The sequence below is a fragment of the Lactuca sativa genome, chromosome 2 (assembly GCF_002870075.4).
Source record: "Lactuca sativa cultivar Salinas chromosome 2, Lsat_Salinas_v11, whole genome shotgun sequence".
NCBI lineage: Eukaryota > Viridiplantae > Streptophyta > Magnoliopsida > Asterales > Asteraceae > Lactuca > Lactuca sativa.
In genome coordinates this window covers 181,988,593-182,059,024 of record NC_056624.2, presented here as the reverse complement: position 1 = coordinate 182,059,024, position 70,432 = coordinate 181,988,593, and the positions used below count along the sequence as shown (strand labels likewise).

Below are 70,432 nucleotides of genomic sequence, written 5' to 3'. Positions count from 1 at the left end.
CGAATCGGTTGGACTGGGAATTGGGAGAGAGAGCGGTTCAACTATCACCGGTTTTACATTAATTTTTGAACCGGATTGAACCGGCCAATTTTTAGAAAAAACCGGTTGAACCGGTCAAAATAAACCGGTTGAACCGGTTAAACCAAATAAAAACACATGAAAAATAACCATTTACATAATAAACTTTGAAGATTTTTTTTTCAAATCTATTTAGTTTTCTATAATAAAAAGATATGGTAAATGTTATAAATTCTTTTGATGTGTTTGTATTCATCAAAAACTATATTTCGTTTCGGTATTATATTTTATTTTCTTTTTAACATATATGGATTGATGTAAAACACTAAAATTTATGGTTATGTGTTATTTTAATGTATTTGGATTCATCTACAACGTATTTTTATGTGTATGTTTAATGTTTGAACTTGTAAACATTAAATTCATAATTTCTATATGTATGTATGTGCACTGGCGGACCTACAATGGGGGCAGTGGGGTCACTTGCCCCCACAACAAAATAATAATAAATAGGTATATTTTAAAAAAAAAATTATCTTGCCCTTTCAAAATAACATATTTTTACTCTTAAATTTTTTTTTTTTTGCCCCCATAAAAGAAATTGAATTATTTTTTGCCCCCTCTTCGAAGAATTTCTAGGTCCGCTCATACGTATGTGTAGGAAAATAGAAAAAAACATGAAAAATATAAAAACCGGTTCACCCGGCGGTCGAACCGGTTAAACCGGTTGAACCGGGAACCGGTCACCATACCGGTTCAATTAAAAAACCGGTTTTTAAAACATTGATATGGTGTCCCGTGTCCATAACATGGATGCCTACGACATTTAATGTGACATGTAAGACAACAATAAATATCACCCCTCAGGCTGGAAGGAGTGATGCCACAGGAACCGCACTCCCTCCTTTGACACATAGGAGCCACATCATTTTTACCACACAAAATGTGGTTCTTTACCACACCACACCCAGGGAGTGGAAACCATGGTAAAGAAAGAGAGAGATGAGAGAAAAAAGTAGAAAGAGAAAGACACATGAATAAAAAGAGAGAGAAGAAAGAGGGTGCGGCCATTTCTAGCCGCACTGTGGCCAAGACCGCACCCAGGAGGCGGTGTTTGCGGTTGACGTGGCGCTTTCACGGTTTGGAACCGCACTCCACAACCTCCAGCCTCATAAGCCACAAATTTCATATTACATGAACGACAAATGTTTGCAACTGAAAAAATGGTTGACAACTCTCTCTCTCTCTCTCTCTCTCTCTCTCTCTCTCTCTCTCTCTCTCTCTCTCTCTCTCTCTCTCTCTCCATTGAGGCATTAAAATGGCATGGATAAATTTTATCTAAATGGATTGGCGCCGATAACATTCATGCCGTTTAGCCTAACCATTGAATCCGAAAAAAAATACAATATCTTTGTATTTTAACTTATATTTTATATAAAAGTTTCAATTTACATTAACATTTTAAGCTTTTTTTATATAAAAATTTCAATTTACATTAACCTTTTAAGGTTTAATATATATTAGAATAGTGGTGATTTGAATCCATATTTGCTAAATTAGCATTTATAAGTTTTGGTGAAAATCCATATTTGCTAAATCAGAATAAGAAAAAAATTTCCACTTTGCATTTTACCGCAATTTCTACACCTTTCTTAAACATTTCTTCCCTTTTACAAATAAAACAACAGCCACCCTATATAATGATTTTAATTCAAATCTCCCGCACAGATTCAGATTGTTTTCTTTGTCGTTCCTCATTTCTCAGAGGGAGTTGCAGGTGCCTCATCTTGACGAGATATCACAGTTTCAAAAGCACCCACCAACGCCCCCACCTTCGTCTTCATGTCCTCCACAAGCTTACTCGCTGTTTCCTCTATCACACTATTAAGCAACTCCTGCGCTTCTTTCCTCCCCACTTCTTGGTGCTTCAAATTCACTTTCTCCGATTCTTCCTCTTCATCGCTATCCACCACCGTTCCCGCCTTAAATTTCAGCCTCCGAAGACCATCATCCCCGTCGACCTCCAATACTTTCCCTCTCCTGAACTTCACACCACGAGGACCATCTTTTCCTTCGGATCTCACCACCCTAGATCTTCTTGCTTTCTTCTCATCATCGTCGTCGTCGTCTTCGTCTTCGTCATCCTCTCCTTCTTCTTCTTCCAAGATATAACCTTCTTCATTGTATTCAAACTCTTCTTCTAGCAGAAGTTCTTCATCACAAACTTCATCATCCACAGACTCTGAGTTTTCAACCTGTTCGTTGGAAGAAGATTCACAGTTTCCAGATGATGACTCTGAGTTTTCAACCTGTTCTTCGTCCAAAACCTCCTCGGATTTTTGAAGGATGGTTGATTCTGTTGTAGTTAGGGTTTCAGGAGATTCGATCGTTTCTTCTTCAACGCCCATTTCTGCAGCCTCAACTTCTTGCAAGATCATTTCCTGCATCTTATCTGCTATCATCAGCCTGAGCTGCGTTTTTGTTATCACGGTTTGATCCTTTCGAGGAGACGCATGTTTATTGCTCTTTTTGGGGGTAATCTTAGTAGCTTTTTTGTTTTTAAGGGTAGATGAAGAATGGTTCGCTGAGATTGGCTTAATAACTTTTTTAGAAGGTAGCGAGTTATGGAGCTTGCCGACTTTAACAGGTACAGCAGGAGCACGGATTTTGGGAGCTCGAGAAGGTTTAGGTTTTATTTCTGTTATCTTCTTTCTCTCGACAGAAACTACAGTCCTTTTGACTCGATTATTCTTAGTGACTGATCTTTTTCTTGAAGCCAATGTTCTTGTAGTTCTTAATTCCATCTTTTCATCTTTCTTACCATGTTTACACAAATCATGACAAGAACCAGTTGAGGGTGTGAGATAACGAGAAGTTGTCATAGCGTATATTCTTTTTGGACCCAAATTTCTTGTATTTTTGTATTCCATCCATTCATCTGTAGCATTTTTACAGGAATCATGACAAGAACCAGTTGAAGGTTTGAGATAACGAGGGTTGACTCGGTATTCTTCTATGATAGTTTTTTGAGTGGTTGATGATATGATGTATCTCCGGGGTTGTTTGCCTCCCGAAGCACCCCCAACAGCATTTTCATCTACTCGGGTAGCCATTACAATAAGAAGAAAGCTTAAAAATTAAACCTGACACCACACAAGAACATGCATTGTCACCAATGTGATAAAAAGATGATGCACATCACATTTCTCTGTACATTTTTATGAACATTAATTTGAAATATAACTCAATTTTCACTGTTTTGGAAAAGGTGATTGATGTTTATGGTTGAGAATTTAAGTGGAATCTGGTTTCTGTTTAGAGATTAATCATCAATAATGATTTCAATCATGGAAACATATATCATAATCATTATTGCATAGACACAACAGAATTCACAAAGCACGTAGTGTAATTGAACAGAAATCTGAAAAAAAAAAGTATCGATCTTAAAAGGAATTCCGATTAGGAAAAAACAGCAATCGATAACAAAATGTAGGTTGTATATGTATATATGATCATTATCCTTCACATACAATTGAAATAAAAGATACAGAATCAAAATTACGAAGAAGATGAAAGCCTAAATAGGATGTACCTTTCTGTTACTTGAGCTTTTTCTTAATTAGATTTAGGAAGAAGATGAAAGCAAAATAGGACGTACCTTTCTGTTACTTGAGCTTTTTTCTTAGGAGAAGGGAAAAAAGTCAGAGTAACAGAAAGGGCATTGATTATAGATGGGTTATGCCTTGGATTAAGAACCCTAATAGTCTCAATCATATATAAAGCAGCATTTAGCGGGTTTCATGGCAAAAGACATGGCAGAGAAAACAAGAGCTTCAACCGTTTTTAGTAATATATAAATTTAGTTAAATTATTTATTTTCGATCACAAATCCAAAATAAATATTAAAAAAAAAAATCCCAAAAAAACAAGAGGATGATTTCTTTTCAACTTTACCCAATCATATACTATTCCGACATATGTGCAATTGCAAGATGCTATTTTCTTGCATTATGAAACAAAGTTTGTTGTGTATACATATATTTGTTTATAGTTTTTCTTCTTTTTTGCTCCAATTAATCATGATCGTTTACGACCTGAAACTGTCTTCTTAACTGCACCAACGGAAACTAGAAACTGATCGAGCGATGATAAAGTTTTCATGTCATCTGGAGGAAAGTAACTTGCAGCCTTTCCCATAATCGATGTAAACAGAAGTTGAAGAGAAGGTCGTGTAACATAACGCTCCCCTAACAGATCATCAAGAAACGCAAAAGCTGCTACAAAATCGGATCTGTTTGCTTTTACAGGAGCCGCAAAGTGTGCAGGAATGATTCTCGTAAATCTCCAATCTCTCGAAATGCTGTCGATCCAATCCCTCACCTGAAAAAAAAAAAAAAAAAATCATCGATTTGATTTCAGTTTTTCTTTTTCAGATCGAGAAATGGTTAACTAATGAACATGCCTTTTCTGGAACTTTGCTGAAGACTAATGTTTTAACAATGGGGGAAACGATTAATTTCTGTGACATTTGGGAGAAACTAGCGTTTGGTTCTAGGAGATTTGATGGGCCAAGAAACAAGATTTGAAGAACCATTCTTTCCCACCCTGTAACAAGAGGATCAGTTACATGAAATGGCAAAAGGGTACAAGTGTAATTTACTTTCTTTAACCAAAAACAGACCTTTTTGCCTGTTCATGGAGTTATCAATGACTGGTTCTTGAGAGACTTCTTTCCCTTTACTAAGAAGCTTTACAGCAAGCCCGTTTTTAGCAGAAGCCAACAAGGAATCATTGCTTATACACTCAGGAGGCTGTTTAGGTACAAATATTACAGCATCAGTTACAAGTAGTGTCTTTGAAGGCTTATGATAAAATGCGACCTCTACGTATGGTCCGATTCCTGAATTAATCAACAACGAGAACGGATGAATGATAGATGAATCTTGAAGCTAATTGATGAGAAGCTTAATTAAGTGATTTTAGGGTTTATATTACCGACTTCAGGAGAGCTAAGAATCTTTTGTTCGATCTCTGAACCCCATGGGGTTGAAAGATCTTCATGTAGTAATGTTTTAGCACGAAAAATCCCGAAAAATTCAAGTGGTAAATTCAGAGGCCAACTCCATTGTCTTGGTGCCACCCATATTTGAGCTTCTGGGAACTTTCTGGAAAATGGGGCGACAAATATTTTATGCTCGTAAGCAAATGTAGGCAGGACAATGTATTCTACTGGGGCTCCTAACTCCTTCACTAACTGGAAAATTGAAAGAGAATTACAGTTTGAAAATCAAAATCCAAACAAAGATGTTGAAATTTGACATGAATTAAGTAGCTACCTGAATGCATTCTTTAGTTGGGGCAATTGGTGCATGAACCCACAATCCACCTGATTTGAGTTTGATTACAGTCATTCTGATGTTTGTTGAGACGCTGCTGAATCCCAATGCCTGTTCTTGCTCGAACAGCCATATGCAGTCTTTTACAGCCTGAAATAATCATGGTGGGAGAAGATCTTAATGTAAATAAATACACACCCATGGAGAAAAGGGCTTTACCTCGGTCCTGATAGTGCGTCTATTGAGAAAAGGGCCAAGAGGGAATGGGAAACCAGTGAAATTGACGTAAAATCTACCACTACCACCGCCGGTGGTGGTTGTAGTGGTGGTTCCGGCGGAAGCAGAGACTATCAACCTGGGAAAATCCAAATCCCTAGGTTTATTGGCGTAACCTGGTTTGAAATTTAAAGATAAACCCTCTAATGGACACCCACTAAGGAATTTAGAATTGGATTGTTTGAGAAGATCAATAGTGGTTGATTTAGGTAAAAGAACAGATATGGCCGTCGCCATTTCTGTTAATTTTTCTGAAATTGATGAAAGTAACCGGAAACCGAAAGTTGAAGAACAAAGAAGAAAGAAAAAAAGAGTTTGAAAGGTAAGGTGTGTGATTCAAGGTTATGCTTCTTACACGTGGACTCCCATAGTCCCATGTTGGGGGATCTTCCTACCTGGATATTCAGACTTTTTTTTTGTCTTTTTTATTTTGTGACAAATAACTGGTGATAATTAGATGATGAACATTTGAAATCGTGATTTTTTTTTTATATTACGTGTTTGATCGATTACTGTACAAAAACAATCTTACGTGTTTGATCGATTACTGTACAAAAACAATCTTAAAGTTTTGTTGTTTGTCCATTATTCGTTTAAATAATTACCAGAATTTGTGTGAAATAACATAATCAAAACAATTAGAGGTCCAACAATAAATTGAGTTTGAATGAAATATGTTCTAAACCATGAGGAAGTGATACTGACATGTTTCAACCTCACGACTCTTACACCACATTAAATTTTTATAACTGTTTATGCATTTCAACCAAACACATTGTCAAAAGATACATACAATCATTGAATAAATATCAAACCAGGACACTAAATAGTAAATACCATATTAGAAAAGATTAGGCACCATAATCCAATAATCCAATCTACGATTTTCATAAATGTCACGTAAAAAATTCATAATCATTGTTGTTTATTCATATCTAGTCACAAATTTTTCAATCCTTTAGAGAATCAGGCTGAGCGTTTCAGAATAGTATTCAAGAATCCACAAAAATACGCAAAAAAAGAACTTGGAAGCCTCACCAATTGTATATAAACCTTGAACAGTAACTTGTATAATACATATATTAATCACATGTGTCTTTTTTCCCTTATTTTCTGATATATTTTTTTTTATTCAAGATCTTCATTGTCCAACCATTCTGATCTCAACTGCCGTATCATCATTTGTAAATATACCAGCAATCTTTATCTGCAACAAGTTATAAATATATACACTAATTCAACAACAAGATTCAAAAAAAAAAAAATAGTTTTTATTTTTATTTTTTTAGACTAACAAACCTGCAAACGATTTGACCCGGGATCGATTCTCATAATATAACACAGGCGCATTTGTTTTGTTTGAGGTTACTTGTCGCTTTCTTTTCTGGTAAATGACCAAAAAAAGAAGGTTGTCTTATGTTAGAGCAAGAAGATACGTAAGCTAGTGGGAGAAAAAACTGTTCTTTATATTCTCCATCCATCTCTTGAAAATTGCAAGATTTCTATTTATGGAAAGGGATCAGAAGGACATGTATATGGCAATTGGCATCGTTACAAAAGAAAAAAAAAATGATAATATTGATTTGGGTCAAGATTCTCTTGCTTTCTACCAAAAAAAAATTATTCTTCCAACAATCCCTCAAATCAACTGTTCAAAACATCATGTCAGATGTAGATGAGGCATACAGTGACCCTCTAAGTGGTTGACTAAGGCCCAAATCCCAAAGCCAACAAATCAATGAGCCCAATCGACATTGGAATTAAAAACTTTTCTAGAAGCAAGTGAGCTACTCACTTGAAGACAAGATTCTCTTGTTTTGTAGTGATTTTAGATGTACTTTAAGCAAAAAAAAAAAACCTTTACAAAAAAATAAAGTGTTGCACAATTTAAATGAGATGGGGAGTAGTTGTTGTAAAGTTGAAAGTCATAGTTAGAAATTTCTATAGAAAAACTAGACATGCATATGAATTTTGGAACGAAATAAAAGGCTATGTATGTCATACTGTATGTTTATTTATGTATTGAACAAATCATTTTCCAGACTAAAATTCAATATTTTTAACAAATTTAGACGAACCTTTTTCCTGTGGGGGTTGACTAATAACAACATGCATTGTTGTAATTCCACCAGGGACATCACATAAAGCACTTCTGCATTCTCCTACTGTTCTATTGTTCTCCAATATTTTTCCTGCACTAATTATCTTTACATCTTTTACAGTTCTTGGTGCATTCTCCTTCTCTGTTCCACAAAAAATAACAAATCCCCATTCAATAACAATACAATTCTTATACTTTAACCATAATAAACACTTTCAAGTAGATCATAATTCATAAGGGCTTTAGAAGAACAATGGAGAAAGTTTCTTTCTTTCTTGTATCACTAAAAACAAGTCCCTTTTGAGTTCTGAATCCCAAAAGTGATTCACAGAAGTAACAGAAATATTGTCAAAATTGCATAATAATTGGTGTATAGGGTATAGACTAACCTTTAGGCCATTGAGAAAGGATGCTTTCTTTCAAGGTTGCAACACTTGCAGCTGCTGGAAAGCTTTTTGGACCAATATCTGATCCATCAATCAAACGAAACTTAATCTCTAGTGAATCTTGAACAACTCCCGACATATCCCAATTTCTAAAACCCCCCCAAGATCTATATGACTTTGAGTGCAAAGGAACAATTATGTAGCCCTAGAAGCTACACAGAGATGGTCTTGATTTTGATCGACAACCATTAATGGTGATCACGCTGAAAACTTCGAATCCTTGAAATTAAATAGTCTCTGAGCTGATATACAACCACCTGAGAAGAATATTTCAAGCATGAGACAATCAAATCTACTGATTGCAAAGTAAATACAAGAATCGAGATCTCTCAAGCTTTAAAGAAATTAAAGACACACAGATTCTTTTGATAAATGGGTATTTCAATTGAATTGTAATAAAACAAACACTGAAACCTTCAACTAGATCAGACAAATCGATCCAAATAAAAGTCAAATACCACCCACGAAGCGTATCATATACTCAAATCTTCAAGTGGGTATCGTTATAAATCAAGTAAAATCAAGATTATAAATTTTCCCACATGTATGATGATTGAAAGATTATGGAAAACCCTTACTTTGCTCAAGAACTGATCTGTGTGGTCTCTCAGAGCGTTAAATTTGGTGAAGAATAAAGTGTGCACGATTCTTAACCCACAAAATTAAAGAATTAAAAATCTCGGTGCGATGATTGATTAAACATAAACAATACAAGTCAATCAGAAGAAAGGAAGAAGATAAAGAAAGGAGATTGAGGATGGGGAGATGGAAGAATAAAATGGGGGTGTTTGGGAGTTATCGAAAGTCTTGGAAATGTGTGGCCAAATGTGCCAAACTTTCTTCAGCTTTTTCTCCTTCGAATACTCCTCCGAAGTCTATGGTTTAATCGACGTATTTTCTTTTCCCCACTTCTCCTATAAATATACATATACTCTCCTACTCAAACAAAGTATTCAAGATTTGTGTTCTTGCATTGTGTTGCATATTGTCATTCTTAAAATGGTTTGATATAATATTTTAAAATGTTAAACGGTTAAAATGGTATAAATATTGTTCATACAAATAATTTGGCAGCAGTTCCATCCATTATTAAAAAGGATGCAAAATAATTGTAATTGTTATGTTAAGGCTTTTAGAAAACAAAGTTTGTTATGGTAGGAAACTTAAACATTTATAATTAATATTGAGTTTTTCAGATATCTTGCATTAAAAATTGGGGCAGAGTATTTTGAATATAATATATCTCAGGAGTTTTACAAATGAACTAGTTGTTTTAAAAAGTCAGATTGAACAATAGATATATTTTGTTCTTATTTAAAAATTTTATAGAGAATGATAAATTGAACATTTACTTTTAAAAAGACAAATTGTATAATAGATATATTTGTTCTTGTTTGAAAATTTTATAGAGAATGATAAATTGATAAAGTGTTCTTAAGTTTTGTTTTAACTTTTAAAAGAACTCTAAGTTAATTAAAATCTATCTTTACTGTCTAAATATTTGATAAGAGCATATAAATTAGGACGGAATTGAAAGGGATATTTTTGTTATTATACGTCCTCCTTATGGTTTGGGTTAATTTATAAGTTTTAACTTTTGATTACAAGACATACGGTTTGAATTTGTTTAGTTTTTTTGTCTTGATAACTTAAAACTGTGATATTGCCCTAAAGATTTTTCTATCTTTCTTATTTTTTTTTTATTAAATAGAATAAATTATTAATATATTAATTAGAATGGTTTACACTCCCTCCCTTACATCCTAACATACATGTCTTCGTCGGAGAAACACCATCGTCCTTGACTCAAAGCCATCACAGAAAAAACCTTAGACCATCATCACCATGCGTATCGGAGAAATCAAAACTTATAAAATCCTCTATGATAAATCTAACTAGAAAAAAAAAATCAAAACATGATTTCTAAAAACCTACATCAAATCCATTCCTCCCCCGTTGAACGCTCGGGTGACTCTCCAGATGAATTATCTATTCTAGTGATTTCACATAATAGAAAGATGTCATGGAAGACTCCTTTGGCGAACTTGTAGCAGTAAATCGGGGTGTAGATATCCTTAAAAAAGAGTTTGTGGTATAATAATAAGGAAAAATGACGCAACAGCCCTATTATGTATTTCGACTTTACGCTTTTAGTTCATAAAGTTTTTTTTTTCATACTTTTAAGGGAACAAACTGTTTTTTGTTGTGTCAATTTGGTCACTTTTGACAGAATAAAGGGGCCAAAGTTGTACAAGTCAGAAAGTTGTACAAGTCAGAAAGTTGAGGGTTATATTTAATTAAAATGGAATTAAGTTTGTACGTTGTATCTTCTTCATTCGTAAATCGTATTTACAGATTGCTTGAACGAAATTGGAGACCAACTTCCTGATCTCGAATGAATGAAACAAAAATGGAGGGCGAGACAATACCCTTAAGCGAGAGTGGTGGTTGGCCGGAGAGGGTCGACGGAAGCAGCAGCGGGTGGTGGCGATGGTTCACAACAGCGGAGATGTGGTGGTAGGGGCTGTTCTGGCTGGAGGCGGTGAGCTCGACACTAAGGGAAAGGATGGACAAGCAGTTGGTCTGAAGCAAAGCAAACAACAACAACATGTGGCTGGAGGCGGTGGTTGGAACTTGGGTTTTACTCCGATCAACATAAAAATAAATAAATAAATAAATAAAAACCCCAAGGGGGTGGAGAGGGTGGTGCCTCTCGGTGGTGAAGGAAAAAGGGGTTGTAGGTGGCTGAGAAAGGAGTTCCGACAGCAACAATTATGGTAGGTGTTGGTGATTTCCGGTGGGGAACAAGATGGTGGCAATGGTGGTTCTATGGTGGCCCAAGTCCAAGAATGAGAGGGAGGTTAAGGCGGTGGTGTTTTTAGATGTTTGATTTATCTAAGTAGCGGGGGGATATAAGGTGGAGTTTGTGGTAGATGGGTTCAAAAGGAAGAAACAAGTTTTTCACATTTTCGTGTATATCACCATTTAATCAAGAACGGAAAAAATTTAGCAGGTTTCTTCATTTACTTGGTTGACTTTAAGATAGAGATGGTGGGCCCTTGGTTTTAAAAAGCGAGATGCGCTCCGATGCGATAAGGGTCCTGAAGTGCGATGCGCAATGCGAATGCGCGTGCATCACGTAGATGAGGCGCACAAGTAGTCATTAGTGAAACACAATGTGTTATGCATGATTACCAGTATACTAAAACACCATAAATGTATATAAATAGTAGTGCATAGTAGCAAATATTGATAACTAAATAACTAATAGTCTAATAGTAAAGCAATATGAAACTAACAGACCTAAAAGTAGTGCATACTGCATAATAGCAAATATTAATAACTAAATAACTAATAGTCTAATAATAGTGCAAAATGAAACTAGTAGACCCTAATATCATTTCCATCACTCATCATCATCATCATAATCATCAACCTCAAGCACCATATCTCCATCCTCATCACCGGACAAGCCAATATCCTCTTCCCTTAACAACTTTTATGCATAAAGTGCACGTGAGGTTGTTTCTAATCTTAGGGTATTGGGTACCATATTTTCTTGCCGGATCAATGTTAGATCGAGTATCCATTATAGAAGAGTAGAAGTGTAGAATAAAACAAAGGTGAGTGATGATCTAGGGTACATAAAAGTATGGCCGATTAGTTTAATTAAACAATGCATTGGCTTTTTTAATTGGATTTTATATAAAATTTTCAAATAAATCAGGCCTATCCAGGATGCATCGGGATGCACAGAAGCGTGATGCGCTTGGATGCCCTTGGATGCGCACGCATCACCTCGCAACATGGACTTCGCATCGCAACAGCATACTGAAGCGTTTTTAGCTGCGTCTCGCTGCGCTTCGGTGCGCATCGCGCCTGATGCGCGCTTTTTAAACCAAGGGTGGGCCCTAATTTTGTTATTTTTTTCTTTACTAAAAAAATTTCAAATCATAAGCCACATCAGTTTTAACCTGATATATTAGGTTGCAGTGACTAAAAAAGCAAGTCGACATCAACTTTGTTCCCATAAAGGGCACAAAAAAAAAACTTTAGGGACTAATAGGGTAAAATCAAAATATATAGTAGGATCGCTGCATCATTTTCCCTAATAATAACTATTGTATGTGTTGGTAAAATAATACTATGAAAGGTTTTGGAAGATATTGTTGACTTAGGCTTTGTTCCTTTTTTATTTTGTTAAGTCCTGGATTTATAAAATGGACTGAATTGCTAATGATATTTGAACTGATAAAGTATTATTGATATAAATATTGTTTCTTTTTTGGTTTAAATGCACTTAATGAATCTGAATAATGATTATTTTACCCTTATGTTTAAAATAATAAATTACCATTCTTTAATACTTGTTATAGAATACAAAAAAAAAATCATTTATTTAAGAACCATTATAAATTAAAAGTGTATATCATCACACTAAATAACTTTTAAATTTTAAATAAATTAAAAATAATGTGATACTTAACTAATACATTCTGATAAGAATAATTCTAACATATTCATTATATTAAATTAATAGTTTTTTGAAAAAATTAGGTGTATATTTAAAAAGTGTTCATCGTCGCAATGAATTAATATCCTTATAGAATTAGAACTTACATGCCAATTATTAAAAGACATACATGAAGCATGTTGTTTTTTATTCTCTTTTTAGTAATTGTATTCTTGAAGGGTTTTTTTTATATTGTTAGTATTTTGTTTAGAAGCAGAAAATCACGAACATGGTCTATAAAAATAGACTAGTTTATGAGTAATAAAAAAGATTCTAAAATCATGAGCATACCCTTTTAATTTGGAGGAAATCATGGGTGGTGTGGAGGGTAATTTTGGAAAAACAAATATAAGATTACCACTTAATGTTAAGTACATTTGTTTTTCAAGATAATTTGTTAAGATTAAGTAAAAAAGAACAGGTCTTATATAGCAAAATTTATTAACTTTATAAACATTAAGTCCATTAAGTAAAAAAAAAACGACTCCTTAGTATTTCTGTTAGCCGGTAGCCAATGTTTGAGAGTGTGAAAACAAAACCTAATGATGTCTAAATGATTAATTCATGATCTTAAACTGTATCCACGATAATGTAAAACACATAAGTGAAAGACTCGGCTAAAACGGAACTCGTATTAGAAAAATATGGTTGTTGGAAGTTTGGAGGATGGAGTAGAATTGAGTTTGGAAGCACATTATCCAAAATGCACAAGATAAGACAAATTTGGGAAAAACAATCGTGATTTGGCATTGAGATGATAAAAGAGGGTGGAAACATGTTTTAATAAAGTATATTGATATCTTAGGCACATACAGCGGGGAGACTAGTATAACCCATGTTTTGGAGTCAAATCCTCCAAAAGAATGAATAAAAGGGGTATGCCAGCTTCTAATTTCTTAAATCACTCAACACCCTTCCCAGAACCTCTCATATCCCTGGAAAAGACTCCTATAAGGCCTATAACACAAATTTACAAAGTATTGAAGGATAAAATCAAGCGGAATATAAGAATTTGCTAATTTCCAATTTAAACAAGGTATGGTTTGTTTCTTCTCTTGATAATTTTTGTTTGATTACTCAATTGAAAGGGGATTATAAACACTAGTTGTTATGTGTTGTTAGATAAGAAAGATTTTATTAAATAAGAATAAATATGGTGTAGAATATTTGTTTAGTAGCTTTAAATTCCAAGTAAACACTTAAAATCCTTGGTATGTGTAACATCCAATTTCCGATTATCTTTTTCCATTCTTTCATTGGGGTTTTTTAGTCCAAAGGAAAGTACAAGGATGGAGTGAAGCAAAAAGCCATTAATCGTTGTAACATCCCAAAAATACCGAGTAAAAATTTCATTTTAAATAAGTCAAAGTCATTCATTTATTGTTCCAAAAGACAATCGGAATCAAATTATTCTCAAAACATAAAAGTAATTCATAAACATTCAGTGCAGAATAAATCATAGGAGAATAAATCAGAATAATTCGTAAACGACCAGAGTCAAATTATTCTCAACAAACAGGGACCGAATCTCAAACTATAGCCCAAAACTCTCAAATTGTTCCAAACCATAGGAGTATTTGTGTAATATATATATATATATATATATATATATATATATATATATATATATATATATATATATATAGGGAAAGGTTATATGGAAAATAAACAATTAGGACAACACATGTTGGAACCAATGAAAGCATGACAACATATCACTTTGGAATAACTACATAAATAACTTCCATAGTAGATTGCTTATGAATAAAAAATGGACACGTGTCACTTGATCATTAGTTCCAGCATATATATATATATATATATATATATATATATATCTATATATATATATATATATATATATATATATCTTAAATATTACTAAAAGAGAAACCTTATGACATCATCTTAAATAATCTGGACCATTGATTGTATTTCAATCTTATTTTCCACCCTTAGATCAAATTGCTGACATCATCTTCCCCATATGGAATGTATTTAATTCCAATAAATGTTTTTCAATCATCAATCAATAACATACATTCGTCGAAATGGAATGTATTTAATTCCAATAAAAATTTTCCATATTTTATATCTTGAATTTTCAGTTATGAAGATTTTAATATGGTCAATTTTAAAAACATATTACTAACAAATCATTTCAATCAAGGCCTTAATATCAACCATTAATATAAAATCTTTTTTTATTAGGAAATCATTAATACTGAAAAATCATATTCAAATTATCACATACATATACGATTCATCATTGAATCCGCGACTCACATTTATTTTCAATCGTTTCTTTTCTTCAAACCTTCTCTTACAACATCGTTAATATTTGCTTATAACTTCCATCATCATTTTCTGCTATAAACATTTGCTCTTGTGCGCTAGAAGGTCAGTATCTTCTTTCGTTTTTTATATTTTTTTCGATTATTTTTTGTTCCTATATCAAATGTATGTATTCATATATTTCGATTTTCTTTCTCACAAATTACATGAAATCAGTTAACTACTTTTCTGAAACTTTTCAAATAAACATGAAAAGATATTAGGTACTTTTAACAAAACAAAAATTAACTATCTTGGGAACTGACATTAATTACGAAAATGTTACTTTTATATATTAGAGATGATTATGATTTTTTTTTTAATTTTTATGTCATAAGAATCCGGTTAATTTTGGCATGATTTTAAAATATCGTTGAAATTATTATGTTTTTGTATATCATATCAACCTACTTTTTTTTTATCTTTGTATAGTAACAATAAAATTTATTAATTTACACAACAAATATAGATATTTCAAATTTTGTAATATTATTATACCTTACAAAATACAACTCCCTCCAAAATAATTTTTCGCCAGTAATTTCATCCATAATTTCAACAAATTTAAATTTGTATTTTCTTTATATAATTTTTTTTAATGATCCTGATTTTTTTTCTCCAAAAGTATATCAAACATTTACGTCTTAGATAATGCTGCCCTATTATAATTATTATTTTCCAAAAGTATATCCGTTTAATGAGGAATTTGATATAATAAAGGAAGTGAATGTTAACTAAAATGAGATATATATTCCATAATTATTACATGAGTTTATTAAAAAAATTAATATCAAGGTGTAAATATTAAACATTTTTAAAGTGAAATTTCAGAATACATACAAACGATGATGTTGTATAATGAAATATAAAATTGAATAGACTGAAAAAAAAACACTATTAAAGCAGTCAATTTTGAAAATAACATAGTTATGAAAAATTATAAAGTAAGATAAAAATTATAAGATATTAGAGATTTGTAAAAAGTACATTTAGTAAAAGCGTTACGGTTATTAGAAAAAAATAAAATCGTTAAGATTAGTGAAAATACAATATATAAACTAAATTATCACAATAGTAATGAAATGTCATTATTTGATATTTCATATAATTGAAAGATATATCAAATTACATTGATGATATACTAAAATTATTCAAAGTTGCGTCAAAACTAATGCAAAATTCTTGCGAACACCAAATAAATAAGAGCAAACATAAAAGCTAGCATTTATATTTATAATTAATTTAAAATAAACCAATCATGATTTAGAAAAGAATCTCCATTGATGATATACTAAAATTAAATCTATATAACATTTAACATTTTATATATTATATTACATAACTTTATTTGAATAAATGAAATAGTTGTCAATATTTAATGCAATAGAAAAAACGGTATATTGGTTGTCAATATATGTTTAAATTAGGTAACATTATTATGCAAGGAACGTCTAATTAAAATGCTTATAAATATATAAATATCATAATTATATGAGATGAGGAAAGTCGTTCAACTAATAAAACAAAAAATGATGTCTACAAAGAGATCTTTCAATAATTATATATATTTATCATTTTCAATGTATTTTCTATACATTTCAATAATACCAATAACCATATATTTTTTTATAATCATTATACAATATCTATAAACGAGTATATGTTTTTTTATGCGTTTCCTGCATTTAACGCGGGCTATAATCTAGTGTGTATATATATATATATATATATATATATATATATATATATATATATATATATATATATATATATATATATATATATATATGTGGACCAAACCAATACAAAAACAAACCATATGGATATGGATGGTTCATGTTAAAAAAAAAAAAAAAAGATAGACATATTGTCCCATGGGAGTATTTGTGTAATTTACTCTTTTATAAATGTTTATTTCCCTTTCCTAAAAAATAATAATATAGACTTGGGCCACAATAAGTTTTACCTTGTATCTTATCATTTTTTTTCTTTTGGAAAAGCGAAAATCTTGTCACTTGGATGAGTTAGATCACGCATACTAGACTTTTATCATATGGATCACTTGGAATCTATATTCAGACCATTTGACATGTTTATAACGAATATAATATTATAATACACGTAGAAATTCAATTCAAATTGGACTAGAAACTTTAATAAAGTTACTCGTTTTAAATAATCGATTACTTTTTCTAACCACAAACTTTGAAATGCAACTAATGTTTGTGATGACAAATCTTGTAATATGTGACTGCCTTTTTCCTACAATAAAGCCTAAATTTTGATTGTTAGCATACTTATATCTAATTTTGTACTTCCATATAGTTTAGGGACCATTGTTGCCATAGTTAGATTCATCTTAAGTCTATAATAAACTATTCATCTCTTTCAATATAATCTTTCTCAAGCATTTAGCTTCATCAACCATGTTTATCCTCAAACGATTCATTAATTCTAACAGTGATGGATTTTATACAAACAAATTTTAACAAAGGGTAGATTTCTACTTGGATCAAAAATGTTGTTTGGATCATATGTTTAGGAACTTGGCTCCACACGTCCCACTTCCGCTTTAAAGTCCAAACCTACGATACTCATCTTCCCAATATTAACTGCATATTTTTAAGGTGTCCATTAACAACAACTGCAAAAACACAAATTCCACTGAGTTTGAACTAGATATGCTTACCAACAGCATCTAATCCAGTTAATTTGGGCATGAACTGCCTAATATGCCCTTCTGCTGCTTCATCAGCTTTAAGCGTTTCACACTCAAAAGAAATTGCAATCTTCCTCTTCTCTTGCTCCTTGGCAACTAAACTAACCACATCCTTCTCCCATCTGTCAAGAAATGGAAAAATTCATGAGTTTATTTGAATATTTACAATATAAATAATGTCTAAAAAGATTCTTAATTTACATAATGAATACCCACCCATGAGCATGATCAATGTTGCATAAGCGTGCAGCATCATGACCTCTTCGTTCAACCACTACATCCCTTTCTTTCTTGCTCTGTAACAACATGTAAAAACTGATTACAAAAGCTTAATATTAAGCAAGCTAAAGACTAAGGATTAAACTTACATTGAAGTCTATTATAGTCAGTTTGACCAAACGGTAGTCTTCACCCCTGCTACATTCCCTTTCACATGCTATCTCTGTTTTCATGGCAACACATTTATTACCAAAAAACATTGCATCTGTTAAAGTCTTTAATGCCCAAAAACATCTTTTAGAGATGGAGACAAACAAATCAGCTTCAATGGTATTTGGAAAAGGGAAGTAATGCAATAAAAAAATGCATCGATGAAGTTCGGAAATACCAGTGCCATGAATGCCGTAACAAACGGAATGAGGAAGATGAACAAAATGACCCGAGATTGACCCATCTGGTAACAACGCTATTGATGCCATTCCTTCCATTTTCGACTGTTCATCCTCCACTTCCTCTACTGCTACTTCTTCACCATCTTCTACTTTTTCTGTATGTTGCATCAAAACGGAGGTAAAATTATACAAGGGTTTTTTCTTTAGTATCAAATTTGACCTAATCGAGCATTACCCAGAGTAAAAGAATTAATACTTACGCTCTGAAACTCGTAATTTAACTTACCCATTTCTGCAAGCTCGTTTTTTTCTTCCATTAATAAAATCGTTGCGCGGGGAATCTGGGATTGAAAAAGGAGGGTTTTAGGGAAAGGGGGCGCTTTATATGTAGGGAAAGGTCAAGGCGAGATTGACTGTTTCTTGGTTTGTACGATGTGCATAAAAAATGGTACATTGTTAAGATATGAAAAGAGAAAGATTTTAATGGGAATACGCATTTGCTATCAGAGCCTTCTCCATTTTGGTCCAAACAGGTTTGAAACTCTGCAGTCTGCTCCACTCACAGTTGCAATACACAAAACCCTGCTTCCTTCGTAGACATTCGCGAAATCTTTTGCGTCTGTATTATATGAATATCTATCTCGACCTATTTTCAGTTTATTTTCTTGGTTCGCTTCTCGAGTGAATTAGTGAAAGCTACTAAGCTTGGTTGCTTAGGGTGATTTATGGCTGCATCTTTGACGACTTCGGTTGTTTTCCATGTACCGACCCTTGGGCTCTCTGAATACTATCATACCCGCATACATATTTCAAGATTTTCTGAATTTCTTAGTTCAGACATTACATCGAACAGTTGGAGTGCGAAACGGAAAGTAGTGTCTTCCTGCCGTAATTCTAGAAGTACTAGACTTGACAGGGATGTACCCAAGGTTTCAATAGCATACGGATCGGTTCTTAATGAACATCCCATGTGGGACGATGGAGAAGAAGACGTTGACGATGTTAGTATGGCTTCTTCCCTTGTTTCTGAGAACAGACTGCAGTTTTTAGAGGAAAGGGATGAAAAGAATCTGTCATGGCGCCTTTTGAAGCTGAGCAGAGCAGATAAGGTTAGAAGCGCACTGGAGCTTTACGCCTCCATGGATTTCATGGGTCTAAGACCTGAATCACATGCCTTCAATGCTCTTCTCTCGTGTTTGTTGAGGAAGGAAGAGCTTGATGATGCTCTTCAAGTCTTTGAATCCATGAGATCAAGTGGGCGAACAAGTGGACATAGCTACAACTTAATCTTACAAGGAGTTGCAAAAGCTAGAGGCTTTGAAGCCGCGTTTCAAATGTTTCAGGAGCTCATAGACGATAAAGAAGAAACAATAAAAGCCGACCAAGTTTTGTTCAACATGATGCTGACATTATGTCGTGATGAAAAAGATTGGATTAAAAGCGAATGGATTTGGAGGAAGATGAAGGAGAATGATTGTGTAGGAAACTCAGTAACATATCGGTTGTTAGTCACCATGTTTCTAGGGTTTTGTCAGTATGGATTAGCAGTTGAAGCGTATCTTGAAATGGTTCAAAACGAGGTTGAACCAGATACCCGCACCATGGAAGCTGCAGTAATGTCGTTTGTGAAAGATGGGAGATGGGATTTTGCGTTAAGTGTTTTTCGTGATATGATGAAAAGAAAAGAGAATCCAAACATCATCGTATTCAATGCATTGATTCATTCACTTGGGAACAATGGTCAGGTGAATCTTGCATTTAAAGTGTATGATTGCATGAGATGTTTAGGGCATGTTCCTACATCATACACTTGGAATGCACTTCTCATTGCTTTATGTAGAGCGGATCAATACAGTGATGCACTTGAGTTATTTGAGAAAATCCAGCAAGAATCCCCATCTGAGTTGGGATTGCATTTATACAATACTGCATTAACAGCCTGCAACAAGCTTGGATCTTGGAGAAGAGGGTTGCAGATACTATGGGAGATGGAGGATTTGGGATTGGAGATTCCTGTTACATCATATTGTCGTGTGATTGGAGCTTGTGAGGTTGGAAATGAGCCAAAAGTTGCATTGCAGGTATACCAACACATGGTTCATAAAAAACACAATCCCGACACTTTAACTTTGTTGTCACTGATTAGATCTTGCATATGGGGTTCCCTTTATGATGAAGTGCATGAAATCTTGAAAGTAAGTTTGACTTTTCTGTTTCATTAGTTAAAATCAGTTGCAATTTTGGTTTGGGTTATGGGTTTACGTTTTTACTATGTGCAGCTTGTTCCTCCAAATGCACATCTTTACAATGCTGCTGTTCAGGGATTTTGTTTGAGAGAAAAGACAGAATCTGCCACTAAGTTGTATCAGGAAATGCGTGAACTTGGGCTTTCAGCTGATCATAAGACACGAGCAATGATGCTGCAATTCTTACCAAAAATCTAATCCCATGAATGTATTTGTATTAGTGAAGCACAAGATTGATGTTGAAATTATTTATCATTGTATAGATTTATGTAGATGATGTTACAATTAATTGTTCATGCACAACATACTCAACTAGTTCCCTGATGAATTCCGATTAGTGCATATACGTAACACAATCATGTAAAAAAAAAAAAAAAAAAAAATTTACTGCACATTCATTATAAATGTTTCTCATGAATACAAATACTTGGCATATGTGAAGTTCCTGTAACAAAGCAATTCCAACCTTGTACTACTACTACTGCTGCCTAAAAAGTAAAAACTCAAGACACAATTATGTAAAATCAAGAGAAAATTAAGAAAGAATCATCATAATTTCTTAAGCTAATTAGCCTAAAGTTGAACGTAACTCCTATTGGCTAAAAAATATAGGCAAAAATAAAGAAAGTCTTGTGTTACTGTTACATACCAAAAAGGCAAAAAAAGAATCAATCTTCTTACACTGCCACCACTCTCACTCATGCATGCATGCATTAATCTTTGTTCCAGGTGGCAACTTTTGACTTTTGCCATTCTATTTGTGGCTATGATTTTCTTGCTTCTTCTATAATTGACAAACATACTTTGATCTTCTTCCCATATATATATATATATATATATATATATATATATATATATATATATATATATATATATATATATATATATATATATATATATATATATATATATATATATATATATATATATATATATATATATATATATATATATATATATATATGTATGAATATATGACTGAATGTTCTTTTACACATCCTTTTGTTCATGCCCAAAGCAATCACTACTCCAAGATGTGACAATTCTTGACAAATTCATTGGAGTAATTCACATATTTTGACCAAAAAGGTCGAAGATGTTCATAGCCTATCTGTAACCATGGTTTTGATTGCCCATTGTAATGTATCACAGCCGCCTTCTTTACACTCTCAATGTTTGTCTTCTTCTGGTACCCCAACCCCAACATATGCCACGTAGGATCAATGCCTTGCACATGTCCCCTAAATGCAATCAAAGCTGGTGGCAAAGTCCCAAGTTTCCATAATGTCAAATTCGACCTTAGATTCTGCAACAATTTTTTAAAAAAGAAAAATTATCTTTTTTTGTGACATGTCTCAAGAAGAAAGAAAGAAAGAAATGATGATGATGATGATGATACATTACATACCTCTTTAAGCCATAAATGATATGTTTCTCTTATGTTGGTCAACCTCCATGCATGCAGGTCAAACACATTCATCCCATATGCCCAGGCACACTCATTTGGATCCAAACTTTTTGCCACCAGCGGGTGAGAAAAGTTGAAGTAGTTTCTGAATCTTTTAGACATCACCCATGAATCTTCACCTTTACACGTTTCAACAGCCCCGTTGACTTTTCCACCAAGGTCAACTTCCCAAAGTGGAGACAAATCCCTTTGAATTACAACATCATCATCCAAGAAAACCACCTTCTCAAGGTTCGGGAATAGCTGTGCATATAATAACCATTTTTCATATCTAAATTTCAGATGCATATAAAAATTTTAAGTAAATTACAAAAAGGGTCCATGTGCTTTCTGATTTTTACAGCGTTTAGCCTAAATTTGACAACTTTTTCAATTTTGATCCTTATTTCAAGGTTTCATATTGATATTTTAATTCCTAGACTAAGAACCTTAAAACAAGGACCAAAATCAATATGAAAACTTGAGCTAAGGACCAAAATTGCGAAAACATGGTAAAAATTAAAAAACATAGGGACCATTTTTGTAATTTACGAGAAAATCAAACTGCTGGTTACCTCTGGGAGATATATGCGAAGATGATTGAGCAAGGATATGTATTTAGGGCTTCTAGCTTGTAATTTTGAGGCAAATGATCTTGGAGTAACAGTATCACCAACATTAGTGCCTGATATATGATTTCCATGATAGTAATTACGGATTCCATTATGATTTTCAACGGCTTCAAGAACAGGAACATTGTCTCGGGTCAACCAGTCAAACTGATGAACACCTTTGACTTCAATAATGGCAGGGGAGATGGGGTTTAAGGCAAACCATGAGTGCATGCCTGCGTATGTCTTCTTATCAGTGATGACATGGAAAACAATCTTTTCAGGTGTTAGAGATGACTGGACTGCAGAAGTGACCACAACAGCAGCTGCCAAGATGTTGTCGGTTGAAAGGATAAAATGGTAATATGAGTTGTCAGAAAGAACAGGGAGAAATTCCGGTGAGGGCAACTGGCGGCGTGCATGGGCGTTAGATGAGTATTCATCCGTTAATCTCAAAGAGAGACAATGGATGCCTTTTGGAACTGAACTTGCTGCAAAATGTTTGTTCATTAGTTCTTGGAGTTTAGATTCTCTAATCTCCCTCTCAGATCTCTCCATCTGTCAAATTCATTTAGAAAAGGTGTTAAACAATAATGCTGAAACTTCTTCAATTCAAATTTCAAAAAGATGTCAATGTTGTTATGTCTCTTGGCTTTCAATTTCATACCATTCCTTTCAAGATGATAGCAAAATCTTTGGCACTGTACTTGTTGCTTTTCATTTCAGAGACAAGCTGTGTAAAGTTATCAGGGATTTGTAGGTCATGTGAAACTTCTTCGGGGTTCACTTGATTAAGGATCTTGTAAAAGTCTTTAACAAGTTTCTGTTTTTTTTTTCACAAGGACAATGGTATAAGTTTTCTAGATACAGTGTATGCATGTAGAGTTTGAAATGTATGTAACAACTAAAAAATAAAGAAATTATTTAAATAATATTTTTACCCCTGAATCATCACCCCTTCCAAGAAGCTTTGGACCCAAACGCCTGCCTAAACAATCTGAATCATGGAAATATAGATTAATTGTATAGGATTTAAGATTCGATGAACTCAATTAGAAAGATTAGAAAGCATATCAGATTGCTTCCTCATCTAAGCAACCATATTGAGAATAAATACTCTCCTTTCCCTATCAACTTTTAACTTGAAAAGAATCCAAAAATTCTACCTAAGATCACTCTTCTTGTCAAAATTTTGATAAAGCCAAAGTGTCAAATCAAGATCTAGAAACACCAAGGTGATGAGAGGTTGAATCATAATTTTCAAATCCCGGTTGATGGAATTAAGAAACAATAATAACAACAATAAAAAGATATCAAGATCTACAATGCAGTCCTAATTTCTGATTAATCACAAATATATGTGTGTGTATTATAACAATTAGATGAGAGAAAAGTAGATCGAGAAGTGATTAATTAAAGAAAAAGTAGTGGCGTACCGAATGAGGAACACTTGTTGACACCTTCTAGGGTAACAAGAGCGGTGAGGATGAAAACAAAAGGTAGCAAGAACGCTAGGATGAGGAAGGTATGGAAAAGAGTTCGATAAGAAATGTGCCGAGCTGCGACCTTGATCTTCATCAAGTCAATAAACCCATTGCTGCTCGATATCGTTACACTTCTCATGCTAGGTGAGAAGTGTAGCTGCATAATGATCCCCTAATTTCTTGTCAAACATACAAGAGAACCCTAGCACCACCGACGATGAATCCCCTCAAAGTAATTCTCTCTGATGTAAACAAAAACCTCCCCAGCCACTTTTTCATCATAACCAGATCCACCAAGATTATACTTGCAGCGAATAATTCAATCACTTTGTTCAACACCAACACCAATGTATTGAATTGATTCCCATCCAACAAATGCGCAAAATTAGGGTTCTAAAAACCAGCGAAATATCTACAACAATCTGTAATCCAGACAGAATCAGAGTATCCTTCTTCGATGATTAACTGGATTTTCCTCCCTTGTATCAAAGAGAGTGAATGTATAGAGAGAGAGAGAGAGAGAGAGAGAGAGAGGGAGAGAGAGAGAGGGAGATTTATACTACGCTTGTTTTGCGTAGCCTGGTTCGTGAAAATTGTTCTGATTCAGTAATTCGTCAAACGGTCCTCCGATCCAATATTGGGCTCATCTGAAAATAAAATAAAAATACGACACAAATCACAATAATACTTTTTTAGTCAAAAGCGCGTTTTTAATAAATTAAATAAAAAAAAAAAAAAAAAAAAAAAAAAAAAAAAAAAACTAAAAAAATATCACCATACAAGTAACAACGATTTGCTTTTCGACGGGAATTTAAACATGTATTTTAAATTATTATGATTCCTTTTTTAAACGATAGAGAATATAAATTAAGAATTCTAGCACGAACTTAGTGAAAAAAAAAATTATTATACAAATACAAAAGTCTACAAAATAAGAAGACCAAAACACCCTTAAAACTCAAAAAACCAAAACCAAAAGTTAACCACCATCAATGTGGTATGGTGGAGATCAATTTGAATTTAAACACTCTAAAATTGAATTTGAATGAACTTATATTGAATCTCACAAGTTTGAACCTTCTAAGGTTCAAAAAAGAGTCAACAAACTATTTCCAACCATGAAAACAATAAACGAATTGGAGAAAAAAAAAAGTATTTGAGTTTTGACCCTTAAAGCATAACCACATATCGGCTCTAGTCTCATCGTATCTTGTCAAAACTCAAAACCTCAAAACACTATTCCCTTAAGAAATATGATGAAACTTTAATTAAAATGAAATGTGTTGCCTTCCACCGTACCTAGATAATCAACTCACTAGTTATGACATAGAGAACATAAATTATGCCTTCATGGAAGCCATGGATCCATAAAATATTATGAGTTCCGCATATTAAGTCTTGAATGGATTAAGTACTTATTTGGGAGCCATGACTTGTTTGGGAGCAAAAGAACCAAAGTACAATGCTCAGAGTGGAAAAGATCTTGAATATGGTGAGCTATGTACATTAAACGAGCATGTAAATTGCAATATAAATTTTACACATGTCGTATAATTGTATGATGAGCCTAAAACATATTTTTGTTATGTATTCAACACATATGACCTCTTATTGCCCTTAAAAGGATGACAAAATTGCAAAAATTGTCCCTGTGGTATGCAATTTTTTTGGATTTTAGTCCAAACAGTGACTTTTTTGGTTTCGTAGTCCTTTTGGAGTGGTTTGTATGTGAAAATGGTCCCTCCGAAAATTGAAATGACTATAATACCCTTGGGGTATTTATTTTTCATTTTTCTTTTATTATTCTTAAAATTTAATATTTATTTATTTATTTTAACAATTAAAAAAATAAAAAAGGGCCCACCCCTCTCTCTCTCTCTCTCTCTCTCTCTCTCTCTCTCTCTCTCTCTCTCTCTCCAGTTTCAATACCCAAAGATACAACCCACCATCATCTTTTTCATGACCCTCGTCTTTTTCAAACCCTAACTCCTCCCCACCATCTCTCCTTCCAGTCACCAAAATCAACTACCAACACCACGATCAGAATTCAAGACTTGTTCATGTTGCAGATTCGGTGAGTTCCCAGTTTACCCACCTAGATCGTATAAGGATATGGTGGTGTCGGAGATCTATAGTAGCAGCGACAGTGGGCGGTGATGGCAGCTTCGCTGCTTCCACTTCCTGTTCCGATGAGCTCGATGAGGATGGAGGCAAACTGAGATGGGTGCGACGGAGGGAAGAAGTAGCGGTGACGACGACTTTTGTTGGTGGAGGAAAGAGCTCTAGCGGTTAAGTCTTGTTTAGGCTCACCGGGAAAGATGAGGGAAAGAAAGAAGCAACTGGTGGTGACCGAAAAACAGTTAAGTCTGTGAATGAAAAGCAGCAGGGGCAATGGCTTCTGGCAGTGGCAGCCGGAACTATACAGTAATGGCAGCGGTGGATGGTCGTGGGTGGTAGGCCTTGGTTGCCTCGCTATCTTCTTCGTTTTCCGGGCAGCAGGTCGTCGAGAGGGAGGTAGTAGGAGATGGGATGAGGTTTGATGTTGTTTGGTGGTGATTCACGGTGATCAAAGTCACCGGTGGTGGTTATTGATGGAGGCAGCGACGGTTCTTGATGGGTTTTGGTAGCAAGCTCCCAAAACCAGAGGAAGGCAGTAGATGGTGGTGTTTTGAAGCTTGCTTGACGGATTTTAATGGTGGGGATATAAGGTGGAGTTGTGGTGGATGGGTTCAAAATAAAGAGACAAAGACAAATGCTTCACCTTTTTGAGTAAACCATAGTGGACCAGGAAGAAAAGAATTCAACAGGAGAGAGAGAGAGAGAGAGAGAGAGAGGTGGGCCCTTTTTTATTTTTTAATTGTTAAAATAAATAAATAAATATTAAATTTTAAAAATAATGAAAGAAAAATGAAAAATAAATACCCCAAGGGTATTATAGTCATTTCAATTTTCGGAGGGACCATTTTCACATACAAACCACTCCAAAAGGACTACGAAACCAAAAAAGTCACTGTTTGGACTTAAACCCCCAAAAAATTGCATACCACATGAACCATTTTTGCAATTTTATCTAAAAGGTTTCATGTAGGGTTGTAATAAGTGTCTTAACCATAAAATAAGGTTAAGAAAGTTTGGAACCCTCTCAAAGGTATGTTGGTTATTTTGTAACCATTGGTTGTTAATCAATATGTCACAATTAGAAGCGTTTTCTTTCCATTAAAAAGTAAGGAGGCTTAGCTTTTGGCTTCATATGAGTTTAGCAGGAGTACATGTCCTTATATATGATATATATTATATGCAGTGTGCCATACTACAAGTTTTATTTGTGCATATCATGAAACGTTTTTTGGAAAATATTTTACTCACTTGAGAAACTTGTTGGTTTGAAAAACTTTTGGCATCCTATTTGTACATTTATTTAGGATGGGAAACAAGTATGGCTAGCTACCACTTATAGGGTGCTTGTGTGATGGTTTATAAATTACCTAGTTTGACTAGAAGTATTTGTGTATGCGCTTTAGCCTGATTCTGATGGTTTTCCTGTGTGTTTCTGATGGGTTTTGAGCATTACATTGATCCTATGGTGCACATGTAAACCCTAAAGCTTTGGATCTAGGTTTCTCTAATTGTATATGCAAATCATCCAAAGCTTATAAACCCAAATTCTAGCATACAAAAAAAATCAAAAATCATAACTAAACTAGGGTTAAGAAATTACCTTTCAATTATAGCTTGAAGATCTTGAGCTTTGAGAACCTAGCACCTCAAATGTGATGCCTCTAATGAATCACAAACACTAAAGCAAGTTGGATGATCTTGGAGAGAGAGGAAGGAGGCTCAAAATTGGCTCTTGATCTCTAGGGTTCAAGTGGTAGCCGAAAATGAAAAGTCTGGTGTCCTTTATATAGGTGAGCTACTAAGGTTTCAGTTAATACCCTAATTGGATTGCTTAGGCCATAAGCAGTCCATATGAACTTTCCAAAAACAAGGCCTTTGACGAAATCAATGTGGGCTTTCCCCTTGATTTCATCCCCCCCCCCCCCCCCAATTTCTATGGGATCCACAACCCAAAATCCAATTATCTTATAATTGCAATTCCAGTCCCCAATGTTCAATTAATATCTTTTGATCACAAAATTAATTTCTTAATTAATTCCTGACCAATATTAATTAACCAATATGATTTCTCTTTTAATATATTATTCATATAATATATTAATAAACCATAATAACCTCTTTCTCCATTATTCATCCAGTCAAGTTGCTCTGGTGAAGGCAACCCAAAAGGACAATGCTACAACCGGGTCAAGTACATACTAAATATAGTTATGGGCTTAGACACCTAATCCAACAGTCTCCCACTTGGATAAGTCTAATATCTATAGATGCAAGTACGACTTCAAAATCCGATTAGCAATCGTAGCTCTCAAAGTCGTTGTCGAACTCTGACACGTCCTTTAGATAAGGGATCATATAGTCCTCTGTTCTCAAGATATCATGTGGACAATCACATGGAACATAGTCATACTTATTTTCTAGCAGCAAGTTTCTCGATCTCTGATTCATCTGACATAGAACTTAATTGAACACATCAATTCAGTCCTGACCGGGACTGACACATAAGTCAAACCAAATCATCGAGGGGCCCAAGATATCAATTTTACCCTCGTAGGATAAAAGGAACAGATAAACTTGACTTATATGCTTTTACTATTTACTCGTCAAATCATACACAACAATGTGCTTTATAACATCAAGTTACTGATGCGTTTACGCATTATCAATGCACAACCAAATAGCAAACAATAAACCATATATCTAGGTTTAAATACTATATGATATTATCGTCTCAGAATCACTCGTGATTAATTCCATGAAGTGATTCAAGTGAGTGTGGGTTTAATCCAATACTTAAATCTTATTTCAAGAGCACTTATGAACATTACAGCAAACCTTTGTTATGAAAGTACTTTGACTAAGCCCTATTAGTCTTTTACTCCTGTTTCTCACCATCCTTATCCCTAGAATATAAGCAGCTTCTCTGAGGTCCTTCATAGCGAAGCACTTCCAGAGCCAGGACCTAACCTCCTGCAGGGTTGGGACGTCATTTCCTATGAGCAGCATGTCGTCCACATACAAAACGCGAAAAGCTAACTATACTCCCACTGGCTTTGACATATACACAAGATTCATCCTCGCTTCGCAAGAAACCAAACTCTTTGACTTTCTCATCGAAATAAATATTCCATCTGCGAGATGCTTGTTTCAATCCATAGATGGATTTCTCAAGCTTACACACTCTATTAGGGTGTTTTGCATCGACAAAACCCTCTGGCTGACTCATGTAAACATCTTCAGCCAACTTCCTATTAAGGAATGTGGTTTTGACATCCATATGCCATATTTCATAATCATGAAATGCAGCTATGGCTAGCATAACCCTTATAGACTTTATCTTCACTACAGGTGAGAAGGTCTCATCATATTCAACTCTTGGAGTTTGAGTAAAGCCATATGCAACCAATCCCACCTTATAAGTGTGTACTTTCCCATCCATGTCGGTATTCTCCTTGAAGATCCATTTGCATCCGACCGTCTTACGACCCGGTACATTGTCAACCAAGTTCCAAACTTTATTGTCATACATGGATTGAATCTCGCTGTCCATAGCCTCTTTCCACTTTGCAGACTCCGGGCCTACCAAGCTTCCTTGTAGATGTTAGGTTCATCCAGATTTACTAGTGTACTATTACTAATAAACGTATCACCCTCACTTGTTATATGAAAACCATATAACACAGGTGGAACACTAACTCTACTGGAACGTCTAAGATGTAAGGACTCGTCAATCGGTTCAACAAGAGTTTCCTCCTCGGGTTGAACGCTAGTGTTAGAGGTTCCTTCACCGCTTGATTCTTGAAACTCTTCAAGATCAAATTTCCTACCATTGTCCTTTTGGCTTATAAGTTATCGCTCTCAGAAAACCCCTCTCTTCGCAACGAAAGCAACATTCTCACTCGGTCTATAGAAGAGATATCCAAAGGACCTCTGCGGATAGATGATGAAAATACACCACTCACTACAAAGTTTGAGTTTGTCGTGACTCTCTCGTCTTACGAAAGCCTTGCAACCCAAAACCTTGATATGTGCCAATGAGGGAGATTTCCCTGTCCACATCTCATGAGGTGTTTTGGCAACCTTCTTAGTAGGGACTAGATTAAGATATGGGCGGCAGTTTCTAAGGCATATGTAACGCCCGTAGATCAGGGCTAGTCAATTTAGAGACAATAAGAGTCAAAAATGACTTTTTGATAGAAGATTATTTAGGATGAATAATCCTAACTAAGTTGTAGTATATGTTACAAGGTTTCCGTGCATATAAAGAACGCCAAAATCCGAGTTATAACAAAGAAGTTATGACTTGTCGAAGTTTCGCGACAGAACCGGCACGACACAGCGCGACGTAAAAAAAAGTGAATTTACGTTAGAGCGATATTTAGCCTTAGCAATCTAAACGAGAATCGAAGATCTCGTTGTTGGTATCGAAGCGATAAAAAGTTAGGCGAGAACGGACGTCAAACGAAGAAGTTATGAATTTATAACGAAGTTTTCTGTCGCGGCCTATTAAAAATAAATAATAAAAATAAAAGTCAAAATTAGCCGACGGAGTCTAAACGAAAGTTGTAGAGCGTAGTCTCACCTTCGTGTGGATATAAAGAACGTCGAAAACGGAGTTCGTATGAAGAAGATATGAATTTCCGAAGTTTATTAATCATTTTGTATTTAAATTTAAAAGGAAATTCGGAAGCATTATCCGAAGGAGTCACCGGTCTGATCCGAGGTACGCGCCGCGTACTCGAGTACGCCCCGCGTACTCCGAAGTGTCGACATTCGCAACAAGTGGCTTCGGATGACGAACGCCATGACGCATTCGGACCAGTACGCCCCGCGTACTCCGAGGCTCCAGCCTCCTATAAATAGGATGCGAAGGCAGCCGACCCAATTGCCAATTTCTTCTCTTCTCTCTCCCGTTTTGCATCGTTTTGCGTGCCAGAAATACCCCGAAGCCCCGGTATTATTCTCTAGCCCCGAGGCAAGTCCCGAGATCCCGAAGATCCCGAGAAGTGCGGTTCCCGAGCCGAAGCTCTGCCTACGAGAAGTTCGATTTTTGTGGAGATCTTCCAGATCTGCGGTGGATTACTACTTCTGCAAGTCGTAGTGCTGTCCGATCATCTTCTGATCAAGTGAGTGTATACTACCTTTCATAAACACGATAATAATACAAGTGTGGTTTGAGTGTATTAAGTATATTGTTGTTTATATGTGTGGGTGTGTAGTTACCTTCTTCTAACACATAAATATGAAGTATTTGCTATTAAATACATGCTATGTGTTTATATGTTATTTGTCTATTTGAGATGGGCATGGAAATTGGAGTTTTATACAGGTGTTAAATGATTTAAACTGTGTAAGTATTTATATCTACAAAAATTATTGGGTAGAACATAGGTAGATGGAATAGTTGGTGACTATGGAGTTAGCGCCTATTGTATAAACCTTGGTGACTATGGAGTTAGCGCCTTTTGTATAAACCTTGGTGACTATGGAGTTAGCACCTATTGTATAGACCTTGGCGACGATGTGACTTCGTGCCTATTTGATGAACTTTGGCGACTATGGAGTTAGCGCTTGTTAAATAAACCTTGGCGACTATGGAGTTAACGCTTGTTAAGTGAACCTTGGTGACTATGGAGTTAGCGCCGCTTGAGTGAACCCCGACGACTATGGAGTTAGCGTCTGATAACTATGGATTTAGTACTCGATAGATAAACTTTGGTAGCAATGGATTTCGTGCCGATTCCTTAGGAATAAGTGAATGAAGGATAGTTGGTTCTTAGGGTGGAACCTTAAGAAGATAATGGGGATGGGTATTTGGGTTGATTGTCTGATAATTGAATATAATAAATGTATTATTGTGGGTTGAAAACCCTATATGCTCACCAGGCTCCCAAGCCTGACCCACTCAGTTTTCTTTTCATTACAGGTAATGACACAAGAATATAAGTCGGCGGACTTGACGAGAGATTTTGGATTATAGATCAGTAGTTGAATAACTACTGTAAGGTCTATTTTATATTGTTTATGCTTTTGGTCTGTAACGAACATGACATCCCGAGGTTTTATTATTTAATGAAAATACATTCTCTTTGAAAAACGTTTTGATAAATTTTATCATATTTTATTTTGGGAACAAATTCCGCAACTCTTTTAATCAAAAGATTACTCTGATTTTATAAAAACAAAGCATAAACAAATCGGTCTTTTCTGGCCGTGAAATTGGGGATGTCACAGTTGGTATCAGAGCATTAGTTTAAGCGAACTAGGAATTTGTAGGATTTCTAGACTTAAACTTAGAATGCTAAGCGATGATTGTGAGATGAGTGTCTACCATATTTTAAGACACGAGCACTAGTATATTTTAGGAAAATTGCCTAAAATGCTATTATGTGCTAATTGTTATATGTTTGCCATATATGACATTATTTGTTCGGATCTATGGTCTGTTGCCGACCGGATCTGGAAACCTTATGTGTATAGGATTATAAGCGTACGTCTACGATATTAGAACTAGCATATAAACGTTTTGGAGTGATAAGGATGATTTGAATATCTATCATGATTAAGGATCTAATTTCACCATATTCGGTGTATAGATAAAAAATGGTGAGAACGAGGAGTGGAGTTGGAAATGCTGATGAGAACAGGAATCAAGTACCAGTAATTGAACAAATACCTGTTGTGGCAGCAGCGCCTGAACCAATGACAATTGTCGGAGTTCAAGTGATGATCCAGGCAATGTTGAATAATCAGATGGAAGAAACTAGACGTCTGATCAGACAAAATCGCGAGGAATTGTCAATTCAAGTTGAAGAGCCCGAAGTAAATGGAGGGCAGTCTGAAGGAGGAAACTATAGTGGGACCGTTGGTCAAGCCAACCCACCAATAGTTCGCCAAAACAACCAGGATAGAGTAAATGATGGACGTGGATGCAAGTACAAGGATTTCATGGCATCCAAACCACCATGTCTTTCTGGGAGCCCGACACCGGTGCAAGTCATGGACTGGATCTCCGAAATGGAGACAATGTTTGAAAGTTGCGAGTGTAGCAACAGACAGAAGACCGCTCTTGCAATCCCTCTGTTAAAATCTGGAGTATTGAGCTGGTGGAAGTTACTGGCTGGTTCAATGCCCAAGGGGGAAGCTAGCAAGATGTCTTGGGAAGAGTTCGTGGAGCAAATGAAAATGCAATACTGCTCTGAGCAGGATCTTCTGGAAATCAACAATGAGTTCCAGAATCTGAAGAAAGGAAAATTGAGCGTTACTGAATACGCTACGAGCTTTACGAAGAAGATGAAGCTTATTCCATACCTAATTCCGACTGAACTTTCCAAGGTCAACAAGTTTGCCAATGGATTACCAGCGGACTTTGGTCCGATAGTCAAACAAGAAACCACTCTGAAAGCCGCCATCTGGGCAGCCAAAAATGTTGAGACCCAAATAAAAGAAAAGGTTCTGGAAAGGGCTGAAGTTGGAGAGAAAAGGAAGCGTGAAGGATCTTCAATAATCGACAAAGAAAGTAAATTCTCGAAATCTGGGGGAAGAGATGAGGCTAAGTGGTGTGAGAAGTGTAAGAAGAAACACTTCGGGAAATGTAGCGAGGAGATGACTTGCTACAAATGTGGGAAGACAGGGCACTATGCCAACAAGTGCGCACCTAACAAGAAGATGTGCTATAGGTGTAATGAAGAAGGTCATATTTCTAAAGACTGCCCACAGAAAAACACACCTCCACAGCCAAGGGCATTCAACATGTTCCTCAACGAAGCAGAAAGGGATGGGAGGGTTAAAGGATGAAGACTTCATATTAATATATAAAGTCGGTAAAGTCTGTATCAGGAAGCATAGCCTGTTAGAGGCATAGTATAGGGTGAACTTGAACTTTTGTGTAATAGTTTCAAGAATTAATATAAATCCTGGTTTTGTTATCTGATGTGTTGAATGATTATATGATTTATGTATGGTGACTTGGTTAACTGCGAGACAATACTTGGGACGAGTATGAGTAGGTGTGAATGGTAGTAGAGATCTATACTACCGGAAGCACGGGACTCACGCTTGGATCAGGGGAAGTCACAAGGTTATCAAGAAGCTAGTAATTGATTCCGTTTTATTCAAGTATGTCATTACCATTGTTTTGGTAATGTCTAGTAAGATAGTTGTTATTCCGACCCTAGGGGTCATATCAATTGAGTCCGACTATGATGAGAGGTCATCGGGACACGACCCATCAAGGTTATTACTTAGAATGGAGAGATAACTTATGGAGTCAGTATGCGAATCCTATTTTGTTGATGATTCCGGGACGTAATATTCCTAAGGGGAAGATAATTGTAACGCCCGTAGATCAGGGCTAGTCAATTTAGAGACAATAAGAGTCAAAAATGACTTTTTGATAGAAGATTATTTAGGATGAATAATACTAACTAAGTTGTAGTATATGTTACAAGGTTTCCGTGCATATAAAGAACGCCAAAATCCGAGTTATAACAAAGAAGTTATGACCTGTCGAAGTTTCGCGACAGAACCGACACGACACAGCGTGACGTAAAAAAAAGTGAATTTACGTTAGAGCGATATTTAGCCTTAGCAATCTAAACGAGAATCGAAGATCTCGTTGTTGGTATCGAAGCGATAAAAAGTTAGGCGAGAACGGACGTCAAACGAAGAAGTTATGAATTTATAACGAAGTTTTCTGTCGCGGCCTATTAAAAATAAATAATAAAAATAAAAGTCAAAATTAGCCGACGGAGTCTAAACGAAAGTTGTAGAGCGTAGTCTCACCTTCGTGTGGATATAAAGAACGTCGAAAACGGAGTTCGTATGAAGAAGATATGAATTTCCGAAGTTTATTAATCATTTTGTATTTAAATTTAAAAGGAAATTCGGAAGCATTATCCGAAGGAGTCACCGGTCTGATCCGAGGTACGCGCCGCGTACTCGAGTACGCCCCGCGTACTCCGAAGTGTTGAAATTCGCAGCAAGTGGCTTCGGATGACGAACGCCATGACGCATTCGGACCAGTACGCCCCGCGTACTGGCGTACGCCCCGCGTACTCCGAGGCTCCAGCCTCCTATAAATAGGATGCGAAGGCAGCCGACCCAATTGCCAATTTCTTCTCTTCTCTCTCCCGTTTTGCATCATTTTGCGTGCCAGAAATACCCCAAATCCCCGGTATTATTCTCTAGCCCCGAGGCAAGTCCCGAGATCCCGAAGATCCCGAGAAGTGCGGTTCCCTAGCCGAAGCTCTGCCCACGAGAAGTTCGATTTTTGTGGAGATCTTCCAGATCTGCGGTGGATTACTACTTCTGCAAGTCGTAGTGTTGTCCGATCATCTTCTGATCAAGTGAGTGTATACTACCTTTCATAAACACGATAATAATACAAGTGTGGTTTGAGTGTATTAAGTATATTGTTGTTTATATGTGTGGGTGTGTAGTTACCTTCTTCTAACACATAAATATGAAGTATTTGCTATGAAATACGTGCTATGTGTTTATATGTTATTTGTCTATTTGAGATGGGCATGGAAATTGGAGTTTTATACGAGTGTTAAATGATTTAAACTGTGTAACTATTTATATCTACAAAAATTGTTGGGTAGAACATAGGTAGATGGAATAGTTGGTGACTATGGAGTTAGCGCCTATTGTATAAACCTTGGTGACTATGGAGTTAGCGCCTTTTGTATAAACCTTGGTGACTATGGAGTTAGCACCTATTGTATAGACCTTGGCGACGATGTGACTTCGTGCCTATTTGATGAACTTTGGCGACTATGGAGTTAGCGCTTGTTAAATAAACCTTGGCGACTATGGAGTTAACGCTTGTTAAGTGAACCTTGGTGACTATGGAGTTAGTGCCGCTTGAGTGAACCCCGACGACTATGGAGTTAGCGTCTGATAACTATGGATTTAGTACTCGATAGATAAACTTTGGTAGCAATGGATTTCGTGCCGATTCCTTAGGAATAAGTGAATGAAGGATAGTTGGTTCTTAGGGTGGAACCTTAAGAAGATAATGGCGATGGGTATTTGGGTTGATTGTTTGATAATTGAATATAATAAATGTATTATTGTGGGTTGAAAACCCTATATGCTCACCAGGCTCCCAAGCCTGACCCACTCAGTTTTCTTTTCATTACAGGTAATGACACAAGAATATAAGTCGGCGGACTTGACGAGAGATTTTGGATTATAGATCAGTAGTTGAATAACTACTGTAAGGTCTATTTTATATTGTTTATGCTTTTGGTCTGTAACGAACATGACATCCCGAGGTTTTATTATTTAATGAAAATACATTCTCTTTGAAAAACGTTTTGATAAATTTTATCATATTTTATTTTGGGAACAAATTCCGCAACTCTTTTAATCAAAAGATTACTCTGATTTTATAAAAACAAAGCATAAACAAATCGGTCTTTTCTGGCCGTGAAATTGGGGATGTCACAGCATACCCCCAAGATGAGATAGGTAACGAAGCACGACTCATCATGGAACGAACCATGTCCAACAAAGTTCGATTGCACCTCTCAGTCACACCATTCAACTACGGTGTCTTAGGTGGAGTCAATTGCGAAACAATTCTGCATTCTTTGAGGTAGTCGTGGAATTCAAGACTAAGGTACCCACCACCTCGATCGAATCAGAGCATCTTAATTTTCCTGCCCAACTGATTCTCCACTTCTTGCTTAAACTCTTTGAACTTTTCAAAGGTTTCTAACTTATGCTTGATTAAGTGGATATGCCCATATTTGTTATAATCATCGATGAAAGTCACATAGAAGCGGCTTGCATCCCTTGTGGTGGATCTAAAGGGCCCACATATATCGGTATGTATGAGATCCAATAAACCCTCACCCTTTTCACAAGTGCTAGTGAAGGGTGACTTGGTCATCTTTCCAAGCAAATAAGACTCGCACACGTCATCATCCCTAAGGTCGAATGACTCCAACACTCCATCCCTTTGGAGTTGGGTTATGCTCTTCTTATTGACATGTTCAAGATGACAATGCCACAAGCATGCTTTGTCCAAACTATTGGAATAATCAATATGCAACACATCACTTCCTAAGTTGTCTATAACCATCACAGTTTCATATACACCATTAAACTGCCATTTTATAGGCAGTAACCTTATACCCCCCCTAATAGATCGGCTTCGTGAATGAGACCTACTAACGGTAAGACTATCTTTATCTTATACATACATACATACACACACACACACATATATATATATATATATATATATATATATATATATATATATATATATATATATTATAATATTATAATAGTATAAGGGTTGGATTTTAAACTTGTAAAATTCTAGGGTTTAGAATTTAAATATTTCAAAATTAAACTTTTAATAAAAAAATTAAATTCCAAAACTTGAGGGAAAGTTTTGAAACTTTTCACAAATTTCTAGATCAAATTACATATAATTTAATGTAACATCCAGTTCCTGTTGGATTAGTGTTTAAGCCCGTAACTATATTTGGTAAGTACTTGACCCGGTTGTGCATGGTCATTTTGGGTTGCCTTCACCATAGCAACTTGACATGGTGATTTATGGAGAGAGAGAGAAGATATTATGGTTTATTAATATATTATAAGAATAATATATTAAAAGAGAAATCATATTATTTAATTAATATTAGTCATAAATTAATTAGGAATTTATTTAGTGATTAAAAGAGATTAATTGAATAAAGGGGGCTTAAACTGTCAAATGTATGATAGTTGGATTTTGGGCTGGGAAACCCAATGGGACAAAGGAGTGAACGAAATTATGATGGGATCCCATCATATTTTCGTCCATGGCCTTATTCCAAAAGGTTTCATGGGCTGCTTAGGGATTAAGTTGTCCGTTAGGGTTTTGACTGAAACCCTAGTTGCCCACAGTATAAATAGAACTCTAAGCATGCAATTTTCGGCCACTACTTCTCTAAGAACCCTAGTGCCGATTTTGTGTGCCTCCTCCCTCTATCATATACTACCTTCTTGCTAGTTGGTGTTTGTAAGTCATTAGAGGAGTTACACTTGTGACTCTAAGCATCATAGACAAGAAGATTCAAGGAAGCAACAAGAGGTAATCTTCTAGATCTGTTTTGGTCATTATAATTTCGAATTATTATCACTAGATATAGGGTTAGGAAGTCTTGGATGAATGCATGTACAATAGAGAAACCTAGATCCAAGCATTAGGGTTTGCATGTGCACATAGGAATGTTCTTGTGGCTCAAACCCATTAGTGGTATCAGAGTCTGGTTTGGTTTCTATTGTATTGATGCCTTGTTTATTTGTTCAACCTTTAAAATTATTTTTTGTGCTAACTTCCTGATGTACTCGATGAGTTCCATGAGGAAATCGACGAGTAGGTTAAACTCGACGAGTTCCAATGTGGACTCAATGTGTTTAGCTGTCGGATAGAAAGAATTTCGGGATTTCTTGTTGTTTTGCTTAAGGATACTTACCTAAATCGTTTTGGTTTAATAAATCCAATTTTTATTACCTTTTTGTCAATATCCTTAACAAAACAAAAGATAATTACCAATTATTTAAATGATAAATTCCTTATTTGATAATATTTGATTATTTGAATTTATTTGGTGAATTATCTTAATCTTGATTAGGTCAAATTTAGATAATCATTAAATTAATTTTTTAATTTAAAATTATTTGCTATTTGATCCTTTGTGTTTTGAAAACTTCAGAACTTGTCCCCAAGTTTTGAAATTTAAATTTTGTGATTAAAATGTTTAGTTTAAACTATTTAAATTTCAAACACTAGAATTTTACAAGTTTAAAATTCGAACTTATACTTTATAATATTATAAGATTAATATATATATATATATACATATATATATATATATATATATATATATATATATATATATTTATATATACATATATATATATATATATATATATATATATATATATGTGTGTGTGTATATAACTTAAAATGCTAGTCTTACCGTTAGTAGGCCTCATTCACGAAGTCGATATATAAGGAGGGTATAAGGTTATGACCTATAAAATGGCCGTTTATTTTTTTTTTAAATAACAAACTAACTAATCTACTCCTAAATAACCACGTGTGTCTCCACCGAGACTTGAACCCTAGACCTCTCATATGTGATGGTCACTCCATATCGCTAATGGTCGTTTAATAGGTGTCCACTCTCACCCACCGCTTCCTTGATTAGTGGATGGTCGTTAACTGAACGGGTAGAATAGGGCAACCCTTTCTCATTAATAAGTATAATGAATTATTAAAGTAACTAAATGTTTTTTTACCAAATTCTCAATCTTAGTTACTTTAGGAAAAGTGAATTGATGCAATTCCATAAAATTACACTTTGTACCCTTGCTAAGACGTTAGTGGAGCGTGTATGGTTAACCAGCACACTAATTGGGTTCTAAGCAAAGGTGGAAAAGGGTGACTCATTGTTTGTCATAGTTCGATGAAGCGTGTGTGGTTAACCGGCACATTAAATATGTGACTGTAACAATGAGAGCACCATGTATATTTACATGGTTATTCACACCTACTTTGTGATCCTCAGCATCCCAGTCACAAACTTGAGGGGCATATCGAGATTTAAACATGTCATTGAAAAGTTCAATGAATCTCAAAAGATCTAGGAGTTTTCAATACATTTAAAACTTAATCTTGTTTTCGTTTTTCGTGATGGAGAATTAGTGAATCGTCATTCACTTACCTTCAAATTATTTACTTGTTAGATTACGGCATCCCTCTTCTAGTATGTAAATAATATTGTTGGATCCTAGCCCTAATTTCTCATTTAGGTGTTTAATTAGGGATTATTTTCTAATCAAACTTTGTTCTTTTCCTTTTCATATGTCAAACATGAACAACAACAACGCTTCTGGCTCGAGTTCCTCCGGCTCATTCTCACTCATGAACTTGTGTGGGAGGGTGATATTCGACGGAAACAATTTGAATGATTGGATTCGAAACATAAGAATGGTCACCCGTTACGAGGACAAATAGTATGTCCTTGATAAGGAGCTGAAGGAAGTCGACATGAACATTGCCACTCCCGAAGAGATCGATGCCTTTGAGGCCCACGAGTGTGATGCCATGAAAGCATCATGCTAGCGACCATGAATTCCAAACTCTAAAAGTCCTATGAGGACATGTATCCCTACGAGATGCATCAAGACTTGCTGGACCGGTACCACCAAAATGCGAGGCAAGAGAGGTATGAGATCATCACTTCGATGATCACTACCCGAATGGCTAGTGGAGAGTCCCTTACTGCTCATCTGCAAACGATGCAAAGATATGTTGATCGTCTGCTAAAGTTGAATGTTAAATTTGATGAAGAGCTGGCGATTGACATCATCCTTCACTCCCTGCCTCCCTGCTACAACCAGTTCCGCATGACCTACCATATGAATAAGGAAGAGGTCACCTTGAGCAAGCTTCAAGGCTTGCTTAGGACTGCTGAGAGCAATCTCAAGGATAAGTCTATTGCATCAACTCCCGCTCCAACTACTATCCATGTTTTGGCTAATAGGCAAGGGAAGGGTAAGAAGAGGAAGGCTCCCTCTAAGAGTCGCCACAAGGGAAAGTCCCAATATGGCACCTCATCTAGTGGAACCAAAGTTGGTTCTGCTAAACGCAACTCAAACTTTAAGGAGGCAGAGTGCCACCATTGCCACAAAATAGGGCACTGGAAGAGAAGCTGCCCGGAACATCTACAAGAATCAAGGATAGGAAGATCAATCCATCCTACACAGGTATTTACACAATTAAATCTAATGATTCATCACATTCCATTTCTTGGGTACTTGATACATGAGGTGGTTTTCACATTTGTTCTGATTTCCAGGGCCTAAGAAGAGATAGGGATGTGGTGCATGGGAAGATTAATTTGATCATGGGGAACAGAAGATCGTCGCCTATTACCAAGATCGAACTTTACTCTTTAATGCTCACTAGTGGATTAGGATTAGATTTAAACGATTGTTGTTATTCGCCAGATATGGCAAGAAACATCATTTCATTTCATGGTTTATATAGACAAGGTTTTAGATATTCATTTGATAATGAAAAATATTCTATTAATGCTTATCTTAATGGTGTATTTTATTTTGAAGCATTGCCTTGTAAAGGAATATATGAAATTGTGATGGTTGTAGATAACTTATGAAATGATGTATTGTGTATTGATTCATCCATTGGTTTGGATAAAGCATGCTTGTGGCATTGTCGTCTTGGACATGTCAACAATAAACGCATAACCCAACTCCAAAAGGATGGAGTGTTAGAGCCATTCGACCTTAGGGACGTCGACGTGTGCGAGTCTTGTTTGCTTGGAAAGATGACCAAGTCACCCTTCAATGGCACTTGTGAAAGGGGAAAGGGTCTATTGGATCTCATACACACCGATGTGTGTGCGCCCTTTAGATCAACCATAAGGGATGCGAGCCGCTTCTACGTGACTTTTACCGATGATTATAGTAGATATGGGTAAATCTACTTAATCAAGCACAAGTCAGAAACCTTTGAAAAGTTCAAAGAGTTTAAACAAGAAGTGGAGAATCAGTTGGGCAGGAAAATCAAGATGCTTCGATCCGATCGAAGAGGAGAGTACCTAAGTCTTGAATTCCATAACTATCTTAAGGAATGCGAAATCATTTTGCAATTGACGCCACCTAAGACACCGCAGTTGAACGGTGTGGCTGACAGGCATAATCGAACCTTGTTGGACATGGTTCATTCCATGATGATTCGTGCTTCACTACCTATCTCATTCTGGGGGTATGCCTTAGAGACTGCCGCCCATATCCTTAACTTAGTCCCTACGAAGAAGGTTGCTAAAACACCTCATGAGATGTGGATAGGGAAGGTTCCCTCGTTGGCACATATCAAGGTTTGGGGTTGCGAGATTTTCGTAAGACGAGAGACTCACGACAAGCTTGAACCTCGTAGTGAGCGGTGTATATTCATCGACTACCCGTATAATTCCTTTGGATATCTCTTATATAGATGGAGCGACAATGTTGTCTTCGTTGCGAGGAGAGGGGTTTTCCGAGAGCAAGAACTCATAAGCCAAGGGGATAGTGGGAGGCAAATCGATCTTGAAGAGATTCAAGAGTCGAGCGATGAAGGAACCTCTAACACTGGCGCTCAACCCGAGGAGGAAACTCTGGTTGAACCGATTGATGATTCCTTACCTCTTATACGTTCCGATAGAGTTAGGTTTCAACCCCAGTTTTATGGTTTTCGTATTACTACCGAAGTGGATACGTTCATTAGTGATAGTAAACTCGTGAATCTGGACGAACCTAACAGCTATAAGGAAGCTATGGCAGGCCCAAGGTCTGCAAAGTGGAAAGAGGCGATGGACAACGAGATTCAATCCATGTATGACAACCAAGTTTGGAATTTTGTTGACCATGTGCCCGGACATAAGACGGTTGGGTGCAAGTGGATCTTCAAGAAGAAGACCGACATAGATGGGAATGTGCACACATATAAGGCGTGATTGGTCGCGAAAGGTTTCACTCAAACTCCCAGAGTTGACTATGATGAAACCTTCTCACCAGTTTCCAAGATAAAATCTATTAGGGTGATGTTGGCGATTGTTGCATTTCATGATTATGAAATATGACAGATGGATATCAAAACCGCTTTCCTTAATGGGAAGTTGGCTAAGGATGTTTACATGGCTCATCCATAGGGTTTTGTCAATGCAAAGCATCCCAATAGAGTGTGCAAGCTTAAGAAGTCCGTTTATGGACTTAAGCAAGCGTCTCGTAGATGGAATCTTTGTTTCGACGAGAAAGTCAAAGAATTTGGTTTTCTGTGAAGCGAAGATGAATCATGTGTATATGTCAAAGCCAGTGGGAGTATAGTTAGCTTCCTCGTATTGTATGTCGATGACATACTACTCAAAGGGAACGACATCCCGACACTGCAGGAGGTTAAGTCCTGGCTCGGGAAGTGCTTCGCTATGAAGGACCTCGGAGAAGCTTCCTATATTTTGGGAATAAGGATAGTGAGAGACAGAAGTAAGAGATTAATAGGACTTAGTCAGAATACTTACTTGGACAAGTTACTAAAACTTTTTAGTATAGAGAATTCAAAGAAGGGGGAGTTACCGATCCAAAGTGATGCCAAGTTGAGTAAGACTCAGAGTCTGAGTACTGAAGTCAAGATAGCATAAATGAGTCGAGTACCATACGCTTCTGTAATTGGCTCAATTATGTATGATATGACTTGTACTCACCCTGATGTGGCCTTCGCTTTGAGCATAGTCAACATATATCAAGGAAATCCTGGCAAAGCACATTGGACCGTAGTCAAGAACATTCTTAAGTACCTTCGGAGGACCAAGAAATGGTTTCTAGTCCTCGGTGGTAGTGATGACTTAAAGGTGCGAGGGTACAGTGACGCCAATTTTCAGCCCGATAGGGACAACTACCATTCGCAGTCAGGCTGGGTCTTTACCCTTGTTGGAGTAGCAGTGACTTGGAAGAGTTCCAAGCAAGAGACCGTAGCTGATTCAACGTGCGAATCAGAGTACATTGCAGCGAGCGAAGTGTCAAAAGAGGCAATGAGGTTGAAGAACTTCATTGGAGACCTTCGAGTTATGCCAGACATAAAGGAGCCCATGGAAAAATTATGTGATAATGAAGGAGCGATTGCCTTGACCAAGGAACCGAGGGATCACGGTAGATCTCGACAGAAAATATCACTTTATTTGACATCGGGTAGAAGGACTCCTCGTAGTTAAGAGGGTATCGTCAGAATATAACCAACATATCCGCTTACAAAGGGACTGAGCAGGGTTAAGCATTTGCAGCACGCTAGGAACATCAGGGTGAAGGACGATATAAGTTTAAATTAGATAGTTTAGAAATGTGTAATAGATAAATTGTAATTAACATTTGATGATTAAATAAAAGAGTATTATTTATTAATAATGTTACTGTCCAATGTTAATTGTTTACCTATTATTTCATTTTTTGCATGTGTTTGACTTCCTGAATAATAAAAATTATTCGAACCGTCCAGAGTCGTTCATATGTTGGAAGTAGGTATGAATGAAGATTGTCATGAATTGGAGTGTAGATTGTCTAAAATGTATTACACATAGCAAAAGTTTGCTACAACATTCATGAGTGCTTATGAGTTTGACTTGAGCATTGGAATAAACCCACACTTGCTGGAATCACTTCATGGAATTTATCTCGAGTGATCGCAAGACGATAATATCATATGGTCTTAAAACCTAGATATATGGTTTATTATTTGCTAATTAGTTGTGCATTGATAATGCGTAAACGCATCAGTAACTTGATGTTATAAAACACATTGTTGTGTAGGATTTGATTAGTGGATAGTAAATGGATATAAGTCGAATTTTACCTGTTCCTTTTATCCTATGAGGGTAAATGTAACATCCCGGAATATCAAGAGTAGAGTTGAAGGGATAAAAGTGAAAATGTATAAGGGCAACTCGACGAGTCCATAGGAGGACTCAACGAGTAGAGTCGCGACTCCGGTCGCATGTTAAGTGGCCAACTCGACGAGTCGGCGGCTGGACTCGGCGAGTTGGTGCTGGGTGAAGAAAACCCTAATATTCGGGGTTTGCCCCTATTTAAAGGATGTTATGCCTTCTCTTCAGCCTCTATTTACCCTGAGAGTTCCAGAGAAAACCCTAATCATGAGAAATTCCATTATTGAGAGGATTAAAGTTTGGAAGAAGGGATTTGTGAAGAGAAGTTGGAGGAATTCGAGGATAGCATCAAGAGGGCTTGTGGATCTGAAGTCTTCATCAGTTTAGGCTCATCTTTGGGGTAAAAATCCTCTGTCTTGAACCCCTTTTTCCCTTATTGTCATCCATGGTGGTTGTTTTGGGGTTTTTGGAGGATTTCATGAGTCATTTCGGGATTAGAAGATGGATCTAAGGATGCTACCTCAGATCTGGAGTAGTGATGATCCAAAATCGCATAAAGTCCCTGTTGATAAGTGATTGGTGAAGCTACCTTGTCCCAAACCCTAGCCTTAGAGTGTAAAATGCCTAGATCTCTTTGGATCCACGTAAAGTTTGCCACTTTACGTGATGGTTGGCTTGTATAAGAGTAGATCTATGGTTTAGAGCTTCTGCATGTCTTGGAAAGCCTCAGTATGGATTTAGATCTAGGGATACTCGACGAGTCACAAGGATGTACTCGGCGAGTAGCTTGAAGATAGGCTGGAACTCAACGAGTTGGAAGAACAACTCGGCGAGTTGGTTGAATATGGGCAGGAACTTGGCGAGTTGGTTGCAGATAGCCTTGGACTCGGCGAGTCTGGTCGTGAGGTCCTAACCTTTCTTCTGGTTGAGCTGTGAATCGGTGAGTCGAGTGTGAAGGACTCAGAGTTGTGGACTCGGCGAGTCTCGGGGTGACTCGGCGAGTTGAGTCGTGGATTGGGGAAGTGTTGTGCATGGGGACTCGGTGAGTAGAGTCAGTCAAGGGTTGACTTTGAATTTGACCAAGGGTTGACCAGTTGATTCCAGGGGCATTTTGGTAATTGTTGGTTATTGTTTTGAGTTCAATGTTTCGGTGGTTGGCGAGTGGTGGAGATCTTATCAGTGGTCAGAGCAGCTCGGGTTTATCTGTTCAGTCGGCAGTTGCGAGGTGATTTAACCTCACTATATCAACAGGGTCTAAGGCACCAAGGCCGGCCCTTTATCGGATTGAGATCCGAGTATTTGTTGTTATGTTATTGCTTTGATATGTTTGCATCCTGGTAGCTAGGATGGTATGTGTTAGAGACCTGGTTAAGGTCGGTATCCTGTTATGTAGGGTGATGTTATGCTAGTGACCGGTTAGGTCGGTATCCTGGTTAGGATGATGATATGCTATGTGATCTGTTTGATCGGTTTGTTGACTGTGAATTGTTATATGATTGTATGTTTATGTGCACATGGTTGTTTGGACTGGAGTTGGGTTGAGGCGGGTCCTGCTTTGTGCTGTAAGCCAAGATACCCAGGGCGGACCCGTTGTCCCGAAGTCCCAGTGAGAGGTCCGGATAGGCTGTAGGCCCCAAGAGGGCGGACCAGACGTGCCGAGGCTCGGAGAGTGGACCAGGCCGACTGAAGGCCCGGTGCGGGCGGACCATTCATACTATAGACTCAGAGAGTGGACCAGGTGGATTGAAGGCCCAGTGCGGGCGGACCAATCACACTGCAGACTCGATGTATATGGCTAGACTTGGAGGGTGGACCAGGTGGACTGTTGGCCGGTGCGGCGGACCAGTCACACAGTAGACCCGAAGTGCATGACTGTTCTGTGATCAAATATGTTATGGCATGTTATGCGTGTATGGTATATGTTGTTGGTATTTTGGGGATATCTCACTAAGCTTTCGGGCTTACAGTTGTGGTTTAATGTTTTTCAGGTTCTTCGGGAGACCGTGGCAAGGCGAAGGCGTGATCGTACCGCTCCTCATGGTTATATGTGATGTGATTCTGGGAATACTCTAAATAAACTGTATTGAAAACTTTTTTGTAATAATTTAATGAAATCGGGTTGTTTCTTAAAAGTTTAAATTGGTTGGAATTTTTCGGTCGTTTTAGTAAAAGCGATATCAAGGCCCCTCGATGATTTGGTTTGACTTATGTGGCGGGCCCGGTCAGGACTGAATTGATGTGATCAATTAAGTTCTATGTAAAACGAATCAGAGATCGAGAAACAAACTATTGGACAATAAGTATGACTATGCTCCATGTAATTGTCTGCACGATATCTAGAATGGAGGACTATACGATCCCTTATCTGAAGGACATGTTACTAATAAGATCAGAGTCTGACAGCGTCTTTGAGAGCCACGATTGCTAATCGTATTGTGCTTACATTTGCAGTTACTAGACTTATCCAAGTGGGAGACTATTGGATTAGTGTCTAAGCTCGTAACTATATTTGGTAAGTACTTGACCCGATTGTGCTTGGTCATTTTGGGTTGCCTTCACCAAAGCAACTTGACAGGGTGATTTATGGAGAGAGAGAAGATATTATGGTTTATTAATATATTATAAGAATAATATATTAAAAGAGAAATCATATTATTTAATTAATATTAGTCATAAATTAATTAGGAATTAATTTGGTGACTAAAATATATTAATTGAATAAAGGGGACTTAAACTGTCAAATGTATGATAGTTGGATTTTGGGCTGGGAAACCCAATGGGACAAAGGAGTGGACAAAATTATGATGGGAGCCCATCATATTTTCGTCCATGGCCTTATTCCAGAAGGTTCCATGGGATGCTTATGGATTAAGCTGTCTATTAAGGTTTTGACTGAAACCCTAGCTGCCCACAGTATAAATAGGACCCTAAGCATGCAATTTTAGGCCACTACTTCTCTAAGAACCATAGAGTCGATTTTATGTGCCTTCCCCCTCTCTCATATACTACCCTCTTGCTATTCGGTGTTTGTAATCCATTAGAGGAGTTACACTTGTGACTCTAAGCATCATAGACAAGAAGATTCAAGGAAGCAACAAGAGGTAATCTTCTAGATCTGTTTTGGTCATTATAATTTTGAATTATTATCACTAGATCTAGGGTTAAAAAGTCTTGGATGAATGCATGTACAATAGATAAACCTAGATCCAAGCATTAGGGTTTGCATGTGCACATAGGAATGTTCTTGTGGCTCAAACCCATCAGTTCCTGGTATGTATTTTAAATAAGAATTTTTGCACTTCTACTCTGGGACTCGACGAGTTAGAGGCCCCAACTCATCGAGTGGAGGCTAAAATTTGGACGCAGGTGAAAGGATCTACCTGCTGAGTTGGAATCCCCGACTCGACGAGTAGACCTGTCTGGATGAAACCCTAAATTTGAGGGTTTGCACCCTATTTAAACACATTAAGTGGCCTCCACTTCAGCCTCCATCACCCTCAGACTCCATTCTCGAAACCCTAATCAGTTGTGAGTGTTCTTGAACTATTTTGGTGTCATTTTGTAATTTGAAGCTTGGTGAAGGAAGGAAAGGCTTGGTGGTTCAAGAAGAAGGAAGTAGATCTAGAGTCTCTATTGCATTTCCAGCTTGTTTGAGGTAAAAAGCATCAACCTGACTCCCCATTTGTTAGATCTTCTTTAGGGCTTGAATCTTGTCATTTTTGCGGCATTTCTAAGTCACTTTCGGGTTTAGAGTGTAATATAGAGTGTTGACTTCAGATCTTGAACCTGGAGCGTTCTCATGGCATAAAGGTGCCAACTTTATTGCTATAGGAGTCCCATGCACCATATAAACCTCTTTTTAGGGCCATTTGAGACAAATTACCCATACATGAACGTCAAGTTTGTAATATGGACCCTAGGAGGTAGATTTATGTTTTGAATGCATTAAGACAGACTAAAGTTGACTGAATAGTTTTGGACAAAGAGGGACTCGGCGAGTCGATCATGTGACTCGGTGAGTCAGGTTGCAGTTTCCCCTAAACCTCTTCTGATATTGGGCAATGTGTTGAACTGGAAGAACACTCAGCCAGTTGGCTTCATTATGGGCCTGGAGATCATGGAACTCGGTGAGTTTAAGACTACGTCCCAAATGCATGAAGACGAACTCGACGAGTTCATAAGGAACTCGGCGAGTCCAGGACGAAACGTGTCTTCTTGAATGAAGAAGGACTCGATGAGTTCAAGGATGAACTTGGTGAGTCAGTGGTAGAAAGTCCCGACCTTGTATGAAGGAGAACTCGACGAGTTCTTGAAAGACTTGGCAAGTTGGTGGGTCAACCCAGTGAGTTGAGTCAGTTTGATGTTGACTTTTACCCTGAGTTGACTTTGACCAAGGCGTTGACCTTGACTTTGACTTTGACCTGAGTTGACCAAGAAAATGGTAATTAAGGAAGAGTGTTATGTGTAGGAATCGAGAGGAGTTGATTTCGGCAACGAGGAAAGTTCAGACACCTCACAACACTGAGGTAAGTTACCTTCCAGTAGAAGTGGGTCTAAGGCCACAATGTCAGCTCACTAGTTGGAGCTTGTAGTTAGATGATTGTTTGTGTGATAATTGTTTGGTATGCCATTGTCTATTATGTTTTATGTGCCAGTATGTTATGATTCTATGTGGTTGTGGTAGGGGTGAAATAGTCCCCGATATCCGGTTGAAAGAGACCGAAGGGGAGGCCCGCACCCAAATATGCTAGGCAGTTATCTGGTTGAAATAGACCAAAGGGGAGGCCAACACCTAGATATGCTAGGCACTTATACGGTTGAAATAGAACGAATGGGAGGCCGACACCCAGATATGCTTGGCTAGAAATTGTATGGAATGTGGTATGTTGGGGGAAATCACTGAGTTTTGTGCTTATAGTTTTCAATTTTGTTTCAGGTACCTCTTCAATGAAGGGGAAGGAGCCGACACGGTAGCAGCACATCGCACACACATGATTTCCACACTATGATGTTCTTGGAACTATACTCTAACATTATTATTATTCCACGACATGTTTTATGATTTTTGACTTATGGGATTATGGTTTGTTACGATATCGATGATGTTTTTCAGTAAATTGCTTTATAAATTAATTAAAAACAAAATTTTTGGTCTTGAAAATTGGGATGTTACATTTAATTAAACAATTAATTAGTGATGATCTAAATTTGATCTAATTCAATGTCATGGTAAGATAATGCAATCGAATAATTCAAATAATTAAAGTTATCATATAAGGCAATAATTATCTAATTAATTTGCAATTATCTTCTATGTTGACAAGGATAGTCATGTCAATTTAATAAAATCGGATTTTATTTATCAAAAACGTTTTTGGTAATTATCCCAATAAAAAATAGGCCAAAATCCCGAAAGATCTGCTCTGTGACTCTCCGACTCGCCGAGTCACTCTCTGGACTCGTCGAGTTCATCAGGTGACTCGACGAGTTCAGCTGTCAGATGGCAGAAATTTCGATTTTCAAGCAATGAACAATCAAACAAGGCGTCAAATACAATAGAAAATAACCTAGGCTCTGATACCACTGATGGGTTTTGAGCATTACATCAATCCTATGGTGTATATGCAAACCTTAAAGCTTTGGATCTAGGTTTCTATAATGTACATACAAATAATCCAAAGCTTATAAACCCTATTTCTAGCATACAAAAAAATTGAAAATCATAACTAAACTAGGGTTAAGAAATTACCTTTCAATTATAGCTTGAAGATCTTGAGCTTTGAGAACCAAGCACCTCAAATGTGATGCTTCTAATGAATCACAAGCACCAAAGCAAGTTGGATGATCTTGGAGAGAGAGGAAGGAGGCTCAAAATTGGCTCTTGATCTCTAGGGTTCAAGTGGTAGCCAAAAATGCAAAGCTTAGGGTCCTTTATATAGGTGAGCTACTAGGGTTTCATTCAAAACCCTAATTGGATTGCTTAGGCCTTAAGCAGTCCACGGGAACCTTCCAGAAACAAGGCCTTAGACGAAATCAATGTGGCATTTCCCCTTGATTTCGTCCACCCCATTTCTAAGGGATCCACAGCCCAAAATCCAATTATCTTATAAATCCAATTCAAGTTCCCTATGTCCAATTAATATATTTTGATCACAAAATTAATTTATTAATTAATTCTTGACCAATATTAATTAACCAATATGATTTCTCTTTTAATATATTATTCATATAATATATTAATAAACCATAATAACCTCTTTCTCTATTATTCATCCAGTCAAGTTGCTCAGGTGAAGGCAACCCAAAAGGACCATGCTACAATCGGGTCAAGTACATACCAAATATAGTTATGGGCTTAGACACCTAATCCAACAATTTCAATATGGTGGTTACCCGAGGTTCAGGCTCTAACGACCCTGAGAGGCCAAGTGCCAGTGATGATGAGATTTGTTGGATCGTTGCTGCCGAAGTGGCCAAGGAAATCAAAGGGGCTATACCAGAGGTTTTCGGGTCTATTAAGACTACCACTTCAAGATCCATAATCGGCTTTTCATATAAAGAAGAACAAGAAAGTCAAACAGTTAACAAGCACTTTTCAATCAGACAAGGGTTTTGAAAGTTTTGAGAGGACACCTGATAAGAAGGGAATTGGATACGAGCCAGTAACGTCTACCGAAGAAAGTTCAGATGAGGAAGAGATATAGAGCGAGGTTGAAGAGATGACAGACATCAATAGAATGAGGATGGGAGATTACAAGAAGAGGCTACATGAAGGAATGGAAATGGTCTTGTCCCATCCGAGATACCAGCTGAAAGAAGTTTTGAGCTCAAAGGGTATATTATATCGATGCTCAAGGATATACCTTTCGTCGAGAGAGAGTATGTAGACACTTTCAAGCACATTGATGAAGTAAAGGACATTGCAAACTACTTCAATGTTACTAATGTGCCAAGAGAATTTGTGTTACTTAGGATGCTTCCAGTGACATTTATCGGTGAAGCCAAGGTTTAGTTGAAGTCACTTGCATCTAGATCCATTACCACGTGGTCCAATCTTCGTGATGCTTTTATTGAGAAATTTAGTCCACATTCAAAGCTTAAAAAGAAGATTACTAATTTTCAACAAGAGATTGGATATTCTTTATATGAAGCATGGGATAGGTACAAGGGCTTGCTTAGAAGTTGTCCTCAACATGATCTTAATGTCCAATAAGAAGTGTCCATTTTCTATGATGAAGTGAATGCCATAACAAGACAACTTCTTGACTCTTAATGGCCAACGACAAAGAAGGAGTCAACAATTATTAAAGAGTTGATTAAAGAGTTAACGAAGCACTCACGTGAGTATCATAACCCACGAGAGGGCGTCACTAAAGGTAAAGGAGATGGGGGAACGAGAACATGGCTGCAGTTTGGCAAAGTTAGAAAATATGGATAGGCGAATGACGAAATTGGACCAATTAATCCGTCGAATAAGAGTTGGGTGTGATAATTATAGTGGTCCACATTTAACCAAGGATTGTGATTTGGATGAAAATGGGAACAAAAAGGCACAAGTTTGCTACACTAGTGGTGATAAGTATGACGAAGATTGGAGGAAGCCCAAAAAGGAGTGGTTGCCATTTGAAGAGTATAAGAAGCAAAAAGATGAAAAGCAAGACAAACCGGTCGGGGATTATACCAAAAAGAACAACCACCTCCTAAAAAGAAGATGAATTTTGATTCTGTGCTTCATAAGTTTATGGAAATCATCTGAAAAGAGACATGACACTACTGATGATAACGTGAGAAATCATCAAGCTTCCATCAAGAACATAAAGATTCAACTTGGGCAAGTAACAACACTTGTTAATGAGAGATTACCACCTAGAAATCATAACCTCATGTAATGGCAATTTACACCGAACGAGAGGTTCATTCTGAGCCACTTATGACCCATGAAACAACTACTAGGCAACTTGATGCGTGTTTGGAAGAAGAGAAGCATGGAAACAAAAAAGAAAAATATGAATCATGTTTTGATAATTCACCACGTCATGGTGGCTCTACTACGTCGTGGTCACGGGAGGACAAAAAATTTTCACCTATTAATTTATATCAGCCTCCTTTACTATTCACATCTCAAGCACTCAAGCATTCTCTGGAGCTGGAACGAAAGAAGTTTATGGAACAAGTACTCTGACTCTCGATTAACGCCCCATTCCTCGAATCCATGGCTAAGCTTACAAAGTTTGCAAAGGATGTTATTACTAATAGGAAGGAGTTGGAAAAGGCATCAACCATAGTGCTAAATGAGTGATGTTCAGCTGCAATCATCAATGGTGTAACATTCGGGATTTACCAGGTATTAATATTAATTATCTTATTGAGTAGTGGGTTAATTTGGTGTGGTCCAGGACCGTTGGGCTTCAAGAATTGGGCCGAGAAGGACATTACGTGGGGCGTACCATGCCAAGTATGCGCAACGTACTCAAGAGAATTGGGCGTAGAGGCAGTGCACGTACGCCAAGCGTATCAAAAGGTACGTGCAGTGTACGCGCGTAGGTCCTAAACCCTAAATTTTACGTTTTGACCTATATAAAGGACCTTATGTCTTTGGACCAGCCTCCTATCACCCTTAAGCAGCCACCTCAAAACCCTAACCCACTCTTGTGTATTTTTTCCATTTGAGAGCTTCTTTGTGTGATTTTGGTGTTCTTAGAAGAAAACGAGGTTGATGAAGAGGCAAGGATTCAAGCGGAGCTTGTAGATCCAAGAGATTGGCATCATTTCTGACTCTTTTAAGGTATCAAGTTCCAAACTTGACCACTGCATGCTTAGATTTGTTTATAGGAGTGTTTAATGTCACTTTTGGACTCCATTGTTGAAGCTTCTTGCATCTTGATGATTTCATACCATAAGAGTTGTCCTTTTGGGCTCTTAGAGGCACTAAGAGTCATAAAAATTGGAACTTGATGGTTAAGCCACAACCATGCAAGTGTTTGATGGTCATAAAGCTTGTCAAAAAGACCAAAATCATGTTTTGACCCCAACCATGCATGCAAGCACATAAAGTTTGTGACTTTATGGATTAGGAGGTCTTAAAGGACCTAGATTAACATTTTGGACGGTAAGAATTAATGGATTAAGTCACAAATGACGTCCCAAGAAGGTTGGCCAGTACGTTAAGCATACACCTTGGTACGCTGCGCGTACTGGGTCAACTTCCTGTTTGCGGTCAAGGCCAGTGTACGCCACGTGTACGCATGCAGAGTGGCTACCTTGGCATTTTTGGGCCTTAGAGGGAAGGGCTTGGACTATTGGGCCCCGTGGCCCACCGTAGAGTATAGTTCTGGGCCTGGGAATTTGGATTTAGAAGTATTGGGCCTTTTGGGCCATATTGGGCCACTCGAGATTATTTATTTTGGGCTAAGGACTTATTAGACTTGTGAAAAGGCCCATTTGAGGAGTTGGGCGAAAATGGGCCATTAGTGGGCCCTTAGGGAGCCTTTGATGGGCCATGGGTACACTGGGTATAATAAGTTAGAATTGGGCCTTAGGAATGGTCTAAGTTAAGCCAATGGGGGTAAAATGGTCATTTTACCCTAACTAGTGTTATAGATTCTGATTGGGTGTTATTATGATTATGATAGTCGGGAGTCATCGGAGCAGCTATTATAGATTACTTCCTGTGAGATTCGACACTCATCTATACGAAGTGAGTTACCTTCCAGTAGTGGTGGGTCTATAACCACAATGTCGACCCACTAGTAGGAGTTGTTTGCTAGATGATTGTCTTTGTGAGAATTATCTACGTTTGCTAGTACCTGTTATATTTTATGTGCTAGTATGATATGATGATATGTGATAGTAGCAGTAGGTGGATCCTCTAGAGATAACGTTGATTACCTTGGCGTCGGCAGGGGGATCCTGGTCTGTCGAGGATCTTCTGAGGATCCTGATCTTTTTCTTTGGATCTCTCCTTTCTTCTTCTAAGGATTTCTTTAATGTATCCTTTGCCTTGGAGGTAGCTGATCTCCTTCCTGAGAGCTATGCAATCCTCTGTGATGTGACTGAAGTCTTCATGGTATGCACACCATTTAGATTTGTCTTTCCAAGCGGTGGATTTTTCTCCTTTTATTGACCATATTGCTTTGTCTATAAGATCCTGCATAGCAAATATTACACATGAAATATCCACAGAAAAACAACAGTTAGTAATCTTAGGAAAATCTTCTTCCTATCCCTCATATTCAAGGGAATTAACCCTATGATGGTCAAGTTTGGAATATGGTTTTGATTTATAGGATCTTTGGGCCGAGGAATCGGCCTTTTCTATTGGGGTGATCATAAGATCTTGGTGGGTTGCTCCTTTTTTGATCTCATTGTCTTCTTCGAGCCTGATGAATCTTAGTGCTCTACTTCTGACTTCGTCCATCCTCCTGCATGGAGTCATTACGAGGTCTTCATAGAATGGTGAATCTTTCTTTAAGCCCATTTTAAAGGCTTCGACTGTAGTTGCCATGTCGATGTTGGGGATACTTAGGTCTTCCCTGCCAAACCTGTTCATAAAAGTCCTAAGGGATTTCTTAGGATCCTAGACCACCCGAAAGAGATCACTAGTGATCTTGTCGAATGTTCTGCTACAAGAAAATTGGTTGTTAAATAAATTAATTAAATGAGAAATGATGCAGTAGAATAGGGAGGATCATTAAGAAGCCATTTTAAAGCTGATCATGTGAGGGTTAAACCAAAACCCTTGCACATGCAAGCTTCCTTCAAGTGAGTGGGGATGAGAATGATATCCATCATTTCCTTGTATTATGCCACGTGCTCTTCAGGATCCGTAGTCCTGTCGTAAGGCTTCATGCTGGGGGTCTGAAAGCGCTTTGGGACTTCCGTATTAACTATCGCTGGAACGAATCTGGAGATCCTGTGGCTTGTGGGGGATACTTCCGGTACATACTGAACTACTCTAGGTATGCTTGAGGTCATTTATCTTAGTTGTTGGAGCTCCTTTGCCATGATCGGGCTTAAACCTGTATCAAGATCCATTGAGTTAGTAGTAAAGATATTATTATTGATGGGGTTACCAGGATCCTTGTTATTGAGAGTAACAAAGGTTTCAGTGGGATCATAGGTCGTATGGGCTTGTTCTCTCGGAGTCGTGCCCCAAGCGGGAACAGAGGTCGATGTTGAGGATCCTATCTCACGACGAATCATTGAGGATCCCGTGTTGTTGAAGTTCAGGATCTTGAGCTGCAATATTGAGGGTACTGCTTCTTGAGGTTTATGGATTTATGTCTTCATTCTCTCTACTTCCTTGAGAATTGTCATGTGTAATGCCCGTAGATCCGGGCTAGTCAATTTAGAGATAATAGGGGTCGAAAACAACTTTTCGGAAAAAGATTATTTAGAATAAATAATCTTAACCAAGTTGTATTATATGTTATAAGGTTTCCGTACATATAAAGAGCGCCGAAATCCGAGTTATAACGAAAAAGTTATGACTCGTCGAAGTTTTACGGCAAAACCGGCACGACACCGGGAGATGTAAATAGTGAATTTACGATGGAAGACTTTTTAGCCTTAGTGATCTAAACTAAAGTTGTAGTATATGTTAAATCGAGAACATCCATAAAAAGAACGCCCAAATCCGACTTCGTATGAGGAAGTTATAATTTTTCTAAGATTCGGCTTAGCAGTGCACGACCCGAAACTCGAATTTTCGTTCAAACGGTTTTTGACATACGTGACCTAAATGAGAGTTGAAGATCTCATTAATAGGAACTCAACGGTAAAAAGACAGAAGAAAACAGAGTCCGTATGTAGAAGTTATGAATTTTACGCAGACATTTAACGGTATAATCTCCTTGTACTGTTAAATTTAAGATCGGTCGAGAATTAGCCGACGGAGTAAGAATGAAAGTTGTAGATATTATTTTTACCTACGCGTGGACATAAAGAACGTCAAAAATGGAGGTCGTATGTGAAAGTTACAGATTTTAGAAGTCGGAAGTGTGCTGTGCGAAAATGAGTGATGTGGCACAATCTTGGCCATTGCTTTCTCCCCAAGTCTTGCCACTAGATGGTGACATGTGGCACCAAGTTCAGCCAATTTTCACCCTATAAATAGAACCTCTCACACCTCATTTTCTTCACACCTTTCTCATTCTTTCTTCTCTTTACTCTCTCTCTAGAACCTCTCTCTAGCCCCGAAACCCCCCGAAAAGCCTAAGGAACCTCCCTAGCACGAGGCGGAAGCCCCGGAGTGCTCGAAGGCTCCGAGAAGAAGAGCTTTTCGGCTCGGGAACGCTGCTCCAAGCAAAGCCCGGTTTTCTATAAAACCCGCTGTTAGTGAGTTACGCCTACGCTATTTTTAATATATCGTTTATTTAATTATAGTAACGTTATTAGGAACTTATAATAAGTACTTGGGCTATTATTATGGGCTATATAAGTATTGTTTGACGCTTATATAATAGTAATAATAGCTAGACTATTAATTAGTCTCGACGAATAATAGACTAAACTCTGGTGGTAATAATACTAAGTTTCGTCGAAGGAAATTATTTTTAAGAACGAAGCGCTGTCTGAGTTCGGATTCACCACCTTTTCAAGTGAGTGCATAGTTACTTTCAGCTTACACATAGATATGAAGTATTTTATATAAATTACGTGCTATGTGTGCATATTACCTGAATACTTGCTATCTATGTTGGATGAACATTTTTATACATGTTTTCAATGATTTAAACTGTATATTTATTTTATATCTACGAAAATGTTGGGGTAAAACATGGGTAGATGTAATAGTTGCTGTGTGACAAAATAAAATAATGAGAGGCCTCATTATAGATATTATTGATGATCCAGTCATCTAGCGGAGTATAGATGACGACCACAGAATATTCTAGACAGTCCAGTGGAACAGTAGCAGGCTCGCAACCTGTAGGTGTTTATTTGAACTGTGTGTTTATTTGAATTGTGTGCTCACCAGATGTACTCCATCCCCCACATGGTTGCCTTAAGGACATTTATTGTTGAGGAATCCCCTTAGCAGTAGTGTCCGTCCCAATGATAATCCTTAGAATAGGTACCTTATGATAGATGCTTAGGGACGTAATGTGAGGATAACAGGAACGGGTAATCGGGTTATTGTTGGTTGAGGAAATTAATAAACTTATTTATTGTGGGTTGAAAACCCTATGTGCTCACCAGGCTCCCAAGCATGACCCACTCAGTTTCTTGTATTACAGGTAGTGGCGCATGAGCATAGATGTGATATCTTGGGATGAGAGATTAATGGATTTTAGGCCTGTAAATACAGAATAATGTAGTAAGGCCTATGTTGTATTGTTTATGCTTATGATCTGTATCGAACATGACATCCCGAGTCTTTTTAATGAAATACATTTCTACAGAAATGCTTTTGATAAATCTCTATCATATTTTGTTTTGGGACAAATTCCGCAACACTTTTATTTAAAATGTTACTCTGATTTTTAAACAAAGCATAAACAAAATCGGTCTTTTCTGGCCGTGATTTTTGGGGATGTCACATCATGTTACCCTCCCGATGCTAGGCAACTTGTCGTTCCAGTCTCTTCATCATAGTGAAGATTTCATTGTTGGAAATCAGCATAAGAGGATCATGAAGTCTTGGGTAACGACCGGAGAAGTGTTTTTCTTTGGTGCTTCCGAGGCTTTCTTGGGAGCTCTGGAAGGAGGTGGTGGAAGGTTTTTGGAGGAAATTGGAGGAATTAAGGAAAAGGATAGGGTCGATTGTGTAGACATGATCTTTCGAAGGATTTTGAACACCACGGCCCCACGGTGGGCGCCAAATTGTTTTGGTCAAAAAATGAACAAACAAGAAGCGACCAAAGTGTATGAGAGATGGTGATGTTCAAAAATGCAAGTATAAAATGTTGATCAAAGTGAAACAAGTTGTTTATAAGGAAAACCCTTGATTCTTGCTAGGATCTCCGACATAAAACATTGGGAGGTGATAATAATCACCTGCCTTGATAATTTTATTGATTGAAAATGTCGATTACAGAGAAAATGAAAAGAATACAAGTACAAGTGTTGTTGTTCTGCTATGTGTCGTTTTTCGTGTGATGAATGCATGTGTTTTTTATAGTCTAAAACTAATAACAAGAACTCCGATAATTCTAGGATCCTCCGAGATCAACTTATAGATGTTACTTGACTTGGTCTTCCGGGTCTTTTGCATGGTTACAATGATTATTCGTTGAAAATAAGGTAGTGGATAACCTATTGACCCATGTTCAAATCCTGGCACTACTAAGCCCTTGTGGCCATGGAGGTTCGCCTGCAGTGACTCCAGGGCATGAGACAAAGCCTCATGTTTGCAGCGGGGGATTAGTCGGTGCGCGAAAGCTGGCCCGGAAACCCTCGTTAGGGAAGTTCCCTTTCCGAAAAAATAAAATAAATAAATAAGGTAGTGTTTGTTTTCTGTCTGCAGATCTACGTGGCCTCTTCTGTCTGCGCCACGCAAACCACACGTAGACATTAGCCTTCACAGACTGTTTGTTTTTTTGAAGACTGTAGACCTAAAAATGTCTGCGCGCCCTCTTCTTGACGCAGAAGTGGAGTAGAGTCTTCTAACATCTTCAGACATCTTCTAGCCTAAAAAACATATATATCTTTATTTTTCAAAAAAAAAAATTTATATTTTTTCCAACTTTATTAATGATAAACAATTTTGAAAAAAAATTACAAAACTTAAAAGAAACGTTCGACGATACAAACATGATATTTTTGACAAATTTATAAATAAATATTTATTACAATAATAGTCGTTGAAGTTGTTTATATAAATATGAAAAAAAAATCTTAATATATTCTTATATTTTTTTGCCAAATTTTGTAAAACATTATTTAATACAGTATCGTCAATTTCTTGAGAAAATATTTATGGTACGTTTTTAATGGATTTAATTGAAAAAATCGAAGTTTATTTCCATTCATTTATGTATCAAATTCTTTGATCACTAATTATAATGTTTAGTTATAACTTTGCAACCAAAGTTGTTAGTTTTTATCAAATATATACGTTAATTCATATCATTTTTATTTTTATTTTTATTTTTTATACAATAATACATAAAAAAATATTAAACAATTACTTTGAAAATATTAAACAATTACTTTGAAGTTTAAAAAAATCAGTTTATTTAGATTTCAGTTTATTTTAGTAGTCCGCAGATCTTAAAAAAACAAACAGTTTTTTTTTTTTTTTTTTTTTCAGACTGCAGACGTTTGATCTACCTCTTTTACTATAGAGATCTATAAATATGGTTCGCAAACTGCAAACATTTTATCTAAAAAAGAAACAAAGAGCACCTTAGTATCTCAATCTTGAAACTAAATATGTTTATTGGCCGAACTCTTTAATATATTTTTTTTTCTTCATCAAATCAATAATAGACTTTATATTCATATGATTTGTTTACTCTGTTTTTATTAGAGAAAACGACTCCAACCTTGTGTTCAAGTGCCAAAGTCATTTATAGATAACACCAACAAATATATTTTAAATGATCAAAATAGACAATTTAACTATGATGTTGTTTTGTATAAATTATTTATTTTTTTCTTAAGCCGTGTTTTATTAAAATGCATAAGAAATGTTCGAAATTATATGTTGGTGTTGTTGAATTTATATTATAAGATTAAATTATTTGTATTGTTTTGTTTGATCGATTTTATTGTCATATACTCTTAAATATAAAATGATCAAGTAATTAAGTAAACACTTCTAGTAAACATGATAAATTGTAAATATAAAAAATTTATCGGTTATTGCAAATTGAGGAAATATAAGAACATATTTTATATGTGATAAGATTTACCGACATAAGTTATTCATCTTTTTACTCATAATAATAAAATGCTTACTTTTACCTATCAGGACCCTACCTATAATAACTAAATATTACATTTTCTTTCGGTAATAGTAATGTGTAATTTGAAACTTATATATATATATATATATATATATATATATATATATATATATATATATATATATATATATATATATATATATATATATATATATATATATATATATATATATATATATACATATACTAGCCGTCTACCCGCGCAAAGCGGCGGACGGTGAATAGTTTGATTTCTTTAGAGTTAAAACCATTTTGCGTTCACTTCGAGAAATGAATATTAAATGACATCTATTTTTCAAGAGCATTATCATACCATATTAAGGGGGTGTTTGGCTAAGCTTTTTTAAAACAATTTATTAGGTTCCACATCACTATAAGTTAAAAAAGTGTTTGGATTAAAATAATTTTATTCCGGTGGGGAACTTCTAATACGTCATTTTTTCATAAGTTACCATACACTTACTTATTAACTTATAAGCTAATAAACTAATAAGCAATAAGTTTTTTTTTGCCAAACACCCCCTAAATGGTTATTACTTCCATTTATACATACCCAAACCACTTGGACTGTTTATCGTCCTCTTTTTTTTTTTTTTTTTTTCGTTTTCCTTAATTCATTTATTAATTTAATGTCCTACTAAGTAAAATGCTAAAATATATAAATAATAGTTTATAAAAATAAACCTTTAGAATATCAGGTGTTGTGATTCAAAAGTCGATAAATAGGCCTTTGAGAAGGCCAAAATACTCAGGTGTCAACTTGTTCATTGTGATTTTAAACCAAGTTTGGTCACAAATGAAAACATTTTCAACGATGGTATGTAATTCAAGGATTCATATTGATTTAGGTTCTCGAAACCTTAAAATATTGAACAAAATCTATATAGAACCTTATAATAAGGACAATAATCACCGTAATCAGGAAGTCCATGTGATGAAACTTGATAGTATAAGGACCAATGATGAAAAAAGTTTCATTTTTAGACTAAACAAGATTAAAAATATACAAACTACCTTAATCATGTCAAATCTTGTGTTTAACCGTTCTTTATTGCAAAAGTAAGATGCTAAAATATACAAACTAATGATAATACAATGCTCTAACTGGCCCTCTTGGTTGAGTTCTTTGAACCTGCAAAGCCAACACATTAAAGAAACATAGTAAAAACCTTTTTAGGAACAAACCTGATATAATAAAGCCTTCACCCAATATATTTATAAGATAAAAATCCAAAAAGTTAAAAATGATGAAATCAATTACAAGTAAGGATTAAAATAAAAACCTGTTAAGAAAGAGCCATCTGCAGGAGGAATATTTGAATCAACATGTATTTTCTGATGGTTTCAAATTTTGAATTATCCGAAATTTAGGGAAGGAGATAGAATTTGTTGAGAAATATAAGGATTCAAAATACAGGTTAAAATTTAATATTATTTTATTGATGACTACTTGTACTATTAGCTTAATGATTTGAACGTCTTAAAAAAATAATATTTTTATATTCAATATATTTTTAGAAATAGTAGGATTTCTTTTATAAGATAGTAAAGATATATATATATATATATATATATATATATATATATATATATATATATATATATATATATATATATATATATATATATATATATAAAATAGCACTATACTCTTATTTTTTTCTTTTTTTTTTTATCAATAATAACAAGGTATTGACATTTTCTTTTTTGCAAATAACAACGACACATTTATTACCGAAAATAGTAATATGTAACTGAATGCATTTTATAAATTTATAGTTACACATTACTATTTTTAACAAAGAAATGCAATCATGTTAATAACAAAAATAAAATAGAATGCTACAACGATATGTTTGGCGATATTAATTAACATTGAAGCAGCCTGTTTCTTAATTGTAATAGACTAATAGGTTGAGGCAAGCAAAATGGGTCCCACGGTGGGACCTGGTATGAAAATAGTCCAACATCCCTCCAATCGTTCACTTCCACCGACTTCATCTATAGATTTGTTTTTAGATTTAAACTTTTTCTCAATGAAATGGACAAATTTAAACATGAAACACCCAATAACTAGATATTTGACTTTTCGACTGTCAAAAGTAGTTTAATCATGATAAAAATGCTTTAGTAATTGGAACGATAAATCGATGAAAATAGTGTGTTTTATCCAATGTTTTAAAACCCCACTATTGGATCAATCCGATTTTCAAAATATGAGTAATTCTTCTATAAATGCAATGCATAATGGTGAATTTTTTAGTGGACTTTTATATACTATTGAAAATCTTTCAAACATAAGTGATTGTGTCTTTTTCAACCCAAAAAAAATAAAACATCCAATAAAAAAGGAAATAACTTTTTTACATACACAACAATTTATGAATTAAAATATTATATTATACAACTTTATTAAGGAATAATTTGTTATGTATAGAGAAAAATTATTATATAAAAATCAGTTACTAGTAAAAATTTTTGATTGAATTTAAAGATACTTTAGAGTCGAATATACAAAGAAAAGATTACAAGATATGACAGTCCACTTAACCCTTTGAACCAAGTATCTTTGAATCAATGTTTAATGAAATAAATATATAAATTTAACAAAGTTTTTACTTAACATGAAAATATTAATGTTTCAAAAACAAGAAAAGTGGGCTCAATGCGGGCATATTAAATCATGAAGCAAAATATAATAATAATAATAATAATAATAATAATAATAATAATAATAATAATAATAAAATATTAGTTCAAAATTGTTTGATATTTTGTTTCAGAATATGCTTTTTTAAAATATGTGCATTGTTGTTAAAAAAATAGAAGATAAATATAAATATGTAACATATTAGGTTTAACCAGGGTTTTTTACAAATCGTGTTACCAATTAGTTTAATCGGATTTGTAAATAGATAAAAAAAAATCTGCTCTTAGTTAACTTGGTCTCTTCATCGGTACATAATCCAACCGATGGGGTCAATCCAGGTTTTAAAACATTGGGTCTATCAAAACCTAACCAGAAAAAATGAGTAGTTTAAAAATATATATATATATATATATATATATATATATATATATATATATATATATATATATATATATATATATATATATATATATATATATATAAATCAATAATTTTATAACGCTTATTCATCACTATCTAAAGGAATATACAAATATATCTATAGGAAGAGAAAAGAAATATGTGGGGGACAAAGATTATTATTCGGGAACACGCAACTCACGTCTTGAAAAAGCAACTGACTTGCACATGGTTTGAATAGTTTGATTACGACCTTTTATGCTCTCTTTTCTTTTTTCAGGTTTTTTTGTCTGCATCGACTTAATGACTTCAGACTTGAGACCAAATTTATATACTGTATTATATTTCTAAATTTTAAACACTTGACACTTGAATACCATCATGATTTATGCATGCTGATACAAAATGTTAAATCATCATTTTTGTTACATGAACATCTTATGTTAGTTATGTTTCCTAACAAGAAAAACATCTAACATGTTTACTTATATCACTACTAATAGTATATCAATCAATCATAGTAACATAGATGATAAATAAACACATGAGTCATGATTATGTTCAAACTCTCAAACTGTACCACTACCTTGGTGTGATTTTTTCAACATGGAAATATGCTTTTGGCCCCCAAGGTGGAATCTAAAAACCGTATCACTATTGCAAACGACGTTGCATATTGTACAAGTCCTCACAGCATTCACAGATGCTCCACCTTCCACTACCTTCCTCCTCTTCATTTCTAGCTCTTGTGGAGTCTCCACCTTCTTCTTTTTTGGGATCAGATTGGGATTGAGATTTTTAGGGTTTTCCAAGGGTCCTATGATTGGATTGGGGTTGCTTGTGGAAGTAGTGCCAAAAGTTAAAGAAGCAGCTGTGTTTAATTTTTCAATGTTTTTTATGTGTTTTTTACCCAACTTATGTTTATAAAGAATGTCCTTGGTGTTGCACTCGATTTTACAGATTTCACACCACGCTGACTGGGCGATTTTTGTTTTCTTTGGGATTTTTTTCCATGGCCCACGAGGTTGTTGGGCGCTTGGATTGGTCCATCCACTGGGGATTGAAGTTAGTAGTTGTTGTGAGCTATCTTGACCTATCAATCCAGCCTGTGCATGCAAACATTGCCACAAATACGTTTTTAGATACAAATTTACAAATAAATAATAGTATATCAAGATCAACATTAAAAAACAAATAATATAAACTTTTATCCTTTTTCAACTGATGGACTAGCATGCTTAACATACATTTCCTCAACCTATCTCTTAAATCCCATCCACCATACCTAAATGTAATTCCAAAAACTCATTGCATCACGTTACTAAATTTTAAATCACGCATCAATGGAATCCCAATCAAACAGTAACTTTTTGGGCCTTGCAATTTTGAATCTGTAAAAGATTTCCTTGGGTGGAGGCAAGACTGTGACTGTCTACATCTAAACTCTCCCTTACCCCCATTGACCTGGGGATTGTTGTTGTTGTTGAATACGTCCAAGTGAGTTAGTTTTGGCAATTTACAATTCTTATTTTTCTAGGGAAATAAATCTAGGATGATTAGAACAGAAAACTGTGGTATAACTGTATTTTTTTTACATTTGAGCATGTACAACGATAAGTTGTGGCCAATTACAAATACATTGGTTAAAAACTCATTCGCTCTTTCGGAATATTAAGGTTGACCTTATCACTAAGACACTAACTAAGAAATTAGCTGAAATTTGGTTTCAGTAATTATATACCATATTAACAAACATTTAAGATGACAGATTCACTAAGAAATATATGCAACAATGAGAGTATGTTTAGTTGTCCCAGCAATCCCACTTAACTTCAAATGCTAAAGGTTTATGACAGATGGAACTTGGAGCATGATTAAACACCGCCATTAAATAACAACCACACTCTTACCACATGAGTTAGATCTCCTATATGCTCTCTGTTCAAGAAACATGAGCTACAGAAGTACAGCCTACACTTCAAATTTGCTATGAACAACAAGTTGATATGAAATTTGTTACTAATTTATAACCAACATATTTCAATCTGAAATAGTTGTTGCTCTGTCGATTCTTGGCACAAATCAGAATCTAGAATACTATCAGATTTAGAAATGTGACATATTCCACTATCAAATAACAATTATCAATTTGGGTCTAACATAAAAGATTGAATTCTGAAAAACGAAATGGGCTCTAACTTACTGTCCATTATTGGCACATAATCAGAATCTAAAATCCTCTCAAATTTAGAAAAGTGACACATTTCAATTCCCAAGAACACATGTCAGTTTGGGTCTAACAAAAAAGACAGAATTTTGAAAAACTAAATGGACTCTTTAACTTACAGTTGCATATAGAGCACTTCCATATGGCTGAACAGACTCCTCTGTCACCCAATTTTGCACCAACAAGTCGGATGCATAAGTAGGTGGTGGCGCCGCAGTAATTGTCTGAGCGTAGGTCAGAGCGCTGGCATGGAGAGCATTGTAGGCGCCACCGGCGTGGCTAATGGAATATGACGGCAAATAGGATTCGGAACCAGGAGGATCAGGATTTATCGCGGCACTGCTATATTGCGATTCAATTTGCAAGTGGCGTTGCTGATGAAGGGGATAAGGGTTAGGGTTTTGAGAGGGGAAATACGAATAGTACTGAGAGGTATCCTGATGACGATGGTGAGTATAAAGATCAGACAAGGTGGTGTTTGCTGGTTGCATTTTTTTTTTTCCTCACCGATCGATCGCGGTGGTGGCTGTGCCGTTGTGGTGTGTCCCAGGAGGAAGAGGAGATCTGTCAACGGAAAGGCAAAGACGTAGACGATGACAATTTTCAGAAATTTGGTAATAGTTTCGATAGCAAGTAAGTTACAAAAGTAGTCCCTTTACTATCACAGTATAGTTCCATTTATCCAACTTCTAATTTTACGATTGAACTTAAAACCCCCCAAAAAATGAACTAATATTCTATTTTAAAATTTAAGTTTATATTGAGTTTCAGTTGTTTCTTTAAATATCATTATTTTGAACCTCAAAACATAATGAATTTTATAACGAATGGAAACACACCAAAAATTTGGACTGCAATGGTACAGTACTAGAAATTGTATGCCTTATTTTAAAACAGTTAAAAGTAAAAATCGTTACATTTAATACTTATTATGAGAGGGCAATTCGGTCAATTAGGCCGGTTTATACCGCATGGTAAAATATATTACTCCATGTAAAGTAATAAAAGTTTGAGTCTATCATATCTGTGAAATAGAAAGGGGAGCAACAACCAAAGAGATCTGTGTCCCCGTCACGGGAGCTAAACACCAGACAAGACAAGAGAGAGATTAAAAGAGAAATTTCTGTTGAAATCGCAATTCTGCATGAGAATTTGTCTTGAAATTGCAATCGTTTTGGCGCGTATATTTGAATAAGAAGATCAGAAAAATGATGTCAGGAAATTACACAAGCATTAATAATCAGAATACTTCCGGATCTGTTCCGGTACGTGTCTTCTTGTTCTTCTTCATTTGCATTTAATCGTGTTTAATAAATACCTAATTAGTAATCAGAACATTAACTTAGATTTATATTTCAGTCTGTTCCAGATCCGCCGGGACAAGTCTCCATCAAATTCAACGGTAACCCTATCTAATCAGAATTTCGTAAATCTTTTTAGACTCGTTGTTAAGCCCATTAAGTTTTTCATTGCAGAGTCGACACTCCAAACGTTTCCACCTTCTTCTACACCACAAGGAGGGAAGATCTCCGCCAGTTCTCGTTCTAGTTCTGGCATACCTCGTGATTCTGATGGTATTTTATGTTTCCAAATTCAAATCTCAATCAATCTATCTATCTCGTTTCCAATTGGCTCACTACATTGATATCGATTTATAATTTATTTCAATGCCGGAATTAAGCATACACACTTCAGCATCATACTCTAATCACCATTAATCTTTCAAATCAGAAAAGTTTGAAACAGTGTATACTCTGCTTTTGATTTCAGAAGCTCAATTAGTGTTGTTTTTAAATGTAATTTAACTTGGTTTAAATATAACTTTTCCATATGTTTTCGTATACTTTCATAAAATAATGACAATTGAAGATATGTGATTTGTGTAGTCGTACTTTATTACTTATTTTGTGAGAATTGATCTGTATGTGCAGTTCCCTTCTCAAAGCCAATTTCTGGTTCATCAGATCAACAAAAGCAACAACAACAACAACAAGCAGCCGCTCCCCCGGGTTGGCTTAAGATATTCACAGTCGCTGCTTACCAGCCCTACTTTGATGTTGACACGTCTGATATTCTAGCGAGGATTAAAGATTCATTTTTTCCCTTCAAAGGAACCTTCAGTCAGAAAACTGCTACTACCCCAGACTTGTAAGTTATTTCTGAAAGTATATTATTCATATTTCATAATGTGTTGTGTACATTAATGAACACTGGTTTTGTTGTAGGTATGGACCCTTTTGGATATGCACAACATTGATCTTTGCATCAGCTTCAATTGGTACATGTGTGACTTATCTTGCTCGAAAGCTACATCATTTGGAATGGGACTATGATATTCATCTGTTGACATGGTCAGCTAGCGTTTTGTATGGCTATGTTGTTGTTGTACCCATCGCCTTGTATATAATTCTCAAGTACTTCTCTGCACCTTTGGGCCTTGCTCAACTACTCTGCCTCTATGGCTACTCTCTCTTCATCTTCATCCCCGCAGTCGTAAGCAAATTTTTTCAAAGTTTTCAGATTTCAGTTTTGTTTCTTGCTACTTCAAAAGTTCAAAATTATTAATTTGAATTGCAGTTTCTGTCTATTATTCCGGTGGAAGCAATCCGGTGGGTGGTTACGGGTGTTGCTGGATTCATGTCAGCAATGTTTGTGGCATCAAATCTAAAAACTCACATAGCGTCCGCAGGCGAAAAATGGTTTTGGATTGTTGCTGGGATTTTTCTGTTGCAGCTGGCTCTTTCCATTGTACTTAAGCTCTATTTGTTCAGCGTAAGTACATAGTTTTCTTTATAGGTCAATACTCAATAAGCTTGTTATTTTCTATTGATTTTGGTTGATGAGAGTTGTTTGTTTTGTTTAAGAAAAATTAATAACATACTACTTCAACAAAAAAGGGTCATCATATTAAAAAATCCATGAGATACAATGTAGAAGGAATGAACTGAACATAAAAAAGCTTAGTAAACATATATAATATGGCAACCAATTACCAACCCAAATGGAAGTTGTTTTTTTTTTCACTACAGGGTGCAAATATAAGAATAAAAGAACTGACCAGCCAAAAATAGTGAACTGAACTGAACTGACTAGTGCTCTCAAGTTCCAAATTGTTTGTTTAGACCAAAGCAGGCATGTCCTTGAGCCAAGCATCAAGTGGCTTACCAATCGAGTAGACAATGAAACCGATTTCTCTCAGTTTCTCACTGTCCACAACGTTTCTCCCATCAAACACAAAAGCAGGTTTCTGCATGTTGTCATATATCTTCTGAAAATCAAGGTTTTTGAACTCGTCCCATTCAGTCAAAATACAAACACCGTGAGCATCCTTGGTGGCTTCATAAGCATCCCAAACAACACCTACTTGTTTCACAGTAGTGGGACTCATTGGCTGAAGGTGAAGAGGGTGGTCCCAGTCAAACTTCTTCATGGAAAGGTCTCTCTGGATCTGATCCTCCGTGACTTGTGGATCATAGATACTCAACAACGCTTTGTCACCTAACAAACCCTTGCAAACATCAATGGCTGGTGTTTCACGGGTGTCACCTGTGTCCTTCTTGAATGCGAACCCAAGTATCGCAATCTTCTTGTTGGAAACAGTGTTGAACATAGACGCCACAACCCGGTTCACAAAACGGGTCTTCTGGTAGTCATTAATCTTGATCACTTGTTTCCAGTATTCTGCTACTTCAGGGAGACCATTACACTCACAGATGTAAACCAAGTTCAAAATATCCTTCTGGAAGCAAGACCCACCAAAACCAACACTCGCGTTCAAAAACTTTGGGCCGATTCTTGTGTCCTTCCCAACCGCATACGCCACCTGGCTAACATTCGCACCGGTCGCCTCGCAGAGCGCTGACATGGCGTTAACGGATGAGATACGTTGCGCCAGGAAGGCGTTGGCAGCAAGTTTCGACAGCTCAGCGGACCATAAGTTTGTTGTGATGATGTTTTCATCCGGGACCCATTTTGCGTACACTGCCTTCAAAGCTTGGATTGCTTTCTCTCCCCCTGGGGTTTCCCTGCCTCCGATTAAAACCCTGTCGGGGTTAAAAAGATCTTGAATTGCGGTTCCCTCAGCGAGAAACTCCGGGTTTGAAAGGATCTGGAAGTTGATCCCTTTGCTGTTATGTGTCAGAATCTTTTCAATGGCTTCAGCTGTTTTCACTGGAACAGTTGATTTTTCAACAACGATTTTGTCTGATTTTGACACGTCAGCAATCATACGGGCAGCACTTTCCCAGTATGTGAGATCAGCAGCTTTACCAGCTCCAAGACCACGGGTCTTTGTTGGGGTGTTGACCGAGACAAATACAATGTCGGCCTCACAAACGTGTTTTTCCACATCAGTGCTGAAGAAGAGGTTCTTGCCTCTGCGTTGCTTCACCACATCATCAAGACCTGGCTCGTAGATTGGGAGCTGGTCACTGTTCCAGGCTGTTATGCGAGGTACAGAGATATCAACTACTGCCACTTCGATATCAGGGCACTTGAGTGCTATCACAGCCATGGTGGGACCCCCAACATAAC

General features: G+C 36.2%; 9 protein-coding genes and 1 non-coding gene across 12 annotated transcripts in view; 2 read left to right on the top strand and 8 right to left on the bottom strand.

Moving 5' to 3' along the window:
* Positions 1–1,621: 1,621 nt before the first annotated feature.
* LOC111920069 (uncharacterized) lies at positions 1,622–3,767 on the bottom strand. Its single transcript, XM_052768538.1, has 2 exons — positions 3,614–3,767; positions 1,622–3,161 (listed from the first exon to the last, which is right to left on the bottom strand). Exon 2 carries the CDS (start codon positions 3,129–3,131, stop codon positions 1,773–1,775), a length of 1,359 nt encoding a protein of 452 aa, XP_052624498.1. The 5' UTR covers positions 3,132–3,161; positions 3,614–3,767; the 3' UTR covers positions 1,622–1,772.
* Positions 3,768–3,941: 174 nt separating this feature from the next.
* LOC111920067 (uncharacterized) lies at positions 3,942–5,961 on the bottom strand. The gene is made up of 6 exons (XM_023915641.3): positions 5,577–5,961; positions 5,358–5,507; positions 5,017–5,275; positions 4,703–4,921; positions 4,484–4,626; positions 3,942–4,401 (listed from the first exon to the last, which is right to left on the bottom strand). The coding sequence occupies exons 1-6, from the start codon at positions 5,868–5,870 to the stop codon at positions 4,099–4,101; spliced, it is 1,368 nt and encodes a 455-aa protein (XP_023771409.1). The 5' UTR covers positions 5,871–5,961; the 3' UTR covers positions 3,942–4,098.
* Positions 5,962–6,502: 541 nt separating this feature from the next.
* On the bottom strand, positions 6,503–9,072 carry LOC111920070 (membrane-anchored ubiquitin-fold protein 2). The gene is made up of 5 exons (XM_023915643.3): positions 8,759–9,072; positions 8,124–8,437; positions 7,712–7,876; positions 6,933–7,017; positions 6,503–6,840 (listed from the first exon to the last, which is right to left on the bottom strand). Exons 2-4 carry the CDS (start codon positions 8,257–8,259, stop codon positions 6,962–6,964), a joined length of 357 nt encoding a protein of 118 aa, XP_023771411.1. The 5' UTR covers positions 8,260–8,437; positions 8,759–9,072; the 3' UTR covers positions 6,503–6,840; positions 6,933–6,961.
* An 8,323-nt stretch (positions 9,073–17,395) lies between these two features.
* Positions 17,396–18,783, bottom strand: LOC111920072 (uncharacterized). The gene is made up of 6 exons (XM_023915646.3): positions 18,644–18,783; positions 18,354–18,512; positions 18,115–18,188; positions 17,963–18,042; positions 17,717–17,868; positions 17,396–17,639 (listed from the first exon to the last, which is right to left on the bottom strand). The coding sequence occupies exons 1-6, from the start codon at positions 18,672–18,674 to the stop codon at positions 17,566–17,568; spliced, it is 570 nt and encodes a 189-aa protein (XP_023771414.1). The 5' UTR covers positions 18,675–18,783; the 3' UTR covers positions 17,396–17,565.
* Positions 18,784–18,855: 72 nt separating this feature from the next.
* Positions 18,856–20,892, top strand: LOC111920071 (pentatricopeptide repeat-containing protein At3g29290). The gene is made up of 2 exons (XM_023915644.3): positions 18,856–20,552; positions 20,637–20,892. Exons 1-2 carry the CDS (start codon positions 19,083–19,085, stop codon positions 20,799–20,801), a joined length of 1,635 nt encoding a protein of 544 aa, XP_023771412.1. The 5' UTR covers positions 18,856–19,082; the 3' UTR covers positions 20,802–20,892.
* Positions 20,893–20,977: 85 nt separating this feature from the next.
* Positions 20,978–24,778, bottom strand: LOC111920073 (probable galacturonosyltransferase 14). The gene is made up of 6 exons (XM_023915648.3): positions 24,098–24,778; positions 23,603–23,658; positions 23,329–23,484; positions 22,626–23,219; positions 22,012–22,314; positions 20,978–21,909 (listed from the first exon to the last, which is right to left on the bottom strand). The coding sequence occupies exons 1-6, from the start codon at positions 24,306–24,308 to the stop codon at positions 21,628–21,630; spliced, it is 1,602 nt and encodes a 533-aa protein (XP_023771416.1). The 5' UTR covers positions 24,309–24,778; the 3' UTR covers positions 20,978–21,627.
* A 27,027-nt stretch (positions 24,779–51,805) lies between these two features.
* On the bottom strand, positions 51,806–51,912 carry LOC111920103 (small nucleolar RNA R71). The gene has a single exon (XR_002859711.1). It is a non-coding gene; the product is annotated as a small nucleolar RNA R71 (small nucleolar RNA).
* Positions 51,913–64,152: 12,240 nt separating this feature from the next.
* LOC111920075 (uncharacterized) lies at positions 64,153–66,511 on the bottom strand. Its single transcript, XM_023915652.3, has 2 exons — positions 66,019–66,511; positions 64,153–64,778 (listed from the first exon to the last, which is right to left on the bottom strand). Exons 1-2 carry the CDS (start codon positions 66,388–66,390, stop codon positions 64,242–64,244), a joined length of 909 nt encoding a protein of 302 aa, XP_023771420.1. The 5' UTR covers positions 66,391–66,511; the 3' UTR covers positions 64,153–64,241.
* Positions 66,512–66,954: 443 nt separating this feature from the next.
* Positions 66,955–68,775, top strand: LOC111920076 (uncharacterized). 2 transcript variants are annotated; one of them, XM_042899309.2, is made up of 7 exons: positions 66,955–67,164; positions 67,259–67,301; positions 67,375–67,473; positions 67,831–68,047; positions 68,125–68,177; positions 68,256–68,392; positions 68,477–68,775. In XM_042899309.2, exons 1-7 carry the CDS (start codon positions 67,108–67,110, stop codon positions 68,681–68,683), a joined length of 813 nt encoding a protein of 270 aa, XP_042755243.1. In that variant the 5' UTR covers positions 66,955–67,107; the 3' UTR covers positions 68,684–68,775. The 2 variants fall into 2 exon arrangements, with proteins under 2 accessions (XP_042755243.1, XP_023771421.1); XM_023915653.3 differs by having other exon boundaries at positions 68,125–68,392.
* An 8-nt stretch (positions 68,776–68,783) lies between these two features.
* The window catches only part of LOC111920074 (UDP-glucose 6-dehydrogenase 3), a 2,733-nt gene continuing 1,084 nt past the window's right edge, over positions 68,784–70,432 (bottom strand). For both annotated transcript variants that reach the window (XM_023915649.3, XM_023915651.3), the window contains exon 2: positions 68,784–70,432. This exon is cut by the window's right edge. In XM_023915649.3, the coding sequence (XP_023771417.1) occupies positions 69,018–70,432 (1,415 nt within the window). In that variant the 3' untranslated portion in view covers positions 68,784–69,017.

Coding starts and splice junctions, on each gene's coding strand:
- LOC111920069 (XM_052768538.1), bottom strand. CDS start 3,131: ATGGCTACCCGAGTAGATGAAAATGCTGTTGGGGGTGCTTCGGGAGGC.
- LOC111920067 (XM_023915641.3), bottom strand. CDS start 5,870: ATGGCGACGGCCATATCTGTTCTTTTACCTAAATCAACCACTATTGAT. Junction 5,508..5,576: donor GACGCACTATCAGGACCGAG/GTAAAGCCCTTT, acceptor TGATTATTTCAG/GCTGTAAAAGACTGCATATG. Junction 5,276..5,357: donor CAACTAAAGAATGCATTCAG/GTAGCTACTTAA, acceptor TCAATTTTCCAG/TTAGTGAAGGAGTTAGGAGC.
- LOC111920070 (XM_023915643.3), bottom strand. CDS start 8,259: ATGTCGGGAGTTGTTCAAGATTCACTAGAGATTAAGTTTCGTTTGATT. Junction 7,877..8,123: donor CCTTTCTCAATGGCCTAAAG/GTTAGTCTATAC, acceptor TTTGTGGAACAG/AGAAGGAGAATGCACCAAGA. Junction 7,018..7,711: donor TCAACCCCCACAGGAAAAAG/GTTCGTCTAAAT, acceptor GTCATTTACCAG/AAAAGAAAGCGACAAGTAAC.
- LOC111920072 (XM_023915646.3), bottom strand. CDS start 18,674: ATGGAAGAAAAAAACGAGCTTGCAGAAATGG. Junction 18,513..18,643: donor AAACGAGCTTGCAGAAATGG/GTAAGTTAAATT, acceptor TGCAACATACAG/AAAAAGTAGAAGATGGTGAA. Junction 18,189..18,353: donor TTACGGCATTCATGGCACTG/GTATTTCCGAAC, acceptor CCATGAAAACAG/AGATAGCATGTGAAAGGGAA.
- LOC111920071 (XM_023915644.3), top strand. CDS start 19,083: ATGGCTGCATCTTTGACGACTTCGGTTGTTTTCCATGTACCGACCCTT. Junction 20,553..20,636: donor AAGTGCATGAAATCTTGAAA/GTAAGTTTGACT, acceptor TACTATGTGCAG/CTTGTTCCTCCAAATGCACA.
- LOC111920073 (XM_023915648.3), bottom strand. CDS start 24,308: ATGCAGCTACACTTCTCACCTAGCATGAGAAGTGTAACGATATCGAGC. Junction 23,485..23,602: donor GAAGGGGTGATGATTCAGGG/GTAAAAATATTA, acceptor AAAAAAAAACAG/AAACTTGTTAAAGACTTTTA. Junction 23,220..23,328: donor CTATCATCTTGAAAGGAATG/GTATGAAATTGA, acceptor TGAATTTGACAG/ATGGAGAGATCTGAGAGGGA.
- LOC111920075 (XM_023915652.3), bottom strand. CDS start 66,390: ATGCAACCAGCAAACACCACCTTGTCTGATCTTTATACTCACCATCGT. Junction 64,779..66,018: donor GAAGTGCTCTATATGCAACT/GTAAGTTAAAGA, acceptor TTGCATGCACAG/GCTGGATTGATAGGTCAAGA.
- LOC111920076 (XM_023915653.3), top strand. CDS start 67,108: ATGATGTCAGGAAATTACACAAGCATTAATAATCAGAATACTTCCGGA. Junction 67,165..67,258: donor ATACTTCCGGATCTGTTCCG/GTACGTGTCTTC, acceptor TTTATATTTCAG/TCTGTTCCAGATCCGCCGGG. Junction 67,474..67,830: donor CATACCTCGTGATTCTGATG/GTATTTTATGTT, acceptor CTGTATGTGCAG/TTCCCTTCTCAAAGCCAATT.